General features: G+C 50.3%; 2 protein-coding genes across 5 annotated transcripts; both read right to left on the reverse strand.

Moving 5' to 3' along the window:
* Positions 1-3,556: 3,556 nt before the first annotated feature.
* IFT27 (intraflagellar transport 27) lies at positions 3,557-21,993 on the reverse strand. Of its 2 annotated transcripts, none has more exons than XM_010960369.3 (7): positions 21,578-21,992; positions 14,703-14,782; positions 14,271-14,330; positions 13,123-13,182; positions 10,937-11,054; positions 9,911-10,020; positions 3,557-3,783 (listed from the first exon to the last, which is right to left on the reverse strand). In XM_010960369.3, exons 1-7 carry the CDS (start codon positions 21,609-21,611, stop codon positions 3,685-3,687), a joined length of 561 nt encoding a protein of 186 aa, XP_010958671.1. In that variant the 5' UTR covers positions 21,612-21,992; the 3' UTR covers positions 3,557-3,684. The 2 variants fall into 2 exon arrangements, with proteins under 2 accessions (XP_010958671.1, XP_010958672.1); XM_010960370.3 differs by lacking the exon at positions 3,557-3,783 and adding an exon at positions 3,790-3,929 and having other exon boundaries at positions 21,578-21,993.
* A 17,626-nt stretch (positions 21,994-39,619) lies between these two features.
* PVALB (parvalbumin) lies at positions 39,620-55,878 on the reverse strand. Of its 3 annotated transcripts, none has more exons than XM_074375483.1 (5): positions 55,531-55,878; positions 54,935-55,002; positions 53,102-53,234; positions 51,699-51,808; positions 39,620-39,837 (listed from the first exon to the last, which is right to left on the reverse strand). In XM_074375483.1, exons 2-5 carry the CDS (start codon positions 54,993-54,995, stop codon positions 39,809-39,811), a joined length of 333 nt encoding a protein of 110 aa, XP_074231584.1. In that variant the 5' UTR covers positions 54,996-55,002; positions 55,531-55,878; the 3' UTR covers positions 39,620-39,808. The 3 variants fall into 3 exon arrangements, with proteins under 3 accessions (XP_074231584.1, XP_010958670.1, XP_010958668.1); XM_010960368.3 differs by lacking the exon at positions 55,531-55,878 and adding an exon at positions 55,425-55,505; XM_010960366.3 differs by lacking the exon at positions 55,531-55,878 and having other exon boundaries at positions 54,935-55,399.
* Positions 55,879-70,161: the final 14,283 nt, after the last annotated feature.

The following is a 70,161-nucleotide window of genomic DNA, read 5'->3' on the forward strand; positions in this document are numbered from 1 at the left end:
TCCCACTCTTCCACTCGCCTGGGCTTCTCTGCCCGCTTGCTGGGTGAATCCAAGCCAGGCTGGCAGACAGTAAAAGATACCACAGAAGAGTCAGCTTCACAGAGCCAGCGAGTGAACAGAAAGAGGCCAGACTCCTGCCCCAGACCAGTCCTCGCAGAAGGAAGGAAACTGTGGAGGGCAGGGAACACAGCCTTCCTCCGTGAGCCCAAAGACAGTGAGAGAAGTGCTTGGCTCCCGTGCCCATGGCAGTGGGGACCTGGCGCGGGAGCTTTTTGTGTTCCACTTGGATTTGGAAGTCAAGTGCTGGCTCATCTTTCTCTTCTATGGCTTGTAGGTGGTTCTAGGGCAGGACTCAGTCCCATCCAACTCCAGATACCCCAGGAGTTCCAGGACGGGTGCCAGGGCAAGGAAGTGGAAGGGGGGCTCTCCACTTCTGAGGGGGCCGATGAACCAACCACGTCAAGAGGGTGCCAGGTGCTCTGCCCTCTCTCAGACCTAGCTTAAATGTCCCCTGCTCAGGGGGTCTTCTCTGACCACCCTATTTCATATGACCACCCCTCCCTGGCACCCACTCTGCGACCCCTGCTCTGTTACCATCTATCAGACTGCAGGACTTCCCTTTCTCACCTCACTAAAATGTAAGCTCCCTGAGGGAGGGGACCTTTGTTTTCCTAGAACAGGGACCGGCATGTAGTAGGTTTTCAGCCAAGGTTGCTGACTGAATAAATCTGCAGACACGGGCATGCATTTTGTAAGTGTTTGTTCATTGAGAATGCAGTCTTAAGGCAAGAGAAGTAATTAGTATCCACTTACTACGTTCCCCAAATAGTGAGGATGTATTAGGATATAAAAGCTATATTGTCTGCCTACTACTGGCTTCCTATTGCTTTTGTGATAAAATCCAAATTCCTTCCAGTATGGCACCTACCCACTTCACCTCCTTCTGCTTTCCCCAGCACACACCAGACAACATCCCCACTGGCCCCAAGTTCCTTGATGCTCCAAGCCCGTTCAAATCTCAGGGCCTTTGCACTTGCTCCCTGGTTGCCTGAATGGCTCCTCACCCAGGTGGTCACGTGGCTGGCTGTCAGACCTCAGCTCAAATGTCACTTTTCCTCAGAGTCCCTCCTGCCAACCCAATCCACAAATCACTAGCTCTCATAGCCCCATCCTTTGTGCACAGCACTCAGCACTGCCTGAAATTCCCTCATTTATTTACCTGTAGAACCAGTTTATTGGGGAATCTCCACTCAGTGGGCTCCAAACCTAACCCACCTTACTTTTTCTGCTTGCTTCCTCCCGTCCGCTCTGCCCAGTCCCCATTCCCACTGGGTCTTCATGTCGGGCGGATCCCAGCACACTTCGGGCACGCTTAGTTATTAAAACTCAGACCAGGTCAGATCAAAACTCCAAGTCTTGGTTCAAAGCTCCTCTCCAGAAGTGGGCGAGGGGAGCAAGAGCATTCTCTCCCTCTTTCTCTGGGGCACTTTGAACAAAGTACCTTTTTGGGGTGGAGCCGCCTCCATGACTGGCATCTCCTCAGGAGGGGACAGGCATATCCCCCTTCAGCCCTGCCAGTGAACAGGTCCCTGACCTCTCCCGGCGGGGGGAGGCGCAGTGTGCCTTATCCTGCAGGGTCCCTTTGTCCAATGACTCCCCTCTATGCAGGTCCCTACATGAGCCCTCCGGGGGTCATGTACAGCTGCCTGTTCCCACTGCTGACGGTGCAGTCTTCTCCCTCCTCCCCAAACCCCCTAGAGGGGGCCGGGCACAACTCCTGGGGATGTATGCCAAGCTCCCCCAAGGACGCCCTCACCACCCTGTCCCTGCAGTTGGCACCAGGCTCCTACAGCTCAGCGAGCATGCAGCCAGGGAGCGAGGTGCCAGCCTCCTCTTCTTGGCAGCATCTCCTGTCTCATCTTAGGAGGATTCTCTAGGGGTCTCCTTTGCCCGGTTCTGGGGATGGGGCTGGAGAAGGAGTGGTACACATTCACCAACATTGTCCACCCTTACTCCCTCCTCTTGACCACTCAGTTTTCTTACATAAACGAGAAAGAGCAAGGAGCAGAGGGGCTGGGGGTGGCCCCTGGCAGCAGGGCCAATTCTGCCAACCCCAAAACATTCCAAAGGAGGTGTCTGGCCCCAGCCTTTTGTGATCTCTTTAGAAGGTAGGTTTCTTAGCATCTCTGACCACAGCTGTGGGTCCCAGTAACCAATTCTGGGGCAACTGGAAATGTCCCCTCCATGTCTCCTTGGTTGCTTATTGTAGATCTTCCCTTCTGGAACAGGGGACAAGAGACCAGCAGCTTGACATGACTAGTGCCTAGAAAAATGCCCAGCATATCATAGACCCTCTGTAACCATCTTCTCAAAGGGTGACGCAGTAAGAAGACCCTTGTGGCTACGGTAAGTTTGTGCTGAGAAGTTACAGGAGGGGTGTGGGAAGGGCCTGAGGTGGCTGGCACTGTGTCCGATGCCCTTCACTGGTATTTCACTTCTCACGATGACCTTGAGGGGCAGCCTAGACCTCACCTCCTCCTGCTCCCGGCCAAGCTCGGGAGGACGCAGAATTGGGCAACAGCTGTGGGCTGGGCTCTGGCATCCATGACTCTGACTCTGGTTCCTCATCTGTCAAAGTGAGACGATTAGACTCCACGTTGTAAGGGTTAAATTAGCTCATCTGTGTAATGTGCTTAGCGCATGTAGCGACATGGCAGGTCATAAACAAGAACCGGGGTCACTTCCATTCCATCACTATCACCAGACAAACCCAGGTCTGTCAGCCCCCAAAGCCGCGCTCCGCACAGTGTGGGTGGCGTGGGGACTGAAAGAGGGTGACGACCCCCTGAGGCCCTGGGGCTGAAAGAAGCCGAGACCCCCAGGTTAGGGTGACAGTCAGAGGCGGCCTTCGATGCCAGAGCGCGGCCCGCAGCCCTGATGTAAGAGGCAGTGAGGAACCTCTGTGGGTCTTTAATCAGGCGAGTGAAACGATAAAAGCGGTGTTTTAGGAAGATTAATCTGGCAGCAGAGACACGATGCAAAACAGTCAAGCTCAGTGCCAAGAATTATGGTTGCTGCCCGGCTCGCCGAGAGGCGGGTCATTAAAGGAAAGTGGCCTCATTCTTGGCTCCCTGGGTGCACAGGGTTCCCGGCAGCTGGGAGGGGCCGGGTCTTCAGCAAGAAGAGGCACCAAGGGCGGCCGGCAGAGGGCACTGTCTTGCCAGGGACAGTAGCCACTGCCAGGGAGCTCTGGCATCTGGGCCTTGGAACGGGCAGCAAAGCTGAGTCTGTTAGAACAAGAAGGGGGCCATCAGCTCCCCTGGCCACGCGGCAGGTTCCAAGCCGAGCGGCTCAACTGGCGCAAATTGTCGGCAGATCCCAATACCACTGTGGGATGTGCGCTCGGGGGAAGGCCCTTCAGGGTTAGGGTCAGGGATGCCCACCGTCATAAGCGCAGACTCCCAACACGGGAGGCTTTGGGGCTGCTCTGAAAGCTGGAGCCAAAGTGTAAAATGGCACAAGGGCTGCCCCGGCCAAGAACGGACTGAGAAGCTGCTTCTGCATTTTCTCCTGATTTTATTTAAAGCTGTCCCAATAGATTGGAAGTGCCCAGGCAACTCCATCTTCCAAGGAGACGGAGCCCATGCCGGGTTCCCAGCAGCACTGGGCAGTCTAGCCAGCCCCTCAGACCAGTGCGTGGAAAACCTCCAGCTTCTCCCGGTACAGGTGGTGGAACTGCTTGGCCAGGCAGTGGAAGGGCGCTTCGTAGTTTTCCATCTCCTTCTGGAGAGACAAGTTGAAGAAGTTGGTTGGTTGGTTTTAGGATCATCACAGAGAGCTGGCATTGCTCGCTCTTCCCTCCTGCCAGGGGCTCCGATCTTTGCCCCGCTTCTCCTTCACACCCCTCGGGGCAGCTGCCACCTTTATGCCTGTTTTACAAGAAGGAAATGAGCCGCGGAGACAGTAAGGTCACTTGCCCAAAGCCACACACTTGTCCATGGTGGAGCTGGGCCTGAACCTAGATCTGTTCCCACAGAGCCTGTCCTTTGAGCGACTCTCACTATATGTGTGACAGTTCGTTAAAACGAGACCCTTTCCCACTCAGTTTCAACTGAGGCCCCAAAGGTCAAAGCCAAACAGGAGACAGCAAGGACCTCCGTGCTCTGGAGGGAAGGCCAGGCAGGATGGACCCACCTCGCCTGTCGGGGGGCGCTGCTGCGGCCTTTCCTCCAGAGGAGGGGTGCTTCTCCTTCACCTGGAGCTCAGTGGGAGGGTCCCAAGAGAAGACTGCAGCCTGGGGATTTAGGCCAGTGCTGGACCGAGGAAGAATGGAGGTGAGATTGGGGCTGGCTCTTCAGATGGCCGAGCCAGGAGAGGGCAAACTGGAGACGGCCCACACTGCCTCCTCTGTCAAACTAGGGCTTCGATCTGGACCAACAGCGGGCCAAGTGGGAGCCCAGCCTGGAGGTGTCTTAAAGGGGCAGCCTCCGGGAGGGTGGTGGGTTCCCACAGGAATGGACGGCTGGGAACCAAGGCTGCAGGAAGGAGGAGGGGGTATCCCGGCCCAAGGAGGTGTCATCTGTGAGGTGGACACTGCAGGTGAGAGAGTGCCCATGGGGACAGGGAGGGCATCTCTGAAGTGCTCACGGAGCATCAGCCCGAGGCACCCGGCAAGTCCCGAGGGGCCACAGCAGGTCCCAACAATGTGAGCTGGGAGAAGCGCAGGCCCAGAAACACAGACGCAGCAGCCTGGCCCTGCTTCCCAGGGCAGGCTCAGCAGGCCGCGCTGACTGTAAATTAAGAATTTTGACAGTCGCTCAGGACTGGGCATTTCAATAACTGAAATAATGAATAATTTTGTGACTAAAGGTGCCCAAAGGATTTTTTATTATCTGAGAGAGATCAGAAAAGTTCTGGAACTTGCCCTAGATTTTCTCCACTGTAGGGTGAGAAGAACCAAGCCTACAGGGTGAGCATGACAATCTCACAGGAAAGAAAATGGTACCCTCTCAACCTAACAGCTGTCATTTCTCACTCTCCGGGTGCATGCCCTTGCATATTTAAAAATTATTTTTAAAGAAATAAGTTGGCAGAAGAAAAGTACCTACTACTTTCAAGACAGTAGCTCAAACTATGAACACACAGGAACCTGTCTTCAAACAGTTCTGGGCAGCTGGCAAAGTGCAGCCTTCATAAGAGACAGTGAAATATCCCCAACAAAATGGGACAATTTTCCAAACAAAGAATGGAACGAAGTCATCAAGCTCAGCGCCTTCGTTTTCCAGACAGTGGCAGGGCGGGGGTGGGGGGAGCAGGGGCCCAGCTGGTGTGCGCAGGGCCCAGTCTAGAACTCAGATCCCCCAGTTTGCGAAAAGCAGCCTTTCCATCCTGACAGCCCAGATGAGGGAAACACGCAAAGGAAACCAGTTCCTGCGGAGAAATTTACCTGGACTTTCCAGCCAGGGAAGTCCCAACGTGCACGGGACAAGTCGCCAAGAGCAGAACCAGAGGCGGCAGGGCTGAGAGAGTGCTGAGGGCTAAGAGGACCGTTTGTGGCCCCGCTGAGTGTCTGTACTAGGCTCATGACTGCCAAGGACAGGAAGACCGTCGCTCTCCAGTGGGACAAAAGAGCAATAATAACTCAGTTAGATGTGTAAGGCACCTTTGGTTGGGCAGAGCATTACGTCCTAGGCAACGCCAATGTCAAATAGTAAAACGTTGGATTGGTTGAAAGTATAGTTAACTATTGAATGGGAAGAGCACGACGTCCGCAAAGCACACACATGAGGATCTTGAGATGAATTTGAAAGCTCTTGAAAGCTTGGTCTTGGGAGAACGCAACATGAAAAGCAAGGAACTCAATGGAAGCAAGGCTCTTTATGCACAGGGAGTGCTCCTGAAATAGCAGATGTAAACGGAACTATTTTCCAAATGCATTAGGAGGGCTTGCCAATGACAGGATCCTTTTGTTAAGTGACGAAGCATAATCCCGCTGACATAGTCTGGACACCTGGAGAGTCGGTCTGCTTTGCGTGCAGAATTCTTGGAGCAGGCTCAGACCAGTGCTCAATCTGGCCCAGAATTCCACCCCTAAAACCCCCAAAGTAGGCTCTGTGGCAGCTCGAAGCCCCTTCTACAAGGTTACCAGACTGGACAGGCCTGTGTTCTAGTTCTGGTTCTCTGGCTCATTAGGTGGGCAACCAGGGAAAGCCACACAATCTTTCTGAGCCTGTTTGTCATCAGTAAGACAGGGATGGCGGCGGCTGACTCGTAGGTCTGTTAGAAGCCTAGATAGGTGATGTGTGCAAAACACCAGGCACACAGTGGGTGCTTCACAGACACCCGGTCCCTTCCCCTCACCCTCCTGCAAGGGGATCCAACCACTTGGATATTTCTTGAACTCGCTTTTATTTAATATTGTCCAATTTCTTACAGTAATAGACAACGCATTAAAAAAATTTTAACTTCTGTTTAAAGAAAGGCTTTTTAATTTTTTGATGTGAAAATGCCAAATATTGAGGAGCGTTAGAAAGTTATAGAGGAACCACGAAAGACCCCAAAGAGCCAAAGCAACCCTGAGAAAGGAGGACAAAGTTGGAGGCATCACATGTCTTGATTTCAAACCAAATTATAAAGAGATAGTAATCAAAAGAGTATGATCTTGGCATAAAAACAGACACAAAGACCAATGAAACAAAACTGAGAACCAAATAACCTCCACGTAGATATTCATCTACTATTTGACAGAGGAGCTAAGCATACTCATTGGGAAAAGATAGTTTCTTCAATAAATGGTGCCGGGAAAACTAGATACGCACGCGTGAAAGGATGAAACTGGACTCCTATTTTATACCACTGACAAAAAGTAACTCAAAATGGATGAAAGACTTGAACTTAAGACCCGAAACCATAAAATTCCTAGAAGAAAACATTGGAAAAAGACCCTTGACATTGGTTTTGGCAATGATTTTATGACTATGACACCAGATTTTATGACTATGACACTATAAGCGATGAAAGCACAAATCAGTTAAGTGGGACCACATCAAATTCAAAAGCTTCTGCACAGCAAAGGAAACCATCAACAGAATGAAAAGGCAACCCATGAAATGGGAGAAAATATTTGCAAACCACACATCTGATAAGGAGTTTACATGCAAACTACATAAGGAATACATACAACTCAACAGTAAAAACACAGATAATCTGAGTTTTTTAAATGAGCAAAGGATCAATAATAGACATTTTCCCAAAGAAGGTATTCAAATGGCCAACATGTACATGAAAAAAAAAAAAAGCCTGATCATTATTAACCAACAGGGAAATGTCAATCAAAACCACAGTGAGATATCACTTCCCACCTGTTAGCACGGCTATTATCCAAAAGATAAGTGATAATGGGAGTTGGAGAGGATGTGGAGAAAAAGCGAACCCTCATGCACCACTGGTGGGTATGGAAACTGGTGCAGCCACTATGGAAAATAGCATGGAGGTTGCTCAAAAATTAAAACTAGAACTACCGTATGACCCAACAATCTCACTTCTTAGTATAAAACCAGAGGAAATGAAGCCAGCACCTGGGAGAGACAGCTGCATCCCCATGTTCTCTGCCGAGACAACAGGTAAGACGTGAAAACAACCTAAGTTTACACTGATGAATGAGTGGATTAAAAAAATGTCGTGCACGCACACAGAGAAATACTATTCAGCCTAAATATTACAAAATACTGGAAAAGAAGGAAATCCTGTCATCCGTGACAACATGAATGAACCTTGAGGGCATTATGCTAAGTGAAATAAGCTAGATGAGAAAATACTGTATGTTCTCAGTTATGTGTGGAATCTAACAAAAAAAACAAACTCATAGAAACAGAGAGCAGACTGGTGGTTGCCCGGGCAGTGGTGGCGGGCGTGGGGGGTTCATGGGAGAAATGGGTAAAGGTGGTCAAAGGGTACAAACCTCCAGTTTTAAAGTGAGTATGTTCTGGGGATGGAATTATAAATTAAAAAGTCAAACGACCACGTAGGTTTCTCCTTTAGGTCTGCAGGACAACTGCTGCTGCATTTATTAAGAAGAGAGGAAGAGAAGGGCTTGGTGTCAAGACTTGGCTGCGTCTCAAATAGTATTTGGTTATATTTCCTTTTTAATTACAGCTTTCTTAACCGAGCTGCCAGTGGTGCTTCTGTTAGCATCAACTCAGGGGGGACTAGTTAACTTGCACAGTTAATACCAAGTGCTTAACTGCAGCCTCCTCAAACATAATTTATACCTGCTGGTTTCTAAACACCTGCTCGGACTTGAGACATGCAGATCAGTGGCCTTTGCTGATGGAAGTGTTGGGAGCGGGTGTTAATTTCTGAGTTCCGTCAAGTGGTCCAGGGAACTTGGGAAATTTGGGGCGGGGATGCAATTTCACGAGCACGAATGGAGGCAGGAACAGGGGAAATGAAGATATTGTTGGCTGCAGGCGGTACCACTGACTGCTTTGCCCAAAGGCGTGCTGTGTAAAAGACGGGAAGCCCTCTACACAGTAAAAGCTCACTAATTGGAACTTCATTAATTTAGCATTTGTGATCACTGGACCGGAGGTAAGACGGACATTTATCTTTGTACCATCTAGGAATACAAGGATTTAGTAATAAGAGTGTAAACAAGATTACTAGGGGGGGAATATTTGTACTTAAAAAAGCTAACATTTACTGAGTGTTTACTATGCCCCAGACTTTGTGCTAAATGTTTTTATATCCACCATCAGGCTTAATTCTCATATTTATTACTCAAAGAGGGATATATTTTGTTATCTCCATTTTATAGGTGAGGAGCTGAGGCACCAACAGGTTAACTAACGTGCCGAGGGGGCCACAGCTAGTTCTGCTTTTCACCATCAGAAATCAGAGCACCCGCCTTTCCTTGCTATAATTTCCTTAAGGAAGCTTTGGGGGGATTTAAGAAATTCACATCCATACAGCAACTGAACAGCAACATTTGTCAAGTTTCATAGACACAACAATAGTGCCTGTAGTGTAAGCAGAGTTTGAGTGGAAAATGACCTCCAGGCTATTTATTAACTAGCCCATGGACTGCCTGGGAGGGCCAGAGAATCAGGGCCAGAGACCGCAAGGCCAGGAGCGAGGTCCAAGTCACCACCAAGGGCCAGGCATGCCCCGGCGAGGGGGACAGCAGCCAGCCACCTTGGTCCCTACTGGCTCTGAAATGGATGTTTCTGGGTGGTTCCTGCAGGGAGGCCAGGACCTCAAAATTCCCCGCGTAGGAAGGGAGCTTCACCTGACATCGTGAACGAGACAAAATCATGATATCGTGGACTCACGGTGCCGGGAACCAGTCACTCTGACTGTCCCCCTTAACGAGGGCTCCTGCTGACTACACCAGAGGACACTTGTGGCCTGGGGTCACCCTGGGGCTGCAGCAAGGTGAGACAGGGAGCACTGAGGGGGACCAGACATCATGGATCCGGGTCCTGGCTCCACCCTTTATTAGCTGAGTGACCTTGGGCCGGTCACTTCACCTCAGCACGGAGTGGGAACCACGGGGCCAGCTCCTGGATCATGATTTTGAGGGTCTATGAAATAATGTTCCAACAATGCCAGAACCCATCAAGCCTCATGCAAACGCGAAGCATCACTGTAATTGAACACAATACCCTTGTATTTCTCACTAATTGAGATACAGCTTTTCCCAGGGCTGGCTGGCAGGCTGGTTGATCATGTAACACATGAGTGACTCCTACTATACTCAGGAAAGACCTTGGGCTAAGGATGCAAACATCAGTTCCAAATTAGACTCTGCATATGGCGGAATAACAACTCAACGCATGTGAGGTCACATGAAAAACCGCTTCCAGCAGAGGCCAGCTCCAGACTTCGCTAAGGCGCAGGCAGAGACACTTACCACGGACGTTTCAAAATATTCCAGGCCTTGGCCCAGTGCCCACGCCCGGGCCTGCGCTGACTCCACCACTCGCCTGCCGGCCAGGTCTGTCTTGTTCCCCACCAGCACACCTACTCAAAAGAGATAAGCAGAGCATCACATTGAACTGTGCCAGGCTGGGAGGACAGCTGGAGAGAGAAAAGAGCAAGCAGCCTGCCTCTGCAGGGTGTAAAACGTCCTCTGAGAGGGCTTGCCTGACCCAAGGTGACCGGAAACTCCGCCTTTGCCCCCGAGGGCCCCAGCAGAGCAGGTGGCCTGTGCTTTTCACACACAGCTTTTGCTCAGCCCCCTTTTCTAGACCTCACAGGTACCTGTCTGCTTTGTCTCCCTAAGGCTGCGAAGGCTGCAAAGGCGAGGACCAAACTGATGTGAGCCTTTGTGATAATTCCTAGTACATGGGGCAAACTTTAAAAATGGTCATTAATACTAATGTGAGGACTGGGCTCAGAGTCAGAGACTCGGAGGTAATTTCGTTCTGTTCCCAGCTGCAGCCGCTGTAGCTAATTTTCAAGCCTGTCTCTGGAGATCACTTTCCCTGCTCTGTAATGAGGAGAATTTGTTGATCTCACATAGGGATGACAAATAAACTGATTGAAAGCATTCAGAAGTGACAACGGGGCTTGCATGTTTACTGATGCTCCACATACAGGAGAAAATGAGGCAGGCTTCCCTGGGGTTGGCTTTCCGGAAATAACAACTCACATTCATATTGTAACACCTGACCCCTTATTATCTTGAGTCACCCCACAACCCTGCCAGGTGGGTGTCATCGGGCCCATTTTACAGACCCACACGGAGGTGTGGCAACTCATGGAGGTTTCCATGGTTGATAAGAGGCAGAATCAGTGTACAGTCCAGACCGTCACACTTTGAATCTGCCCAGGACACCCTTTTCTTGCACCCACGGCTATCTCTGCCATGACATTGTGCTCTTGAACTTGAAGGACAGGGATGCTGCTGGAGACCCCGGGTGCCTGCAGCTCGTACCTGGAAGGACGGTGCCTGGGATCTGGGACCGAGCCTTCTCCAGCCATTTGCTGCAGTTGGTGAAGGACTGCTCACTGGTCACATCATAGACGAGACACAAGACGTTAGGACTTTCCCACTGTGGAAGAGGGACAGGATGCGCACACATCACTGACAGCGCAAGTAACTTCTAGGCTGGGAGGAAATGCGGCCTTCCAAGGGAAGGGGCCGTTGGGTGGAGGGAAATGAAAAATTCTAAAGGGGATGTGAGTCAGGAAACAGGGCCTCATCTACAGAAGAGAGCACCTGACCCACAGGAATGAATGGGAGGGCTAGGGGTGGCAGCGGTGGCAGGGAAGGCCCAGGGGAAGGTGATGACAATGGCGAAGGCGGGAGTTTGCATGGAGGCAGGCTCTCTGCTGGGCATTTTCTGTGCATCATTGGGAAACTCCCACCTTGGCAGGGCTGGTCAGAGGATCCCTACTGTGGAGCCCAGGAAACTGAGTTTGGAGAGGGAACTGACTGGCCCAGGTCAGACAGGCTTGAAACATCAGGGTGGGGCTGAGGCTTTTCTCTACCCAGAAGTGCTTTGCCCTCCCGGGTTTCATTAACTCATTCTTACTGAGGGCCCACTATCATGCAAATCGATATGCTTTTCTGCTTTGCAGGCCTGAGAGGGCATCCTTTTTTCATTAGCGAGTCACTGGAAGCTGGTTTGCTTACATCTTCTTAATAAGGGCCTCCTATTCAAAATGCAAAGGGCACTTGCTGCTTCTGCTGCAGTGCATCAGCTCTAATTCAGACCAGACCAACCACTGGACAGCATTCACTGTCCCAATTAAGAGCCAGGGCTATGCTCTCAAGGGCTGTCACCTTCAGGGGCTGCTCAGAGTCCTGGGCCATCCTGCTGCCAGGCACAGGGTTGCAGAACAGCCCTGCTCAGGCTGCGATGCTCATCCTGGTCCATGTGACTCTCGGCCATGCCCTGGTTTCTGGGGGCCCCCATCCTGCAGAATTAGAGTCTGGTTTATTTCTGGGGTGTCATGACCTCCCAGGGTGTGAAGGAGAATTCTTTTCCCTCTGGTTGTCCTTGAAAGGTCAGCCCAGAATGGGCTCAGGAGGCCTCATCTTCCTGCTGCCAAGGCTATGCTGGCTCTCAGAGGTGTCCGGGATGAGAGAAGCTTATACTAAATTGCTAAGCCCCTCATATCTTCACTCCATAGACTAACTCAAGAACCCTAGCTAGAACCACACTGACCTCCTCTGCGCAGACGCAGGAGAGCCCTCCTTCCTCCAAGCCTCAGTGAGGGGACCCAGGACAGGCCTAGGATGGAGCCAGAGCCGGACTGGAAGAGCCCGGGGTCCGAGCTGGGGGGGAGAGTGTGAGTTGGTCAGGAGTGTGCGGCCCTGACTTGCCCAGACAGGGAGGCACCCAGGGCCAGGCCATGTGCACAGCAGGCATGTGGTAACATCAGAATTGCTGCGTGAGGCCAGCCCTGTGTGCAATGACCATCATTAGATCTATTTCTCTTAGGCAGCAACAACAACAGAAAAAGGGGAACAGAAAACAGTTCCTATTAAAATGTAGCTGTTCTTGGAAAGGCAGGGGAGGGCCCTGGAGATCTCAAACCTTCTAATTAGCTCACTGGCCCAAATTAGCTGAACTGTTACTTCGGAAGGTACAGCAAGATGGATCCTGGGAGGATGGCTGGACTAGCCTAGGGGGGCAGCAGGGGCCTGTCCCAGAGCCCACCCTAGTGGGACCAGGGGCTAGGCAGGGAAGGTGAGCCTCACTATGGGACCTCTAGGGCACCCCCTAGAGGGGAAGAAAATCTTGGCTCCAGTCGGAGGAGGTGGAGGAGGAGGGCTGAAAGAAAACCAGCGAGGGGTGGGGGGTCCTCCAAAGAAGGGGCTCCCAGAGTAGGGGGCGGCTAGGACTGAGCCACACAGCTCTGGCACACTGGGAACCTGGTCAGTCCGTTGCCTGGCCGGGGGGTGGGGAGGGCAACCACAAATCACGTGCATGAGCCGCTCCTACCCTCCAAGGGGCCAAAAGTCCCAAGGCTGGGAGGAATGCCCTTAGATTTGCCTCGGTAGCTTCTCCTGGTGGCCCTGGTGCAGTGAAACTTTTGTGAGAGCATCACAGGGGGCAAACCTTTGGAGGGAGGTGGTGGTGGTAGTGGTTGGAAAGACCGAATGCTACTTGCCAATTTATCCAGCATTTCAGAAAACAGCTCCTTGCCGGCAGAGTCAAGAATAAAGAGTTCCTGGAATCAGAAAGGCAGGTACTGAGAAAGTCTACACGTGGGGAAACTGCTGGCAGTAAACCCCCAATATCCCTCCCAGCTCAGCTTCATGGTGATCTGCGCACACGCACACACCTTTCTCTTTCGCCCCAGGCGCGAGGAAGATGGCGGGAAAAGGAATGACCTCAAGTACAATGGTCTCCCCGACCAACTAGCTTTCTGGGCAGCGTCTCACCTCCCCTCCCCTAACCCCAGAGCAAAAATACCAGGAACAAGCTGACTTCCCACCTGGCAGAACAGAATGCGAAACAGGCTGACAAGTGCTCCGGTTTCCAAAAGGTCATCCTGCACTTTGTTAACCAAATTGATTTTCAAATCTTAAAACAATTCTTTTTAAAGGAGGTCACCGAGTAGGCCTGGGGAAGGCATTTAAAGTAGGACAGCCTGTCATAGGTCTGGATGGTGGAGGTGTGATTCTGAAAGAGGCACAGGATGACCCTTCCTGCCCATGTCCCCGCCTCCGCCGGCCTGGGTGAGAGCCCCTTCCCCATGCTGCCATTCCAGGAAGTCTCCCCTAATTTCCCCCTTAAGCTCTCTCCAGGCATTGGCTCTCCCGCTGGGCTGGTGCTGATCCCGGGCATGCGCTGTCTGAACATTGGTACCATCATCTGCTTTGTGTATCAGATATCTGTTCATTCATCTAATTCCTTCTCACTGCATCTGGGGTACTTAACATTGTTTTTTGCTCATGGACCTCTTTAAGAACCTGGTGATTTTAAACCTTCTTTCTAGAAAAGCACATACAAACATAACATCTTGCAATTCAATTTCAAGAGTCGAGCCTTCCCATAGAGGGACTTGGGTTGAGAACCTTGATACTAAGTGAGTTCTGTGAGCGCGAGGTCCAGAGCCCAGGCTTCCTCACTTCCTCTTCCTCAGCCCTTCCCTGGAAGGCTTCCTGTGTTCCTTCACTCAGTTCCCAGATGCTCAGACAAGTCTAGGCGAAGTCCTTGCACTGCCTCTCTCCCAGGGAGGAAGACGGTGACCAATGAGCCCTCGGGCCAGCTGGAGCAGCACCGAGCTCCCTTTGGGGCAAGGGCACCACTCACCACACTGTCCACAGTGTCAGGGACTGGCACCGTCTTCACCACCAAATCCACCCCGGTTGTCTGCAGAGATAAACGGAGACCACGCATGTCAGTGGGCCCGGGGGTGCTGGTACAGGACAGGACGAGCACCTGGCCCTGGGAGGCATATCCCCAGCTCGTGTCTGTGTTCTGGACTCACTTCTGGGGCAGAAATCAGAGAGGACCTAGTCTTGTAAGCTCCCGGCCACAAGCGAGCTGCACATGGTGACCAGCCCGCCACCAGCTCGTCTGCTCCACAGACAGCCCCACACCCTGTGGCTTGTGGTCATTCAGCAGCCCCTCGGCAGGCCCCTTAGGGCTTCCTAAGGCATTTTGGAAAGTCACCTCCCCAGGGTCATCTGATCACCGCTCCTAAAGCGATCTTTCGCCAGGCCTGCAGCCCCCACCTCTCACCAGGGTGTAGTTCTTCTGGAAATGGGCTCCATCGCTGCGGAAAATCTGCGCCAGGGCGGTCTTGCCCACGGTTGGGTCTCCTGTGAGGTCAGAGTAGAAGAAAAACTCTGCTTTCATCCTAATCTGATTTGAGACTCTCAAACTCCAGAACACTAGTCTAGAAACCAAAATCTTCAATGAGTTTTCGGGGAAAATGTGCTTGATTCTCGTGGGAACTTGCTCTGAGGTTGCCGGCAGGGCAATGGATCCAGGAGACCGAGCCTCAGAACCCGTGAGGGCCGGTCTCGTTTCTTCCAGGCTCATCCTTTCATCCACAAAAACCGACCCAGAAGGTAACAGAGCTGAAGGAGGGCTTTGGAGCACCGGAAATAGAACTGACACTCTTCCAGTGAAACACCTCTATGGGGAAAACCCATCACTTTCAAACTTGAATTTACTTTGAAGTCTTGAAGGTGAGGAGGTGAGACCAAGCAGACTTACAAGTGCACCTGACTGAACCACTCTGAGTTTATAGCTTTCATCCTTAGAATCCTGCATACTTCTTGGTGGGAGGAGGGGAAGCACTGAGAGTTAGGTGGGTTTCTACATTTATGAAAAACAAAAAGTCAGGGGCTACCCTTGCCATCCTGAAACCCACTTCCAAGTGATACATTCCACCTCCACCTTATGGTGCCCATTTGTGACCAATGCGGACCCATCTTCCCAGAGGCCTCTCCCCAAAGTCTATCTGCAACAGCCACTGGTTCCTCCAAGTGCATCTTATACCTACCGAGTCTGTCTTCTTGGCTTTCCTTTGTTGGTAGATAGCCCCATAAATTGGTAACTCAAAACTAAAGGTTTATGTCCCGGTTTCAAGTCTGAGACCTTTCACAAGACTGTCAAGGGCAATTTATTCTGGTTTCTCCCGGGCCACCCAGGGCGCTGCAGGCTCACCGTGCCCGTCCTTAATTCCCCTGTGCCTTCCCCACGTCCCCACTGACGGCTCCGCCTGGCCTCCTTAGATGCCATGCTGTTTCATTGAGCAAATCTTTTCCACCTTGAGAGTCTCTCATTGACTCTCCCTCCATCCCCCAGTGCCCTGGCGGAACACCTGTCCTCTGCTTTCTCACCCCCGTGATCCTCAGCAATGTCACCACTGCACTCATGCCCTTCTGACTTGCATCCTTTGGTGCAGTTGCCTCACCTTTGCCCCCTATTTCACAAGTGGCTTTAAAGCGCCTCTTTACCTGACTTCTCGATTGCCTGTCGCTCTGTTCACTTTTCAGTTTTGACTTTTCTCACCTATCATTTTCTCCTGTGAGACAATTATTTGATTACTCGTGGCATTTCATCTCACGTTAACTCCTCGGGGTCTGAGTGAGCTAGTCAGGTCTTGCTTTTCTATTTGCCACCACCCCTTACAAGGGAACCAACATGGGTTGAGCCTCCATCGTGGACTCATTCATACAATTTCATTCCTTCCCAGCTCCCAATCCCCCTCCCCACCCCCAATGGGGACTATCATTAATATCATTTGACAGATGAAGAAACTGAGGCTCAGAGAAGCTGGGTAACCCGCCTCAGATTGCAATATCACACTCTCCGCCAGAACCCACTCCTCTCCTAGAGCTTAGGGGCGCTTCTGACCCATAGCTAACACTGCCCTTATGGGACCTCATTCACCACAGCCTTCTGTGATGGGGGGGCAACCGCAGGCTGGACTGTCGTCGGTACCCATCCATCTCAGAGGAAACAGAGCACATCATTTTGCTTCTCGTGTGGTGACTGCATTCATCCATCTGACTTCAATTTTGCTTCTGAATCCAGTTGGAAATTGGCTCATCCCGCTTGTGAAATTCCCCACAGATTTGTTCTGGTTAATTTCATAAATCTTTCTTCCGACTGTCAGTCAGTCACCCACATTTATGGAAAACCTCCTGTGTCAGCTGAGGAGGGATCCAAGTGAGTGCAGGCAGGGGAGACACCTGATAAACACATTTGCAGAGCAACCCGATGACAAGTGCAAATTCAAATAGCACAAGCTCAGAACCAGAGCATCTGAGGGCATGTGGAGGAGAGAGGTGGACGAGGGGTTTCGTCAGCCTGGTGGACCTCCTGGGAGGAGGCTTAGCCCGGGGTGACGGCGGCAGGGAGGGGCACTGCTCTCGACAGAGAGGGTGCCGTCTGCAAAGGCACCATGCAAGGTCACCCGTGACCTCATCATCGCCAAGTCCAATGGTTTTTCCTCAGTTCTCCTGCTCCTTGATGGCTCTGAAGGATGAGTCAGCTTGAATCAGCGCCCTCCCCCACAACCCTCTCCCTAGCCCTCTGGCCCCGTGGACCCGGTGACCCTGCACCTGCCTGGTTCTCCTGCTGCTCTGCCTACTCCTGCCTCCAAAATGTGGACACTCCTGTGGGTCTGTCTGTGGTCCTCTGCTCCCATGTACTCTGTCCCATTTACTCTCTTTACCTTTGTCAATTCTCGCGCCAGTATCCGTCTCCCAAGCTTTGTGTTTCCAACACCCTGTGGATGTTTCCACCAGAATGACAGGGTTCACATACTCTCAGTGTGGCTGGATCCTGAGCAGTCACGCCCGCCTGTCTCACTTGTTCTGTTTGTGATGTCCCCTTTCACTCTCTTCTGTCCTGACTTCACCCGCAGTCACCTCTGATGGCTCCCTCCCCTTCCCTCCACTTTCAGTTGGCCTCCTCCTCATTCCTCACATCATTCCTTGCTGTGTCTCTAGCCCACATTTCCTTTGTCGCCACAGCTGCCAACACTGCCCCAGTTACCTTGAACTTCAACCCAGGCTTCTGTCTTAGCCCCAAATCCACCAGTCCATGCTCTGCCTTGTGATGCCGGGGTGGGGACTCTGCACACACATTTCTCCTTTGACAGGGGCCTCCCAGGCTCTGCCCATGTGAGTTCTAGAGCAAGACCGGAAGGCTGGAGTGGGGGAAAGGACCTGCTCCTTCCCCTTTGCTTGCTATTCCTCTTAGCCTTATCCTAGTGATGGCCTTTACCCCAGCAGCAGATGTTATCTGCCGCCTCCAGCTGTGTTTTTGTTCCATGTCTTTGCACTCCGGGATCCGCCTTATTACCCCACCTCGGGGATACCAGCAGCAGTGGGCAGTGCCCTCTTCTCAGAGATCTGCAGCCCAGCTCCCAGGACCCTTCTGAACTTCCAGGTTCTGATAACCTGCCTTCTTCCCTCTGTTCCCCCCGCCCTGGGATGAGGCTCCTTCCTGCAGTTACTCTCCATGCTGCCCTTTGCCTTTCCAGTCCTTCAGAACCTGTTTAATGAGCATCCCACACTAAAATCTTCACTGTTGAGTTACCTCGTGTAGTTTCTGCTTTTGGCCGGGAATTTGCCCCATATAGCAAATTTGGTACCAGGAGTGCTCCCAAGACACAGACCCTCAGGATGGTCTGGAATTGGTTTGGTGGTGTCTTGCCCTAACACGGGGCTGAGCTCCTGGCCAGTGGGCAATGGGTCCATGGCATGCAGTGGCACCACCTGCTGGGTACCACCGCAGCCGGGCAGTGCCATCCCCCTCCCCCTCCCCCAGAGGTCTGGATCCCAGCTCGGGGTGGGGATGGGCTTCTTTTTCGAGCTTCTGACAAGCCTGACCTCTAGCTACCACTTCTGTGTCATCACAACATTGTCTTTGGGCTTTTCAAGTTCTCTGACACCTGCTAAATCAGTTCCATATATTAAAGTCTCTCTGTTGAAAAGCCTAATGTGTTTTCTGTTTTCTTGACTGGGTCTTGACTGAAAACACTTCCCAGCTGGCCCTCTCTCCTGTTCATTTTTCTCCCTGCTCTAACCCACCCTGAGCTCAGCATCCACAGACATTCACAACACAGTGCATTCCTCCTGCCACGCTCTCACACAGAGCCTGTCAAGGACACCTTCCACGGTACATCTCTCTCCACCTGCCAACTCTCTGACTAGCCTTACACAAAATCTGGGCTTTCCACTCCTATTCTCTTGATCCCTGAAAATTCCTCAAGGATAACCTCCTTCCAGGTCTCCTTAATCGAAATCCAAATCCTGCCCATTCTCTGCCAGGCAAAGCTCAAAGAAGGTCCTTCCTGCACAACCTCCGAAGGTCATCTCTCGATCCTCTGTCTCTACCTGTGTGACTCCTGTGGCTCCCCGCTGGCAGCCTAGGGCTTGATGTCAGGGCAGCCCTCCAGGGAGGCACGATTATTGTCCCCAAGTAGGTTGAGAGGCAGTACAGCATAGTCCTTAGGGCACAGACTCCAGCTCCATCACTTTCTAGCTGTGTGACCTTGGGTCTATAATCTCTCTGAGCCTCAGTGGCCACATTGACAAAAATGCAGATAATTAGCACCTATCTCATGGAATCATTATGAGGATTTAATGAGTTACTATGTACAATGCCTGCCAAATATTAAGTAATAGTTAAGTGATTTTGAGGCACATAAAATACAGAGAAATGTTAAATGTCATTTTCTCTCTTCATCTGAACCAGAACAATCAGCAGTTGTGCCTTGAGGTATTTCTCTGGTCCCCGGCACACAAAAGGCATTTGATTCTTGGTTGCTATGTTATAAGTGGCTGTGCACAACTCAGTACTTCCTTGAGCGCAGAGGAGGCCTGGTTGGTCCTCATGCTCCCAGTGCCCCTTGAGTGGCGACTCACACATAGTAGGTGCTCAGTAAATATGCGGACTGAATAAGCACTGAATTGAGTATCAGATCCTTCAGTGACTAGCTATGCGAGAGAAAAAAGGCCGACTGGCTCCATGCAAACAGTAGACCTGTGAGGGGAAAGGAAAAGTAACACGGGGGGGGGGGGGGCGGGTGTAGAACGAGAATTTGTTGGGTGGTGGAGGTGGGGCTGTACACAGTGAATCCACTGTGCTGAGGTCTGCTGGTCCCTGGAAACTTCCAAGAGGAGACATCCTTGAGGCCTCGAGAGTAGGCTGCCAATGGAGGGCTGGGTTGGAGTTCAGGCGAGACTTCCCAGGCAGTGGATGAAATCAGATAAAACAAGTACCTGAGGGAGTGGGTACAGAGAAGGGCTAAGAGTCTAGAATCGAGACCTAAGGAGGATAGAGTTTGGGGCTAAGAACAAAGCTCTGGAAATCAGATCACCCGGGTCTATGTCCCAGCTCAGCTGCATCCAGCTGAGTGACCCAGGGCAGGCGTCCTAACCTCTCTGGGCCTCAGCTGCCCCATGTGGATGAAGACGACACTAATACTGACACCACAGGGTCATTGGGATGACCTGTAGTGAGAGTCTAGCACAGCGCTGGCACATATCGGGTGCTCAGCAAGTTAGCCTCGAGATGGAAGTTGAATTAAAAAAGAAATAAGAGAAAGAATAGTCAGAGACAGAATCCCATTTAAGGACCTACTGTATAGCACAGGGAACTATATTCAATTTTTTGTAACAAGATACAGTGGAAAAGAATCTGAAAATATATGTTTAGATATATGTATGTATGTATATGTATAACTGAATTGCTTTGCTATACATCTGAAATTAACATTATAAATCAACTACATTTCAATAAAAAATAAAATTAAAAAAAATCTAACTTCAGAAAAAAACATTCCGACCTAATTCATGAGGAAACTGAGGCTCAGAGAAGTACTCTGTCCAAGAGGACACAGCCAATCAGAGGAACAGCAGAATTATTTTTGTTACACAATACTGCCTCCCCTGGCGCTCTGGAAACTAGAGACCTCTCTTGAGAACCATTCATTTCTTTTGCTTCAGTCTGATTTGAGTGACTATTGTCAGTCATCTTTCTGTGTGACCCTTTTATTTCCAAATTGAAAAAGTCATTAAACGTATCATCCATTTCAGTCTGGAAGAGAGGAATCCAAAAAAGGAATCTCTTTTTCCTCTATATAATTTCTTGCTGCTTCTTTTCAGAGCCAGTCAGAAAAACCCGGAAAGGTCACAGATTTCAACAGTATCACAAGTTAAGAATTTTGGATTTGGGCAGATCTGGGGTTGAAATCCTGCCTATGACCTTCCTTTGCTAGGGGGTGACCTTGAGAAAAAGATTTCACCCCAGTGCCTCAGTAAGGTCAGAACAATACAGCACTCACCCTAGTGTGCCACGTACTATGCACATACACAGGATTAAATGACATAACGTGCCTGACATGCAGTGTGGATTCAGGAAAGTACATATGTGCTCTGTGGTCCCAGCTATCCATAATTCAGGGAAAAGTTTTTCTAAATGAGCAGACTGATACAAAGAGAACACCACAAATGTGCATGCCACGTGTTCATTTATTCTACAAATATTTATTGAGTACCTACTATGTTCCCGATATTGTTCAGGGTGCTTGGGATGTTATCAGTTAAAAAAGCCAAAGATTCCTGCTTCGGGGGATTCAACATTTATGTTCTCCTGAGTACAGGGCAGAACAGTACCTTTGAGTCTTAAAGACAACACACATGGCCTTTTGCAAACTCGGTCAACTGCACATTACTGTAGCCTCTCCCTGTTTTCAGAGGAATGGGGTCAGGAAAAAAAATCTCATAAGTAAACACCACCAAAGTCACTGATGCCTAACTCTGGGGTACAACAAATGGTTTAGTTGAAGCACTTATGGTATGCTTAGCTCGATTTTTAACGAGTCTGTCCTCCGAAGTGCAGCTCAAACTGGTGACGGTTGTCTCAGAGTACGACAGGGAGCGCGGGAAACCAGCTGGAGCTACAAATGTGCTCTGGAAGATAATTCTTCCATGCCTAATGTAATTTACTCACTCAGTAATTGCATTAACTCGTCTTTGGGAGACAGAAAGGGAAAGAGGGTAGACAATTTACGTGAACAAAAGCTCTTGATAGCTTATGAAGTCTCTGGACTCCGGAGACTGTATTCATTCGCAAGTTTTCAGACTCACCTGCCAGGATGCATTTCGCTGCCAGCTTCACCATGGCAACCAACCACCTCCACGGACTAGATAGAAGAGCGGCAGCTGGAAGCGTTGGTGGCCCTGCCTGGGAAGGGAAGTGGGGAGGGCTGGCCCTTAAGGGGCCTGTGTCCGCGGTGGGGAAAGGGACAATGGGGCCTGGACCCGCCGGCAGTTGGCTGGAGGGATATTCGGCGCTAGGGTCGCGGAGGGACGCAGAGAGGCGCCAGATGGAGCCGCGCTCAAGGCCTCAGAAGGCAGTCTAGAAGGTGCCAGCGAGGCGACACGGCTCCCGTACCCCGCCCAGCACCTGGCAGTGAAGATCGGGAACAGTAACCCGGGAACCCTCCGGCTGCAAGCACCGCGACAGAGGTGCTTGCCCACAACCACGCCCGCCTGCTCCGCCTCCTCCTCTTCGCTGACCTTCGATTGGCTGTCGCCAAAAGCTCCCACCCCGGAGGCTCTCGGAGGCCAGTGGGAGGAGGGGGCGTGGCCAACAGCCCTTCCTCGCCAGACAATTCGTAGTGGTATCTGCTCTTCAAGCTAGTCCCGCTTGACTAATAGTTGCAGGAGCTGCCAATCGCCTCCACCTCCCGCGGGAAAGTTCAGGGAAAAGAAGCGCCAACGTCTGGTATGCAGAAGTGGTGATAGAAGAAGCCTTCTGATTGGCCAGAGGCTGGCTTAGACCATCTTCTGAAGGAATGGGGATTCGCCGTATCCTTCTGGAAGTGGGTTCGCCCACGAGTGGGAGGGTCGGGAGCGCGGGAGACTGGAGCGGCGCTTGCGCAGTAGACGAGGCTGCTGTTGCGGGAGCGGAGCTCCGAACCGGTTTGATATCGCGGAAGTTCTTGCGGTTCTCCCACTTTCCAGATTTCGGGGAGCGCTGCGTAAGGTCCATCAAGAAACCCAGTCCTTGGCCCGCATCTCGCAGGGAAATGATTTTTAAAGCCCAGGGTTGTTATGCACTTTAAAATGTAAAATATGAAAGTTATGTCTGTGAACAAAGGGAGACAAGTGAGCTTTGATGTGGGGGAGCGGTTGGACTCAGGAATTTGAGGCTATACTTTCCTCTGGGTCCAGCCCCTCTTGTAAAATGGAGAACGTTATTACATCCCACACACTGAATGAAAGCGAGCATCCAGGACACTGCCTGTCCCACAGGGACGCCCGTATCAGTTCCGGGGAGGCTCCTCTTGCTCTGCCGTCAGGAATCCCAGAATGAAATCACTGCCATCTTCCTGACCTGGGCACGTCGCCTCAGCCCTGAGCCTGTTTCCTCACCTTTAAAAATGCACTAGTGAAACCCACCTCAGGGGGTTGTCCTGAGGCTAAAAAAGAAAGTCTGTAAGTGCCTGGTACATAGTAGGTGCTCAACAGTGAGGAATGGATGAATGAGAAGAGATTTAGTCGGACAGATTTGGTTTATCACCACTATCATAGGTTTGCCAGATGCATGCACTCTTGTTCTCACTCCTGTGGCCCCCTTGGGATGGCTTCCTGCTGAAAAGGACTCTCAGCCAAGATGTTTGCCCCTGGGATTTGCCATCACATGCCTTTGAGTTACCTGGAACTTCTCTCAGCTGCTCGGTATCTTACTGCGGCTGCCAGGCTTGTGCAGAGCAATGAACATGCACACACCTCTATGAATTGCTATGAATGCTTCAGCCTTGAATCGGGAATGAAATGATGCAAGTTGTCTGGAATTTTCTTTCCTCGGCAATCAGTCCTAGTGTGATGGTTAAGACCTGTCTCCTGCATTTCCCTTACCTACTCTTGCTCTCTGGAGGCATCATGCAAGTCTGCCTCAGACACCCCAGGCCTCGGTGAGTCAGAAAGCCTCTGCCTGGTCTTCCTGCCTTCCCCTCCAGACTATCCTGTTCACTGGGACCCCATTAGTCCCTTAAAGGACTTCTTGAGTGAGTCACCCTCCTGAGGCAGCTCCACGGAGCTGAGACACTAGGATACCTCTGGAGGTAGCTGCTGGGGCCTCAGTTTCCTCATCTGCCGGGGAATAATTGAGGGGTTGGGGGGAGGTTAATAATAGTGCCTACCTCTGTACCACGCCTGCTGTCTCCCTTTCCTTGCTGTTACTGTGTGTGATTTTGGGTAGCACCATTGTAAGAGCATTTTGGATCTTCCCAGAGAGGTGGTAAACACCATACAGTGAAATCTACCTGCCTCACTGCATCCCCAGGGCCTTCCACACAGTCTTGATGATGAAACGACAGCTGCGTGACTGAGAGTCGCTGGGTTTTAGGTGATCAGAGAGTTTGGGAGCCATGAGGGCCCTTGACAAACTCTAATTTAACTCCTCCCTGAGCAGCTGTTAACAGAGCTGCCATTTGCTCAGCACGTACTGAAGGCTGGCCTCATTCGAAGTGCTTTAGAGATTAATTAATTTCATATTCATGTTCATGTTTGATATTCACAATAATCCCTGTGAGGCTTGTCTCATCCTTGTTTGATGAACGGGGAAGCGGAGGCCCAAATGAGGTGAATCCAAATGCCCAAGGTTACAAAGGCTAGTGAATGACAGAGCTGGGAATTGAACACAGGCAGACTATCAACCCCCTGGCCCCTACAGGGACCTCTCCTGCCTCTGACTCCTCTCACACTTCCTCCCAGCTTAGAGGGTAAATATTTATTGAGTTCCTTGCAGTAATAGCTCTCGCTGATTGAGCATTATATATGCCAGGCATGTGCTAAACACGTCCTCTTTCTTGTTGGAGGCAACGACTCTGGGAAGGGGAAACTATCCTTACTTCAGTGTCACAGGTGAGGAAACTGAGGCCCACGGGGTGACCGAGCTCATGCCACAAGCCAGCTAGAATCAGAACCAACCTCAGGTCTCCTGCTCTTGGGACTGGCGTTTTTTTCCATTGCTTGATGCAGTCTTTCCAGTTTCATTAATAAGCTTTTCTCGAGTGCCTACCCTAGGCCAGGCAGTGTGCTGGTTGCTGGGGCCATGAAGGGTTAGAGACCCCGGCAGCCCTGGCCGATCATGGCCTTATGGGAATACTGGCCCAGTGCTGCAGGACCCTGCGTTTTGTAGAGGAGCTAGGAATCTGGATTTTTTTTTTCCTGTGAATTCCCCTGACTCTCAAATGTTGGCAATGAACTTAAATTTAAAACACTGCAGTTTGCAGTTGAAAACCTCTGTTGACCCTGGAGCTTGGTTCACCCTGGGGCTTGCCTGCTTGTGACATTTAGTCAAGAAAGAGACAAATGTGTGCACAAATCCTATGACATGAGTGGATACAGGACCCCGAGGAGCACCCCTAGCCCTGGAGAGGTGGAGGGGAGTTAGGAAGGATATTCTGAAAAGAGAGCCTGGAAGAATGGGTAGGAATTGATGAGGTGGACACAGGGGAAAGGAATTCCTGAGCAGATGGAACATCACGTACGCAGGCATGGAGCTGAGCATTTGGAGAATGGCAGGTGACACTCTACTTAGGTGTGAATGGAAGATGCTAAGAGATAGGTCTGACCCAGGCATTTGCTTGAAGCCAAACATACAGCAGAATGGCAAAAGAAAGTGAGGTAAGGCCCAGCATAGAACCTTCTTTGAGGAATTTATTCAGCAAATATTTTATGAGCACTGCTTCCTAAGCACCAGGCACAGAGCCATCCTGGTGGCTGTTCTCAGGGTGCATCTGGCCCAGTGGGGAGGCAGATAATCAAGCAGTGATTACCTGTGACTGCTCGTGGTACTTGTCAAATAGGAAAGGACTAGTTGCATTAAGAAAAAATATTCTACACTGTGGTCCCTGCATCAGCAGGATCAGCATCACACAGTGACTTGTTAGAAATGCACACTCCCAGGCCCTGCCCCCAGACCATCTGGACCCTGGGGGTGGGACCCAGGCTCTGGGGTTTCATGAGCCTTTCTGGTGATATTTGATGCATGCTTGTGTTTGGAAACCACTACTCTTAGGTTACCCCAGGACCCACTGTTACCCACTTTCTCTGGTTGCTTTACTGTTTCTCAAACTCCCCAAGACCCTTCCTGCCCCAGGGCCTTTGCACTGACTCTTCTCACCTTGGCTGCATGACTCTCTCTCTTTCACGACCTTCAACTCTTTGTTCAAATGTCATCTTCTTGGAGAGGCCCTCCCAAGCACCCAGTTGAAGGAATCGCCCCCAATCTGTCAGACTCAATCTCCTTGTCTTACCTTACTTTTTTCAGAGCACTTACCGCTACCTGATATTATTTTTCCATTTTTACTTGTTTGTTTGTATAGTATCTGCTCCCTCCACTAGAAAGTAAGCTTCATGAGAACAGGGACTTGGTCTCTTTTGTCCTCCTAGCATCTGGGACAGTGCCCAGCGTGGTTAGATACTCAGGAAATATTTTTGAATGAACTGATGAATCTCATAGATGGTTTACCCTTCTGGTCATTCATTCATTCATTCAATAAGCATGGATTCCGGAGCACCAATTCCTGTGCAGGTAATGGGCTTATTGTTGGAAGGGATACTATGGCCATTTGGACAGGGGCAGCCTGATGCCTGGGTCCCCCCAACCCCACCTCCACCTGCCCCGCATCACACGGCCAGATCCAGACCTGTGGACCCTCCAGAACCTCCAGACCTGTGGGCTCCATGGAGAAGGAGGGGTTAACAGTGCTGCTTCTCAAAGCCACGTTCTGGGCTGTTTGGGCTGATTTGGAAGCGAGGGCTTTGGGTGAGAAGGAGGCCGAGAGGCAGCTACTGACAAGCTGTTCCCAGGGAATGTTCAATCATCCTGGGGTTGAATGCTTCCCGACAGCCCTGACAAGCTGCGTGTGTCTGAGCCACGGCTCAGTACCAGGAACAGCTGCTATATTCCACGCACGGTGCCTGGGCCGATCAATCGTGCCCGCTGCAGGGTGCGAGTCCCTCCGCCGTGGTTCCAGGGGGTTCTGCTCCGCCTGGGCTGCTCCTCAGAGCCCCACACTTGTAGAGTGTATTAGCAGGATTGTTGGATGCAAAACAATCCCTTTGGGTACATAAGAGGCTTTAGGAGAAATTAGTGGGGAAAGGCCTCTGGAGAGTTATCTGGCATGAATCCTCATGAATACCTTTCATACGTTAAAGCAGATTTGCTGTAATGCCCTCATGTCAGAGGGCAATGCAAAAGAGGGCTGATAGATTTGTAGGAATTTCATGTATTTAGATCGGGGTTTCTCCACCTTGGCACTATTGACGTTTTGGATTGGCTGATTTTCTGTTGTAGGGGGCTGTCCTGTGCATTATAGGATGTTTGGCAGCATCTCTGACCTCTGCCCAGTAGAGGCCAGAATCATCTCCCTCTTTGTGACAACCCAGAATGCCTCCAGATATTGCCAAGTGTCCCCAGGGGGCAAAATTATCCTTGAATGAGGACCACTGATGTATGAACTCAACGTGTAGGGAATATTGATTTTAAAATTGAAATCTGCAAGGACCAGAACTCAGACCATCTAGGGGTGAATCCTGCTTTGCCTCTTAAGTTGTGTTTCCTCACTCCTGTACCTGTGGGTGCCACGAGGATCAGTGGAGTCAACACACCACGAGGAAGGAGTCTAGACCTGTGCCTGACAGGCTGTCAGACTCAGGAAACAACTCCTATTAACAGCCATTGGGATGCTGATAAATCCCCCTAGGGTGATCTATAATGCAGTGGTGGTGGCTGTTTTACAGTTTCCTATAATGCACTCTGTCTCATCTGCCTTCTGGTACACTGCCTTCTCATGGTAATGACCTTTGCTGTTCAGCTTTCCACTGTTCACGTGGGCCTGGTTGTTTACGCCTCTGCTGATGAGTGTTTGGCAGTGGCCATCTCGATAAAGGGCAGAGGAAATGTGACTGACTCACCTTCTGTGCGCCCGGAATGCAAAGTGGAACCCTGAGCAGTGGCCTGGGAATTGCACAGGGGCTGCGATATCCTGATTCTGTCAGCAGGGGGCAGCAGCAGCTGGGAAAATGCCTGCTGCGGCAGGAGGGAGCCAAGGGCTGCCTTCGCTGTTTTGATTTACTTCGCTGCTGTGTATGTTTAAAGCTGAGCAAATCATCCCCGTAGAACCACCGAGGTTTCCTTTAGCAGCCCATGGTAGCTCATCTGCGGGAGCCCGGAGTTGCTTTTCTAGAACATTCTACGTTTAGTTTGTCTGTCCATTTCCGGATAGCTCAGTCTGAACCTAGGCCAAGTTGTGCTAGTGGCACTGTTAAATTGGTTCTTGTTGCTCTAAGTGTCTTTCCCCTTTTGCTCACCACCCCCCATCCTGCCCCTTATCCGAGTAACACAATGCCCTTCTCAGCACCCCAAGCAACTGCACCCTATGCTCAGGCCCCATCTTACCTCATTCCCCTCCCCTCCTCAGAGAAACTCAGCAGTCCAGTGTCTCATTCTCACACAATTTCGCTGAATCAACTCTTGACCCGCTCCACTGCATTTTCCACCCGGCAGCCAAGGTCATCTTTAAAATGTTAAATTTTGAATAGACAGTCTCTTTCTAAGTTTAAAATGTAAAAGACAGAAAAGAGTACACAGAAAACATTTCCTCCCACCCTTGACCACAGGTCTGCAGTCCCCATCCCCATGGACTACCATTCTTTTTTTTTTTTTTTGAAGTATAGTTGATTTACAGTGTTGTGTTTGTTTCTGGTGTACAGCATAGTGATTCAGTTATATATATATATATTCTTTTCCATTATAGGTTATTACAAGCTATTGAATATAGTTTCCTGTGCTGTACAGTAGGACCTTTTTGTTTATCTAGTTTATTTATAGTAGTTTGTATCTGCTAATCCCAAACTCCCAATTTATCCCTTCCCCGCCTTTCCCCTTTGGTAACCATAAGTTTGTTTTCTATGTCTGTGAGTCTCTTTCTGTTTTGCAAATAAGTTAAATAGTGTCATTTTTTAGATTCCACATATAGGTGATCATATGATATTTGTCTTTCTCTATCTGACTGACTTCATTTAGTATGATCATCTCTAGGTCCATCCATGTTGCTGCAAATGGCATTATTTCATTCTTTTTTATGGCTGAGTAGTATTCCGTTGTGTATATGCCACATCTTCTTTATCCAGTCATCTGTCGATGGATGTTTAGGTTGTTTCCATGTCTTGGCTTTTGTAAATAGTGTTGCTATGAACAGTGGGGTGCATGTATCTTTTCGAATTAGAGTTTTCTTTGGATATATGCCCAAGAGTGGGATTGCTGGATCACAGGAGTTTTTTAAGGAATCTCCATACTGTTCGGGAGCTACCATTCTTAACAGTTCCTCGTATACACTTTCAGAGGTATTTTATATGCAATGCAGCAAATACGCATGAACACTTTCTTACCCTTTCTCCCCCCCTTTCCCCCACAAATAGAAGCTGTAACACACACTCTTCTGCACTTCTCTTTCTTCCGTCTAACAATATACTTTGGAGAGATTCCATGTCAGTTCCCACAGTGCCCCTTGTTCTCTCTCTCTCTCTCTTTTTTTTAACGGCTGTGTCCTCTTCAGTTGCAGAGAGTGGTCTTCTAAATCTTGTCATATTACCACTGTAACCTCCTCAAAGTCTTCCAACTGCCCTGGGAGATCAAGTCTGCTTGCCCCAAAGAGCTGTCAAGCCTGGTGAGCAGGTCACTGCCTGTCTCCAGTTTCATCTCACTTTCTGTGCCCTGGGCAGCCTGGCTTTCTCCATCCTCAAACTTGACCTGCTTCTCCTGCCCCAGGGCCTTTGCCCCTGCTGCCCCCTCCTAATCTTGTTTACTCCTAAGTGCTTTTCTCAGCTCAAACATCACTTGCTCTGAGTGCCCTGTACATTCCATAATAGCAGTGACCGTCAGTCACTGTAGCACAATGATTAAGTCCTAGGCTCTAAGGCCACACTCCTGTGGTTCAGATCCCCAGCTCAGCCACTCTGTAGCTGGGTGTCCTTGGGCAGTTGTCACACCTGTCTGCCAAGTGGAATGGGAACAATAGATCCTTTGTCCTGGGCTTCTGTGGTGAGGATTCAACGACTGGATGAACAGGCACAGAGCTTGGCCTGCATGACCATGGGGATTGGGGCACATCTCTTTCACCAGCTTCGTGCAAACCCCGAGGACAGGGGCTGTATCCTTTTTTAGCAGGCGTCAGAACCCAATGCCTGGTGTAGAGTAGGAATTTTAGAAATATGGGTCAAAGACACTAGGCATATTTACACATTATTAGGAATCTCTGGAGGAGTCATTGTCTTAACCTACTCATTTTTAAACCGTGGCTCTTGTGATGCTGGTTAATAATAACGGTCAACAGTAGCTGACTCTGGTGTCAGGCTCATCCTTAGATTATTTCCTCTCATCCTCACAACAATCTTGACAGGTAGGTAGCATCGTTCTCCCTATTTTCCAGGTGAGGAAACTGAGGCACAGAGAGGTTAAGCAACTTGCTAGAGGTGACACATGAGCAGAGATAGGAGTCAAACCCAGGAAGCCTTCTAGGAAATAATAAATGTTTGAAAAACATTGTCTTAACTCAGAGACGGTTGTCTCTGTGTCTGAGAGTGGGCTGTGCACAGGAGCACCTTTTCATCCATCTCTGCCTGTTTCAATTCTAGGCAGGTTTTGAGACTCGTCTCTGATACCCCCTCCTTCCTCCAACCCAGCAGCCCATGTCCTGTCTACTTCTGGACCCTTGGCAAGGAGAGGTGGCCAGTCTCTCCGCCTGGGTTCGGTCCCCCTGCTGTCCCCTCCGGGCCCTGCCCCAGTAGTTATTCCCTGGGCCTTCCATTTCCTCCGCCCTCTTGCCCCCACCCACTACACTGCCCAAATTGTTCTCAGTGCTGAGTTGGCAGGGCCGGCCCCTCCTCTCTCCTGACCCTCTCTCTGTCGTGCTCAGTGACGCCCCTTCTCCTGGTTCTCCATCTGCCCCCCCGACCATCTTTCTCCAGTGCATTGGAGATGCTCCCTGCAGCGAAGTAACGACCCTCAGGGCTGTCGGCCTGCCCTCCAGGCACTCCACGCTGAGTGCACTCAGGCTTCCGCTTAACTTCCTCCACAGGCCACTTGACAAGGCTGGATCTGAAATAATCCAATTCCTTGCCCCTTCACTCTCGACATCACCTGTTGCCTCAGACATGCTTTGCAAACTGTAAAGTGCTGGACAAAGTTAAGGGCTGTCACTCTTAACTGTGATTGGCTCCCTTCTTAGGTCGGTTCCCAGCCTCCTGCTCCAAGTATTCTTGAGGCATGTCGTCAGCACCCGAACATGGCATCTGTGTGTTGGCATCTGGCAGCCTTCAAACAGGCTGGGAATACCCAACAGCCGTTCAGAACGCAGAGTCGAGGGCCCTTTTCCAGATGGAACCACGGAGATGAGCACAGGCTGGCGAGCGTGTTGCCTCCAGGCCCACCCGCCAAGCTGGTTGCTGTAAACAGGTGGGAACGCCTGGAGACGCAGGCATGTCTCGCTTCAGAAAAGGGAGATGGTGGGACCCAAGCCACCCTCTGGACTTATCACAATGTGGCAGGGCTATGTGCCCGATGGTGCCAGAGGCCCAGAGAGATGGACTTTTAAGTCACCAGATCTGGGTTCTGAGTCTGACTCTCAACAAAACGATGGCTCTGGTCCACCCTCTCAGTGAGACGACCCTCAGTTTCCCCACAGAGAGTTCTAACATCTTGCTTGTTGGGGAACATCTTAAAGATCTCATGAGGAAAAAGCGAAACAGTTTTGGGATGTGTGCGGTGAAGACTAGATACCAAGTCATGTGACGTCATCCCTCAAAGGGCTGGCACATCACCACTGTCATAGCTCTATCCTGTTCTCTCAAAGTTTAACAGCTGGCACGTCCATTTTCCAGAGGTGGAAACAGAGGCTCAGTCAGATGATTTGAAAGATGCTCCCGACACCGCATGGCTAGTGAGAAGGGAGAGTGGAATTAGAATTCATAACTGCTCTCTCCAAATCCAGCTCCACTGCTTACTCGCTGGGGGAACTTGGGAGGCCTCATGAGCTCGGATAAGCCTCTGTGTCATCATCCGTAGAATGGGACCAAGGACCTACCTCAGAGAGCTGTGAGGATTAAACAGGATAATGCATGTAAAACACTTGATGTAGCCAGAGTAAACACCCAGCAAATACTGGCGGTTATCACCACTCTAGGACATGCTGTGACTAATGAATCAATGAATGAGTGAATGAATGACTTAAATATACTTCTGCCATCTGCTGGGGCATAGAAAGCTTTCCTTGTAAGAAACCCAAGAAATGAAAGCAATTTCCTTTAAATGGAAATAAACACCGTAGATTGAAGCAGTTTATGGTGGCAGAAGAATTGGCCCTCACTTCCTCTGTGTCATTCACATTCTCAAAGGATCTCTCCCAAAGCAGAGAAAGGGCCGGCCCCCGAGTGCAGACCATCTGCGACCATCTCCCTGGCAATGCTGACAAGGTGGCATTTTGTGATGAGGATGCAAGAAATCTTCCAATAACTGACCCTCGGCTCCAGCAAAAAGCTTTGAATTTTGCAAAACTGCTGGGGCGTAGCAATTTCTCATCTGGCGCTGGCTCACCCGGCAAGTTTCCCAGCCATCCCAGACTGGTCTCTGAAGCACTCAGCCGAACTGATTGCCCTCTGCTCATTTCTTGAGAGTTAACAGATGTGAGCATTGGAGGAGAGGGTGACAAGTGGCCTGGGACCTGGAGGAGCTGGAGTAGTAGAGGAGGGGGCCGGCTTCTGGCTGGAGCACATCCAAGTCTGCACCACGGGCCCCGCAGTCAATATACAAAACATTACGATGTTCAAGGGCCACCACCGTCAGAGGGATTTCCACTCCGCTGCTTCCCTGCTGCATCCTGCTCTCAGCTGCAGACACCTAGCTACTTTTTCATTTGTGTCCCTAAGTATGTGATGCACATCAGTGCTGATGTGGGCAGAGGAGGGTAGTAAGTCCAAGCTTGGGCTCTGGGGTCAGATAAACCAGAGATCAGCCCAACTCCAACAATGTCTTGTTTTGCGGTTCGCCCGGTAGCAGACCGTGACCAAGGACTTGAGCACAATGTTTTCCTGTGAGCTGATTCCTGGAGGTACCACTCAGAGGGGTGGGGGGAATATGAGAGGGAGGGGAGAGGAACCCGGAGGGCACCCCACTAAGCTAACTGCCACTGTGGGCAGCTCAGCCCCGCTGGGAACTCCGGGAGACTGCGTGGAGCCTGGCTGGAGTCACTCCAGCTCAGCTAAGGAAGCTGGCGAGTTCCTACCCGACCCACCATCCGGCACCGGTCAAGGGCTGCGCAGCTGTCACCCTCGGCACATCCGCCCTGCCCTGTGCGGGGGCTGGTGTCCACAGCCGGGAACAAAAACCTGGGACAGCGCGTCTTGGGTCTTCAGGGTGAGGGCTGGGGGCACCGCTGTAACTGTGTGACCACGCCCCCCACGGTCATTTACCCCATCTCTGCCTCAGTCTCCTGATCTGTTAAAAAGGGATAATACTGACCACCCGGGCTTGGCGCCAGCCTTCGGGGCAGGAGGTGCAACCCATGCAGCAGGGCGAGTGCTCAGCAGAGTTGCCACCATTACTATAGTTTGTCCCCCGTGTTTCTGGAAGGCCCTTCTCCTTTTTCTTAACCAAAGAACTCCTATCTGTCCTTCGAATGCCCAGCTTAGATGTCACATCTTCTACGACACCTACTTTTCTATACCTGTTAGTGTCCCAGGGCTGCCATAACAAACGACCACAAACTCGGCAACTTCAAATGACAGGAATTTATTCTCTCACAGTCCCGGAGGCCAGCAGCCTGACGTCAAGGTGTGAGCAGGGCTGTGACCCCTCCAAAGGCTCTGGGGAGAATCCTTCCTTCCTTTTTCAGCTTCTGGTGGATGCTGGCATCCTTGGCTGCATGCCTGCCTCTGCTGCCTTCATCTACACGTGAGCCTCTTCCCTGTGTATCCTCTCCTTGCCTGTCTCTTATAATGACACCTGTCATTGGGTTTAGAGCCCACACTAATCCAAGAAGATCTCATCTCGAGATCCTTAACTTAATGACATCTGCAAAGACCTTTAATCCAAATAAGGTCACATTCAGAGGTTGCAAGTGGACATTCAACCCACTATGCTACATTTTGTCAATTTTCTTTAATTATGGTTGCATTGGTTCGAATTACATCTGTAGCATGTACTCACCACAGCAACTTAACCAAATAGGGGTTTATTTTCCTCCGGTCATGAATACTCTCAAGGCTGGCAGCTTCCAGGCTGGTACGATGGCTTCAAGGAGCCAGCAGGGACAAGACTCCTAGCTTTCTGATGGTACCGTCTCCAGCTGGGTCTTGAATCCTCATGGTTCTAAGAAGGCAGCTCCATCCTTGGACCCAAGGCTGCAAGACAGGGTGAAGGAGGAATGCAAAGGCCAAAAGATTAAGGGCATCTGCTTCTCCAGAAGCTTCCCTGTAAGCCCCACCCAGGGGTGTGTGTTCACATCTCCTAGACCAAGACTGTGTCCCCGGATCAGCTGAGTACCTTTCTCAGGGTACATTGCTGTCCTGCACCAGCCATGGGATTGTGACAGAAAGAAAGAGGTGAGAATTAGTGATATGTAGGCAATTAGAATGAGTAGGCAAATTATAATACATAATATAATTTTTATACATTATGTATAAATAGAATGTCACCTGTAAAGAATTGAAATTCACATCACAGCTCTTCCCCCGTGTTGTTATGTAGAGTATCCACAACGTCTAGTTTGAAGGACACACCAGAGTGTATTTGTGGATGACCCATAACTTTTCTCAACCTCGTCCCTCCTGGTGTGGCAGCAGCCCCCTTTCTGGACACCAGGGCCTGGCCCCGAGGGAGAGGGGGGCCAGGATGCGGGCATTCAGGTGAGCCCAGCGGAGCGGCGCCAGGCGTAGCAGGAGCAGCAGCTGGCGGCGGTGCTGTTAGTAGGAGTCAGCGGTGGGGCCAGGAGGTGGTGAGCGCAGCAAAGGGACAATGGAAACCCGCAGGAGGGGCAGTAAATGAACCTGGTGACATCAGCACGTCAGAGCCTTCCTGAGGTGGCATTCTGAACACTGAGTCTGGTCGGGAGTGAGACTATAAAAAGAACAACCTGGAAACTTCTCTGTCTCTCTAGGATGTGGCACCCTCTTTGGATCCGTCCATGTGACATCTGTGCTCAAGAAGTATCTGGTGGATGATTGATTCGGTAGGGTAGCAAGCAGCCAGCAGGCAGTTAAGCAGATTTTTAATGGCCTGTAAGTAGGCTCAGATCACAGCATCTCAGAGTTAGAAGGAACACACTGTCTAGGGAAGCTTCCTGCTGATGCATGAGTTCTTTCAGCAAGTTCCCTCGTCTCCACTTGCATGTGTCTCATGACAGGATGCTCACTGCCTCACAGGACAGCCTGCCTTACTGCCTAGCAGCTTAAAGTGTAGACAGGGCTTCCTGAGGTGCAGTCAAGAGCTGTTGCCTTGGAAATCCCCCCAGCTGGTCCTGATTTGGTGCCTGCAGAGTCACACAAAATAAGCCCGATTCTTTTCCAGGCTACAGCCCCTGCCTTTAATTATGGAAAGGCTTAACATCCTCCATATGTTGATGCTTTGCTTTCTTTTTCATTTATGAATGTTTTTCCTTGTTTTATGTTTATTTCCTCCACAAAGATGTATAAAGCACCTCCTTTGTGCCAGGGATTCTGTGAGGTTCTGGGGTCACAAGGGTGAATGAGAGAACCATGATTCCAGTTCTTAGGAAACGGAAAAACCAAATGGGTCAGATAGGTTATGATGATGATGGTGATGATGACGATGATGATTTTGGTGAAATCCACATGGCATGCGATGATACATAGTGCATTCACAGTCTTGTGCAGTCACCACCTCTCTCTAGTTTCAGAACTTTTTCATCACCCCGAAAGAACACCCCATACCCATTAAGTGATTAATCCCCATTTCCCTTTTCCATCCATCTCCTGGCAACCTCAAATCTGCTTTCTATCTCCATGGATTTCCCTATTCTGGTTCTTTCATATAAAAGGACATTTTGTGTCTGGATTCTTTCACTTAGTATAATGTTTTCAAGGTTCATCCAAGTTGTAGCATGTGTCTGTACTCTATTCTTTTTTATGGCTGAATAGTATTCCACCATATGGATATACACACTTTGATTATCTGTTCATCCAGTGATGGACATTTGGGTTGTTTTCACCTTTTGACTATTGAAGAATGCTGTTATAAACATTTATTTACAAGTTTCTGTGTGGACCCGTTGTCAATTCTCTTGGATATGTATCTAAGCTGGATTTCAGGAGCACGTAGAAATTCTATATTTAAGTTTTTGAAGACCTACCAAACTGTTTTCCACAGTGACTGCACCATTTTATGCTCTCAGCAGCAAGCCATGATGGTACCAATTTCTCCACATCCCTCCAAATAATTCTTATCTTCATTTTTAAAAATTACAGCCATCCTAGTGCATGTGAAGTGGGATCTCACTGTGGTTTTGGTTTTCTTCTCTAACGACCACTGATGTGGAACACCTTTTCCTGTACTTGTTGGCCATTTGTATCTATTATCTGGAGAGAAGTCTGTTCAAGTCATTTGCCTATTTTTAAATTGGTTCGTGTGATGCTTGATTTTATGTGTCATCTCAACTGGGCCATAGGATGCCCAGATGTTTGGTCAAACATTATTCTGGATGTGCCTTTGAGGGCATTTTCGGATGAGCATGACATTTAAATTGGTTGACTGAGTAAAGCAGATTGTCTTCCCTAATGTGGGTGGGCCACATCCAATCAGTTGAAGGCCTGGATAGAACAAACAGGCTGGCCTTCTCATGCAAGAGAATTCTTCAGCCTGACTGCCTTTGAACTGGAACACTGGCTTTTTTCTTGCCTTCAGATTGACTGGAACTACACCATTGGGTCTTTTGGGTCTCCAGCTTGTCTATTAACCCTGCAGATCTTGGAACTTATTAGCCTGCATAATTGCATGACCCAATTTTTTCTAGTAAGTTATATATATAAATTATATTTTATATAATATGGAGATATATGCATATATAGAGAGGTATCTCCAGTTGATTCTGTTTCTCTGGACTACATCAGGTTGTTTGTGTTTTTTTGTTGTTGAGTTGTAAGACTTCTTTATATATTCATGACACGAAACCCTCACCAGATATAGGAGTTGCAAATATCTCCTTCCCGTCAGGAAGATGGATTATGAAATGGATTAGGTGTGGATGGAAGCACAAAGCTGGAGTCCCTCTGAATGGAAATTCCATGAGCACAGGCCTCATCTGGTTTATTTATTGTAGGATCCCCCTCCTCCCCACTGTGCCTGCACATAGTAGATGCTCAGTAAAGGGTGAAAATGAGTGAAAATAAGTGAAAATGAGCAAGTAAACTTAAGCGTTCAGGAGGAGCAGAGAAGGCTTTCCAGAGGCAGCCTCATGTGGCTGAGGATTGAAGCTTTCATAGGACTTAGCCAGGCAGGGAAGAAACAGTGGTCCAGGCTGAAGGCGTGGCCTGTGGGAAGGCCCAGAGGAGAGAAAGGACTTGGCAATTTCGAGGAATGGAGCATCCTGTCTAGCTGGAGCACAGAATGTGGGGATAACTGCAGGGTTGGAAGATTGAGTTGCGGCGGGTGGGGATAGAAGAGTGCTGGCAAGGCAGTGAGAGAGAATGGTGAGTTTGGAAGGGGTCAGACACAAAGGGCTTTGTAGGCTGTTAAGGAGTTTGAGGACCTCTGAGAAAGAGAGAGGAAGCTCAAAGCAGTGAAGTGTTAATGAATGGCTGGAAGCCATAGGAAGTCATCTCCTGCAGAAGATGCAGGGGAAGCAGGAGGAGAACATGGGCTCTGGCTCTGGATCCCGGCTCCTCGTGGTTTGAATCTTGGTTCTGTCCCCCATCAGGTGAAGACTAGGGTCAAGCAAATGGGGCTTGACATCTCAGCCAAGATACTTACCCTCCATTTCCTCATCTACAAAATAGGGATAATGAGGATACCCTGGTTTGAGTGCCACCACGCATAGGGCAGCCTGCCCTTGGCCCTTGGGAGCCTCAAATCTGATCCCCATCAAGCCCCAGATGCAGACAGACCCTCTACCCCTTCCCTGAGAAGGTGCAGGAAAAGTGGAAACAGGTAATTCAGCTGAGGGCCCATTGGGATGCGGTTTGGGGTCCAGGATGGCCGCTCAGGCCCTTCTCTGGCTGGACCGATGGAGGAAGAGGCAAGGTAGGCAGAGAGTATCCCACTCCGAACCGCCGCCCACAAACGGCCTCCTGATTCCTATATAAGGCTGAATGTCAGATTCACCCAGTTCGAATCTTCCCCGGCTAATGTCCCTGCAGGGGCCCTGGGGGCATTTTTACTGTGAGAGGCTGAGCCAGAAGGAGACTGAATGCTCTGGGAAGAATTCTCGAAATTACTATGATGACTCAGGGGAATGCTTCTAAAGTGCTTGGCTTTGTCGGGCACAGTAATCATTCAAAAAATTATTTGTTGAGTAATTGAATAAATGTTTTCAACATCCATTTTTCTATCTTCATTTTTATTAGCTGTGGTTTGGGCAAATTACGTAACCTCTCTGAACCTCAGTGTTTTTCACTTGTTGTCTTCTTTGGAGGGTCATGGTCTGGATTAAGAGGTGGTGTACACAAAGCATCTGGCACAAAGTCAGTGCTAGAAGGAGGAGGAGGTAGATGTGGACGGCGGCTCTTTCCAGCCCCAGAGCTGGAGCCTGGCACAGTCATTCTCCAAGCCCGTGGCTGAAAGAGGAGTGACTTTCCCCATCCATCCTTCCCACCTCTGGTCCTTCCTCACTGCCTCCCACCCCCACCTGCATCCTTTCCCTGTTCTTGGACATTCAATCCATCATTCAGCTCTCTGTCCACATGCAGGCTGCTTCTGCTCTTATCAAAAAGCATTCAGGAATCAATTCTCTGGCTCCTCCTTGCAGCCACACACTTTCTCCTTACCTGCTCCCAGCCTCTCCCAGACAGAAGGGAGACAGCGATAATGAGTGAGGCTCCCCTGAGCATATCAATGAAGAAAAGGAGTCATGGTCAGCTGATGAGCAAAGTGAGAAGGGTGCGCAGAGGGTGGTGATGAGCTGCTGGGGGCTGGATAATGTTTTCTGTGTGACTGGCTCTGCCTGTGTCCACAGATGGACACCATCCAGAATCAGGGTGCCCCCATCCTTGGGGTCACAGGGACTGGTTCAGGGAGGGATGTAGGCCCAGGAGGGGGCTACCAGGGTGGGGTTCTGGCCCCATCACTTACTAGCACTGTGATATTGGGTAAATATATCACTTCTCTGTGCCTCAGTTTCCTCATCTATACAATGGAGAGAGTAACAGTCCCCACTTCACAGGGTTGTTGTACAGATGCAATCACGTAAAAGGGTGCAGCACAGAGAAAGTGCTCAGTAAACATTAGCTTGTGGTATTAATGGAACTAAATCTGGGGCCGTGGAGTGACTGTGAAAGAGAAGCTTTTTTTAAAAAAAAAAAACTGAAGGAAGGAATCTTGCCATCAGAGGGGAGAAACTGCCTGGTAATGAATTCAGCACAAAGGAAAGGAGTGCCCAGAGATGGGGAAAAAAGGACTTGGTCCTGATGAAATCACTGGAGTTCCTTGATCTAGCTATTCCTGAAGGTCTACCCCTGGACTATTCAGAAACATAACTAAGTCTGTTTTTTCTTCCTGTTTGGCTTGAGTTACTTTGAGTTGGGTTTCTATCATGGGTAACAAAAATAGTCTTGATGAGTATCCATCTGTCCATCCATCCAGTCAACCAGCCAGCCAAAGTCCTAGCTGTGTGGGCTTAGATACGTCACTTTCCTCTCCAAGACTTAGTTTCTGCATCTGTAAAGTGGGAATTTCATCACCTACCTTTTGGGTGATTTCAAAGATTAAAGGGCAATCCAAGTAGGGTACCATGCTTAGTACCAAAGGCAGAGGAGGGGCTCAGTAAATTTCCCTTCCATCCCGTCTTTTCTAACTGTCTGAATCCTGCCCCACCCCTGAGCAGGTGTGCCTGGAAAGCCAGGGTGGGCGCCACACCCCAGCAGGCCTGGGTCTCTCAAACAACAGAATCTGATGGGTACAGCCTTTATTGTTTCTCCATCATTTTCCAGAAGAATGGTGTCATTCGAGGGCCACAAGGGATGGGGGGGAGTAAAAAATAACATAAACAAACTGAACAGAAAGGCAGGTGGGCAGCAAGAGGGGCTGAGATCGGGTGTTCGGGGCAGAGGTGGGAGACCTGGGACAGTCAGAGCCTCTTAGCTTTCAGCCACCAGAGTAGAGAATTCTGCAAAAGAAAATGGCAGAGGTGAGTCAGAGGTGGACCCTGCAGAAGGAACTGGCTAGAACCTGTTTTCTCTCAGTTCTCGAATCTGCTACAGGAAGAGCTGGAGTGATGGAGCGAGTGGGTGTGGGACGAATGAATAAATGAATGAATGAATCAATCAATCAAGTACGATGGGAAATGATGAACCTACCGTGCCTTTTGCTTTACAGTGTATGTCACCCACAGATTGTTAGTAATAATAACTATAATAATAAGAGCAATGGTAGTTTTCTGATTGTTTATCACTTGCCAGTTGCTATTCTAAGCAGTTTATATACAATATCTTGTTTGACTCTGACAGCAATCCTCTGATGTGCATTTTTCATTATTCCCATTCTACAGATGAGGAAACTGAGGCTCAGAGTCCAGCAATGTCTACAAGGTCACACAGCTAGTAAGAAGCAGAGCCAGAGTTCAGACCCAGGTGTGTCTGATTTGGGACCCTGAGCCCTTTCTTAGCCACTTGTCTTAGCCTATGAGGCTCATGAGCAGGATCTAAGAAGACACAGAGTCCCAGGCCCCTGCCCTGGAATTTCTGATTTTTCTAAATCTGGGTCTAGGATAAGGGATGAGTTATCTTATTTGGTAAAAGTTGTTTCTGGTGAGCAGCCAGCTTCAAGAACCACTGTGGGCTCCTCCCCTGGGGAACCAAGCCAGACCCTGGAGGAGACCTGAGCATGTGACCTCTGCACGCAGCTCAGCATGGTGAGTGCACCCAGGGCTCAGAATGAGCTGGGTTCTGTCTCACACAGCTCCTCATTTCATCCTCACAAAACACCCAGGCAACTGGGAGTTATTATCCCCATTTTAAAGAGAGGAAAACTGAGGCCCAGAGGGAAGAAGTGACTTTGCAGAGCCTCTAGATTGTAAGTGGCTGAGGATTCAAGCTCTGGGGTGCAGGCCCCTCCACGTCAGTCTGTGTGAGTCCACAGTGGGCCCCTCCCTCCCCAGAACTGTCCATCTGCCCTTCTTCACCTTAATGTTACTGAATGCTGCCAGACCAGTGTTGACACCAGAGGGTGAGCAAATGTCCTTCTATTGAATCCAACTTGAACAAAGGGATGGTCCCAACCAGGCGAAGGGAGACACAGGGGAGTAGGTGGTCCCTGCCCCACAGGAGCTTCTGGTCAAGTCAAGGAAGAAGGCAGTATCTGGCAAGAAGTGCTCTGTACTTCTGGCCTCTTCTCTGAATCTCAATCATGCTGGGGGCCTTCACACCTCAGGACCTTTGCACCTGCTGTTCTCTCTGCCTGATATCCTCTCCAGGCTGCCTCACAGCTAGCTGCTTGTTCGCCTGGCCTCAGCTCAACTGTCCCCCTTCAAGGGGTCTTCTCTGACTGCCCTGGCCAAAGCAGTGCCCCACCCCTGCTGCGATCCTCTTTGTTGTCACCATTTTTTGTTATATTCACATCACTCACCACGCTTGAAATACCTCTGAGTATATTCTTGCATATTCACTGGCTGTCTGCCTCCTCCACTGGAGCATAAGGCCACAGCCCCCACTCTCCTGGTTCCCTCCAGCCCACCTCCTGTTTCCGCAGCTGCCACCGAGGGGGACGCAGGTGTTTGTGGAAAGGCAAGAGGGGCCCAGAGACTTTGCGTTCACAGGGAGAAGTGGTGCCTTCTATTTAAGGCATCAACAAAACCTTCAGAGGAAAGGTGGCTTCTGATACAGGCCTGTAAGAAGTTGCAGGATTCCCATAGGAAAAAGGCAGACGGAGAGGTCAAGGCTCAGAGGGCAGGAAACACTGGGGCGTTTTTGGGAAAGACCCAGTAGCCATGCTGGGCTGGCATCTTGTGTGAAAAGACTAGCTCAGCTGAAGAAGCCTGGGCCCCCACATCTGGCTCCTCCACTTATGGGCTGTGTGACTTCAGACACGGCGCCTAACCTCTCTGAGCCTCATTGTCATCATCTGTAAAATGAAGGAAAGTCAGTTTAGCTCCTTGAATAGGAGACAGTCAGCAGAGGTGCTATTACCCTCAGCCCCTGCCGGGAGCTCCTCTGCCCCCGTCTTTCATGTCGTCTTTAAAGTGGGGTCCTCGTGTGCTGGTCAGAGGCGGGGACTGCTTGGCAGCCAGGTCTTCCGAGATCTTTATTTGGAATATTTATTTTATGAGAGTCTCCTCCATTGTTTTTCTCTCCAGGAGATGAGAGAGGACGGATGGAGTTTGTCACCATCTCCAATATGTGTCTGAGATGTCATATCCCCTCAGCCTGCCAGACATTGTGGGGCCTCAGGTAAGAAGGCATCGCCTCTGGATGCAGTGTCGTGATGTGGGGACAGCACAGGTGGGGATCCAGAGCTGGGGTTCCAGGCCTAGCCCTGTGCCATTTGCTGGGAAATACACCCCTCTGGACATCAGTTCCCTCATCTGCCCGTGGGGTGACAGGAGGGGCCGGTAACAATTCCTAGTGAAAGGTATACAAAAAAATGGATGTGAAGTGGCTTCAGAAAGGCCACAAGAGGTATCTGGGGGTCCCTTGAGGTACGTCCCGCCCTCCACGGACTTGGTATGAAGCACATAGTGTAAAAACCTAGTGTAATTTCTTCATCACACATAGTTATGTTGAATGTTAGTATTAGGGGATGTTGGGTGAGGGTATATGGAACTCTCTGTACTATTGTTAGAGGCCTTATCTAAAGCTAAAATTATTTAAAAATAAAAAGTGAAAAAACAAAACATGCTATCATCATGGAAATGACCTGCCATGACCCCCGCCGGGTGGACGGACATGTACCTGGGCTCCCCACCTTTCTGGGAAGTGGATACCACCCACTCCTGTCCCCAGGTTGTCCCTGAGGATAGGAAAGGCAGGTGACCTGGACATAGGGGCCTGGGTATTGACTCAGGGTGGGAGAGAGGGACGGTCCTCCTGCTGGTCCTGAAAACTCCCAGAATCACGGCTTGAGCGATAACAGTCGGGGCAGGGCTGGAACCAAACACCAGACTCTAAAAATCCCTCCCATGGGCCAGGTTTTCTCAGCCACGAGCTCCTCTGATCCTACACTTACTAAGGCAGGTGCTTATTTGAGATGTCTTACATCATTAGTACTTTGATTAATATTGTCCATTTTTATGGAATTCAAAAACTCTTATTTACCAAATACCTACCTGGGAAGCATTTGCATTTATCAGCTCATTAAGGTCTCATGGCCCCTCCACAGGAGAGACGCGTTTGTCTGCATTTTACAGATGGGGAAACTGAGGCCCAAGAGTTAAGTTGCTTGACTAAGATCACAGGGTAGACGTGATTCCAACTTCCTGCTTTACCCTGGAAGTTTCTGACCTCCTTTGACCTAGGTCTCAAGTGACACATGAGCCAGCTCAAACACCGCCACCCACATGACCGTCATATTAGCCGTTTTTTATTTACTTCATGGCACTTAGCACTCTCGGAAATGATCTTATTTCTGCACTTACTGATTCTTGTCAGTCTCCCCGTAAATTCCAGAAGGGCAGGGAGCATCATCTTTTGTATTCACCACTCTCCTAGAGACAGAGCAGACCTGGTACCCGGCAGGTGCTTGTAAACAAATGCCAGATGGGTGGGCGGATGGACGGATGAGTGGATGGGATGGCTCATGAGTCCTCCTCACGGTTCAGCGAGTACCAACTTACTGCATGCAATTCTCACAACAGCCCCTGGAGGTGAGTTGGATGATTCCCATTCTACAGATGGGGAAGTGGAAGCCTGGCGAGGTCAAGTGTCAGGGTCAGGCAGAAAAGAAGGGGCAGGGGCAGGGTCTCAGGAACACCCGCTCTGTGGAGGTGGCGAGACCATTCCCAACAGGGTTATCATCACAGATTGGGGGGAAGCATGAACCCTCTCCAGCTTCAACCCGCTGTTTGATCTGGCAAACTGGCCAGAGCCAGCATAGCCTGTTTTGGGGCATGGAGTTGCTCTGTCCTGGGATGAAGGAGACGTGAGTCCATCCATCAACACCAGCTGATGGAGTGACTATCAGCTGTGACTGGAGGAGAAGTTGGCCCTTACCGTTTCCTGACCTCTACACCTACCCCTCAACCCTCACCCTCAAAATTATGGGTTCTCGGCTGCTCATCAGCAAAGACCCCATTCATCACCTTCACACTGGATGGCATTTGGGGCAGTCAGCATGACGGAGACCAAGGGACACCAATCAAGGGACTCTCTCGCGGTGAAAGTCCAGCATTTTGGAGCCTGACCATGGGAGATATTTTGAACTGGTGGGGTTTTCAAAAGCCTCTAAAAACAGACCCCTGGGTCCACCCTGAAGCAGCCAGAGTGTCACAATGGACACATGCCCTGGCTTTTTGCAGAGATCACAGGAGTCTAATTTTGTCCTCTCAGAACCTGGAGCATAGTACTTTGTAGATCACTTCCTGGCTGGGTGGCCTTAGGTTACTGCATTGTCTCTCTGAGCCTCAATTTTCTCACGGGTAAAGTGGGTATGGTAATGTCTACTTGCACCAACCGCTATTGAGAAAACCAGATGAGAAAATACAGAAAGATGCCTGGCACATTGTAGGTGGCTGATAAATGTTAGTTTCACCCCACTTGGATTCCCTCAGCACAGCTAGCACAGGTTGGAGCTTTAAAATAACCACAGCAATAACCACGAACATCCTGAAACTAAGACAGGAAGATGTAAACAGAAAGAGGACATGGGAAGCCCAAAGAGGAACTAGCTGACCTGGTGCAAGTTTCTGACACTGTCTATCCCATCTGACTTGGAGTCCCGCCTCCAGCACAGCCATCAACGGACACTAAGTCTCTGCCCCTCAGTTTCCGCATCTGTAAAATGGGGACACTGAGAGAACTCCTCATAGGGCCATGGAGGGGACTACGTGAGCTACAGCGGTGCCTGGCACACAGAGGGAGCGCAATTAAATCATATCTATTTTTGAGATGCCAGTGTTCCTTGGGAGAGGGATCCAGAGATGCAGAGCCCTTTCTCCTATAGGAGTGCGAGTACAGCCCTACCTTTGCCGACAAAGCCTCACCTGAGGCCCCTGGGGACAGCTTGCTGGTGTCTTCATCATCCAATCAGGAAGAGACTAGAGATGGAGGTGGGGGTGGGGCAGGCAGCAGGCGAAGGGTCAGAGGATGGGAGGGCTCAGGTTTTTCCTTTCCCTTAAGAAACTGAAATTAGCCTAATTAGGTCTGTCCCAGTCCCCAGTGCTGTGGGGATGGGACAAAATTAGAAGCTATTGACAGGTGAGAGCAGTACTCCCTGATAGCCCGAGGTGAAACTGAGATGAACTTTGAGTCAGCGCCTGGAAGGCTCTCCCTCCTCCGCTCTGTCGTGATGACCAGGAGGAAGGCACCAGCCTCCCGGTTTATCACCTCGCCTCGCCTCTAAATAGCTCCAGGGCTGAGTTTCTTATAAATTGGTATTGCAAGCAAGGATCACTTTCCCACCCCAGAGAATCAGGAGGCGGGGTCATTCGGGGTCAAGACAGACAGCCACAAGGAGCCGGTAAACAGTCCTGGGGATGCACCCTGTCAGGCGATGCCCTGCGAGCCATCCTGTTTCATCCTCACCAGCTCTCTTATCTCCATTTTATTTACAAGGAAACTGAGGCTGAGAGTCATTCAGCCAGGAAGATTCACCTCTAGCCAGGATATGTCTTTTTCTCTGAGGTTGGAGTTGAACGGCCCTGGGTTCTGACTCAAGCTGTAACCCCCAGAGGTAGAGGAGGGGTAAATGGAGAGGGAACATCTTCTTTCTGCCCTCACTGCTGCTCCTTTTTGCAGGAGGGCAGTTATATAAGGGGTGGTGCTTGCCTTCCCTTGGCTAAATCTTATCTAGTGCAGCATAAGGTCGGAGTTACGGAGAGTCCACACGGGAAAAAAGCGAGCATCTTGCTAAGCACAGAAACCATTTATAACTCGTGTCCCAGCTCAGCCTGGTGGAGAGAGTAGTGGAATCTGGAAACCTGGGTTCTACTCGGCCAAGGTTTTGCTGTGTGACTTTGGCAGGTCTAACCCCAACCCCAACCCTCTTTCGATTGCCTCCAGACTAAGATTTAACGGATCATTTTGCAGCCCTCTGTATAAAATACGTCTTGAGATGGATGCTTATGAAAGAAACCCCCAGCTCCAAGAAGCCTGTGCTTTCTGATCCAACTCGTGTTTTTCATCTCTTCTTCCAATCTCAAGCTCAGATTCAAAGCTGATTCTTTCTGAAGGTCGCAAGCTTGCAATTTCCCTTGAGCCTCAGTTTCCACATCTCCCAGTGGGGATCAGACTCTGTCCCCCAGATCGTATTGAGCCGGGATGAGGATGCAATAAAACAGGACAAAACACTGCGCACCTTGGGCCTCTGCCATCGGAGCTGCGGGCTGGCCCTGATGTGCTTGGAAATCAAACCCCATATGGGCTGGAGGGCTGAAACTACAGGGAGGCGGGTTAGACTCCCCTTTTATCCTTCTCACCTTCCTCCCCTCTTAGACTCAATTCCACTTCCTCTGAGGACAGATATTGCACTACTTCCAAAGGGTTTTGAGGTAGCTTACCAGAGAAAGCAGACACCGAAAAAGAGAGGAAAGGAACCATTTCTCGGACACCCACTTAATTCTTGCAACAACCTTTTAAAGCGGTTATTTTTACCCCTGCTTGGGGATGAGGAAATGGATGCCCAGCGAGAGGAGAAGGCTTGGCCATTCACACTGCTGGTAGCACACGCTCTGCAGGTTGTACCTTCTACCTGACTTTAGGAGTTTCAGCCCAAGGGCTTGCTCCCTCCCTGCTGCCTTCTATGTTTAATAGGCTAATTAAGGATAAAAGAGAACAGATTTTGCCAGAAGGAAGCAGAAAAGGCAAATACCTTCAGGCACGTGCCATCAACTGCAAGGGGCAGGCAATTATCATGACTGAATTTTTCAGCAACGGAAGCAAAAGCCAAGCATGAGCTCTTGAGTTGGAACAGGCTTGAAGCATAGGAAACTGGATCTGCCACTGGGATCAGGTTTCAGGGAAACTGTAACTAGGATTGCATGCGTGCGCATGTGTATATGGGGCGTGCAGCTCTCGTCTACAGCCTGGCAGGGAAAAGAGAGGTATTTGGAGGTGGACTGTCGAGGTTTGAAGCAAGGCCCCAGTGCTGAATAGCTGTGAGACCCTGAGCAAGTCATCCCACTGCCCTGGGCCTCAGTTTCCTTGTCTGTGCAGTGAAGGTGTATCTTGTGATGCTGTTGTGAGGACTCAAGGAAGTGCCACATGGATGGTACCCCCTGTTCCCATCGCCATGCACGGTCCACGTGGGCAGGTATTAGGTGCGGAGAACCCGGGCTGGAGACACATCAGGGTGGCAAACGGTCCTACCTAGACCTCCGAGCCTCAGTTGTGGCTCTGCTACTGAGTGACTCTGGGCATGTTACTTAACCACTCAGTTTCCTCATCTGTAAACGGGAAGAGTGATGGGACCTCCTTTCTAGGATGAATGTAGGGCAGTGGTTCTCAAAGTGTGGTCCCTGGACCATCAGCTCCACATGGGAACTTAGTAGAAATGCAAACGCTTGGGCCCCACCTAGACCTAAGGAATCAGAAACTCTTGGGATGGGGCCTGAGCATCTGTGTTGTGAAAAGCCCCCTGTGATTCTGATGCCGGGTCCTGTCTGAGACCCACCTTGGGGACAGACAAGTATTTGAGAAGGAACCTGCCACTCACTAGTCTTGCCTGTTACTTGTGCCTGGGTTTTGCCACTGCGGCTGGGTTTGGGGGCACCTTCCGCCTCTGTCCATCTTCTTTCTCCTTGTCTGCCTCTACCTCCCCCTACCCCCCTTTACCAGCTCTGCACCAGTCTTTCAAGGGTGTCCTTTGAGAATTAATTGACCATGTCTATAAGAGTCTTTGAGCTTCCTGGAGGTAGTTGCCCAGAGACAGGTAAGCAAAGGGTTATTATTAGAACTTTGTCTTTCTACCCACTCCCTTCAATCTGTGATCCTAAAGGACCTGGTAAATATCACTCACCTTCAGAAGGGCAAACAGCTAGAGATGGAGGCAGTACCCCTGGTTCTAGAATCCCTCCCAGTGCCTGCTACAGGCAAGCCCCCACCCAGCTCAAAGAGGTCTCCATCCTTTGCCTATGGATCTCTGCCTATACACCACACTTCCTCATCACTGCATCCCCAGAGCTGGACACATATTCATTCAGTCGTTCCGCAAACTTTTTTTGCCCCTCTACTATGTGCCAGGACCTGTTCTGGGTGCTGGAGTCAGAACTGAACAAAACAAAGTTCCTGCTTTTGTGGAGCTGACATCCACCCCAGTGGGAGAGAGAGAAGCAAGCAGTAAGTCACTAAATAAAATTATCTATGATGGATACTCACTAGACTTTGAATGAATGGATGAATGAATGAATGAAGCAGGCAGCACAGGGCATGTGCATTGGATCCAGACAGACCTGAACCCAGATCTTGACCTTGTCTTTCCCTAGGGATGGGAGTTTAGGCAAACCCTTGGCCTCTCGGAGCCTCAGTGTCCTCCATCTATAAAATGCGGATAGTAATACAGCCTCAAAGATAGTGACATGCTCAGCACAGCGCCTGGCGCACGGTGAGGGCTCCATGAAGTCAGATGTCATTGCCATCATTACTCCAAGTCACACAGCTGAGCCTAAGTGCCAGCCTGGTCCTCCGTCTAGAGGTGTATGCACTAGGGCACCTGGGGAGTCCCGGAGCTGGAAGGGACCCCAGTGACTGGCCAGTGATCTGAGCCCTGATTTTAAAGAGCTGGTGCCTGAAGGTCAGAGGGCTTCTCTGACTTGCCCCAGATCCCACCCGGAGCTGAAGGCATCCTCCAGCCAGTGGGCAGGGCTCAGACCCTTTGGACTTCAGAGCGAGCAGGCAGCAAAGCAGAGTGCCTAAGATAGAAAATTCTGGGCCCTCAAAGGGCTCTCCCCCCATCTCACTGCCTATCGGGCACCATCACACCCATCTTTCTTGTCCTCCTTTAAAAAAAAGTACTGTGTTTGAGGGTGGAAGTGGGTAGGGGGGCATCTGCATCTTCCCACCTCAAAAGCGCGAGCTTGTGGGCAGTCTGTTCTCACTGCCCGCTCCATCTCTGGCCCCCACTCGTCCGTGCTGCCCTGACTCCCGGACCTTCACCAGGTCGGCCTGAGCCTGGCTACGCTGGCAGACAGACCTGGCTTTGAACTCCGTGTCACCTTGGGCACTGGAGCCACTCTTTCTGCATCTGGACCTATGTCCTCTGTCATCCCGAGGTAAAGTGAGGTGATGTTTGAGCAGAGTCCAGCGTTGGGCCGGGCACACGTTACTCACCCTGATGATCATTCTCTCTCCCCTCCCACCCTCAGCAAACCAGTATTCTTGCCCCTTTCCCAGCCTCAGTGCCTTTGCTGATTGATACCAAGGCCTTGCCTGGACCTCCCTCCACTTGCCCTCCTGGCCTGCAGCAGCACTGCCCACGGTCCCCAGATCCCCGTAAGTGCCTGCTGTCTCCGTCTCCGCAGAGCTCGCCTGCACCTCCCGGCCTCTGCCTGGTACTGCCATGTGTCTGTGTGTGTATCATAGAGCTAGAGGCATCATGCAGATAGAATAGAAATTCTATCTGCAGCCCCTCTTTACTGAGCACTTACGGTGTGCGGGGCAATGCACTCAACCCTACTGTACATTGTGTCTTGGAATCCTCACAAAACGCCAGTGTTGCCATGCCCAGTTTATAGATGAGGAAACTGGGGCTCCGAGGCACCCAGCCAGGAAGTGGCGCCTCCGGGAACTGGGCCTGATACCTCTTTGCCTCCCCCACTGCTATTCGGCAAGTGTCTGTTGGGTCTGTTGGAAGAGTCGAGTTAGCTCTTTAAGATCTGAGTTGGGCAGGGAGGGAGGGAGGCAGGGAAGCAGGCCAGGATCTGGCCTGGTTTTTCTTCATCATGAAGGTTCCTTGCAGGCAGCCAGCCATGAAGACCCTGCCTAGGGCTTCTGAGCTGCAGCATATTGAAAATAAAAATGGGAGGGAGGGCCAAAGGCCTGGATTGGGGTCACGGCAGGAACTGGGCCCAGGGGAGGAACTGTCTGATAAGTGACCCAGTGAAGGTGGGGAGGGGAGGTAGGGGTACCACTCACTGGAATCACCTAGACCGGCCACCCATTTCTCTCCAGCACCCTCTGCTCTGGCTCCTTTAAAACCACCTCCCTCCTTCCCAGCCACAAGACGGGCAGCAGGCATCAGGAGGCCAGGCGACTCATTGCACCTGACCTTGCTAGACTGTCTCCATCCTCGTTTCTGGCATAAAACTTTAATAGCCTGTGCCCACATTCAGAATCCTTGTACCTTTCCCAAGGCAATTTTCTGTCTATAGTCACTTAATTTTCACAACGAGCCCAAGCAGGTCTTAGGAGAAAACTGTGCACCCCATGTGTCAGACACAGGAACGTAGGTGTGGAGAGGTGATGGGGTGAAGGTCACAGCCGGTGAAGGGCAGACAGCCAGCAGAGCACCAGGGCCTACACTTTACAACCAGGCAACAGATGTTTATTCCATGCCTGCTTTGGGTCATGTATGGGCTACATACTGGGGATAAAAGGATGAATACAACCTTGTCCTTGTTTTAAAAAATTAGTTAACAGACTTGTAGATAGCACTTCCTCTGTGCCAGACACTTCTAAACACATCATATACGAATGCATCTAATCCTCTGACAATCCTAGGAGATAAAAACTATTATCCTCAGTTCAGAGATGACAAAACTAAGGCCCAGAGTAGTTACTTGAATTGCCCCAAATCACACAGCTAGAAAGAAGCTGGGTTGGGATTTGAACCCAGACAACATGAGCCCAGAGGCCAAGCACTTACGCACAGTTTCCTCTGAAACTGGCAGGAAGGACTATCACAAGGGCACAGATGTTGGAATAATGGAAAGTTGGAAAGAGATATTCAGACCTGTTTCTACATCCCTGCTCCCCCACTTATGTCCTAGCTCTCTGAACAGGCCAAGCACCTTCAACCTCAGTTTGCCCATCTGCAAAATGGAGATAATCCCCGAGGATGTTGTGATGCTAAGAAAGATAATGATGCTGGGGTGTGTTCCTTGAACGCTGGTTAAATCTGAAGGGAAAAGGATGTGGGATGGTGGACCACTAGCCCCTCACCTTTCCTAAAAGCAAAGCTTGAAAAGCAAGATCAGGTCAGATGTTCCTTTTTGTAATTCCCAGCTGATCCCTGCCTGGCTGTTTCTCCCGGCTCTCCTACAGTGCTGGAATGGTATATATTTGGGTGAAACCAAAACAGGTTTTGAGACTTGAAGTTACAAGACACCAGGACAAGATGCGGAGGAGGACAGGAGATAAGGAATTTCCATCCCTGGAATCTGAGAACATGAGAGCCAGTAGGGTCCCTGAGGGGATCAGTTTGCCTCATCTCCTCGGGTTGCAGATGGGAGACTGAGGCCCCACACAGAAGATAGGCTGCCCAAGGTCACACAGCTGGTTTAGGCAGAGCAGGGGCCAGAACCCAGGCAAAGTTCAGGGAAAATCCAAATTCTCCTGGATCCCTTACACAGCAGGAGAAAGAAAATAAAGAAAAGAATCGATTCCTTTTGAGTTGTTCAGATCCAGAAAAACTGGAGCGGTGCCAAGATAGCAGAATACGGGGACACATAGCTCACCCCCTCCCACAAATCTAGAAAAAATATATCAGTTTTTCTTTGCCTGGCTTATATGATAGAGCTCTCAGACCTAATGGATTGCCTTTTTTCCTTCTAATCTTGGGGAGTGTGGGACTCCCCCTCTCCCCTTCACGTGATGGGCATAGCTATAAGCTTTAAGCATCCAAAGATCCTGAGATCCACAATGTGCCCAGGTCACAGTTACTCACCATCGGCCCCAATCTTGCCGTCCCCATCCTTGTCTCCAGCGGCCAGCAGCGTCTTGGTTTCTTTAACAGACAGGTCTCTGGCATCTGGGGAGAAGCCTTTCAGAATGAATCTGGAGGAGAAAAGGGAGAAAGCCGGGGAGGGAGTCAGGTCAAGGTCACCTTGCAGGAACACCGGGTGGATGGTGGGCTGCAGTCTGCACAGGGGAAGCAGGCAGCTGGGACAGGCAGCGAGCAGGGAGCATGCATGCAGTTGTGCTTGGCCAGGCAGCCAGGACATGGCTGTGCTTCGTGGGTGGGTGTGCAGGGAAGGACAGGCTGTCCTCAGTGAAGGGTTGCCTTCACATCAGTTAGGGCACCTGCATTTGTTTATTTATTCAGCCAACACAACAAACACAAAAGTGTCTTCTCTGTGCCAGGGCCATGCTGAAAACCAGGGGTACAGAGATGATCTTAGGAAGCTACAAGAAAACACAGGGAAGGCGTCAAGTTCTGCTGGAGAGAACACACAGTGTGATGGATGCAATGATGCGGAAGTAGAGAGTGGTGCTCAAGGATGTATCCATCCCACTGAGGGGAGGGGAACAGTCAGGGGAGGCTTCCTGGAGAAGGTGATACCTGGAGGATAGGTAGAAGTCAGCCTCTGCATGTGTGTGTGCGCACATGCACACAAGTGCGCGTGCACATTGGGTTCCAGGTGGGTAGAAGGAGAAAGTTCTAGACAAAGGGTACCCTCGTGGGATGGTTTTTGGGCAGAGACAGGTGGATGGAGAAGTCCATACTTGAAAGGCTCCTCTCCCCACCCTACCCCTTCTCTTTATGACAAAATTCAAAGCAGTCTTGGCCCGAGAGTGACACAGCTGGGTCGGCAGACATGGGCCAGGTGGCCGAGAGGGTTCTGGCGGGAGGTTCTTCGCTGATGTAATTTTGCATTTTCCTGGCCATAACCTTCTCCACTTTACTCCAGGACTCCTGAACCCCTAAAGCTGGCTCTGCCTCCCTGGCTTGCACAGAGCCTGCTAGAGCCGCCCTGGTACAGAAGGGCGTGGGTCTGCTGGATGGCGGAAAGCGCACTTTAGACAAATGAAAATCAGTGAAATTCTCCAGGGAGCGCTCTCTGTCTCGCCTGTGGTGTCAGGCAATGAGAAAAACTGCCTCTTGGTTTGTATTAAATTATTAAGTAGCATCATTCCATTAGCAATATTAAGTGGCTATAATTTAACCTAGTTAGTTGCACTTTGCGCTGAGAATTTTATTCTTCCGGAAGCAACGGTGGGCAGGCAGGGTTATTTTCTGTGATGGGTGCAGAGAGAAGGGCAGATTGATGGGAACTGGGAAGCCAGAGTCCCAACACCACTCCCTCTCCCAGAGCCGCAGGCTGGGCAGCCCCCCAGCTCTCAGTTTACCCCAGCTCCTCCTCCTCGATGAAGCCACTCTTGTCTTTATCCAGGATGTGGAACACCTTTCTCACATCATCTGGGCTCTTTTTCTTCAGGCCGACCATTTGGAAGAACTTTTTGTGGTCGAAGGAGTCGACAGCTATCAGGGGTGGAGAGGAACGGGTTAAAATGAGGACAGAGAAAGGCCCTAGGGAAGGGTGGGAGGTGGGAGAATGGGGGAGGCGGAGAGGTGGCACAGCATTTTGATCGACTCCCCTGGGCCTGGGGGTGGAGAGGCATATCTCCATGGGAGAGCTGAGGGATCCCAGGCCAGGAGAGGGGGCTCAGCCCCAGGTCACACAGCCAGAGGTGGCAGAGGCCACCCAGATCTCCCTGGCTCTCAAGTCAGCCCAACCCTCCACTGTACCCTTCACTAATGGTGGGGGTAGACTTTGAAGGCAAAAGGGCTTCCTGTTTCCATGAAGCCTTTTGGTGGGTGGCTCAGTGCAGGTGGGCAGGGGAATCTGAGGTGGTGTGAACATGGTGCGTGAATGTTGAGGGGAGAGGGAGGGTCGACCTTTCTCTTGGCCGTAGATTGTGTTGCCAGAAAGTCAACACAGAGAGGACAAGTTTCTCTCAAGGTCACACAGTGGGAGGAGGAGGGGGAGGCCCCAGAAGTCCTGGCTTTACTGCAGAAATCCATTCCGGTGGAAATGGGGGCGGGTGTTGAAAGGCTCCCCAAGAATTCCCAGTTAGGTTTCTTCTCAGAGGAAGCAAGTTGGGTCAAGGAGAAGTGGATGGGTTATCACAGTGCCCTGGGAGGTGGCTTCCCAAAGCTTCTTCATGCCCATTGGAGGGGGCTCCAAGCAGAAAGGAAATGGGAACCCCCCTCCAGTTTTCTATGTCTTAAGTGCCTTTTTAAGAACACCTGGGAAAGGAAATGTTAGACCGAGTAACTTATGTGTGTGTGTATGGGGAGGGGGGGACCCCTGTTGAGAGTCACTGTTCTCCTCCCCTCAGCCTGGGCTGGAGTGGGGGAAAGTTGCTCTTGTCCACCTTGGACACTAGGTTAGGGGAACAAAACTGGGCTGACCCCAGTGCTAATCCCCCTTCTGCCCTGCGAGATGACCTTGGGTAAGTTTCTGGCCCTTTTCCTGCCTCAGTTTCCCCATATGGGTAATGAGAAGGAGGAGGAAGGTAGGCAGCTAAGGGCTCAAGTCCAGGGCAGCTCAGAGAGGTGAGACTGCTGGCTCCCCTCCCTCTGGAAGTTGCAAGCGCTTCCCTGAGGATGCTCCACGCAGAACAGAGCTCCAGCTGCGGGAAGGTCACCTCGCTCGCTTGCAAGTCCATTGCTGGGGTGGGCTCTGAGCTCCAGAAAGGGGGCTTGGACTTAAGGGGAGCCAGCAACGAGCAGCTGGGCGAGAAGAGTCCCGCGCAGAACGGGGATCTCGGAGAGGGGTCGCTTGGAGAGAAGCGTGCGCACCCACGGTCCCCTCCAAGTATCTTAAAAAGGAAGTTCCGAGCGCCCACAAGGACCCAGAAGTCCCGCCTTCGACCTGGGTCTTCGCCCTTGGTCCGGGACCTGAGTCCACGCAGCGCGGCCACCCTGCCTTTGGCGCCCGCAAGTTTCGGTTGTCCAGCAGGGCGCCCGGCCTCCCCGCCCGCTCCCTGCGCCAAGTCTCGCGCCGGCAGAGTTTGGAAATGCGGTGGACCACCCCCCCGCCACGCTCCGCCAGCGCCCCGCGGGATGCGTGGGCAGAGGAGCGCTAGGGAAGACTTGCCCGCCGTGGGACCCGTGGGATGCAGGGGCCAGGGTGGTGGATGAGGGGAGAGGGATGCGGAGGGGAGCGCGCTGCTCACCGGTAAAGGCCCCCACTGCCTTCTTGATGTCCTCAGCGGTGAGCAATTCTGTCATCGACATCCTGCAACTGTTTGAGCGGGCAGAGCAAGTGCGAAAAGATTAAAAAGTGCTTTTCTCATCATTTCTGCTCATATGACCAGCGCTGCAGTGCTGCGCGCCGGGCGCACGCCAGCCGGCCTGGCGCGGAGCCAGGGGGCGCGGGGCTCGGCGCGCAGCCAGAGCCGCTCAGTCCAGCCGCGCCGCCGAGCCGCGCGGGCAGGGCCGAGCAGGCGGATAGGCGCGCAGTCCCGCTGCAGCTCCCGCCCCCCACCCCGCCTCGCCCTGCCGGGGGTCCCTGGGATTGCGGTCCGGGCCCCGGGGGGAGGGGCGGCCTCTGGAATTTACGGGGCGCCCGCGCCACCAGCCAGGTCTGGAGGGTTCTCCTGCCGTCAAGGGCACACAGGAGGCGCCAGCCTGGTGCAGCCAGCGCAGGGCCTTGCATCCGCGCACCTCCGAGAATGTCCTGCCGCTTTGGGGAGGATACTGGACTGGCAGGGACCAGGGCTACACCCTCGTGGGCCTCTTGGCCCACCTCCCATTCTCTCTCCACTCCTACCTCAGCCTCCGCTCTGTCTGTCGTGCATGCAAATTTATGCTGAAAATCCGAGCGCTGAGGTCTGGAAACCTGACCCATGGGACGCTGGGAGGGGTAACACTGATAAGTTGGCGTTGCCACGGCCCTCTGCGGGTGCCCCATTCTACATCCGTCCAGGGACGCACATACTGAAACTAAATTTTTTTCTTAGTCTGACTTTTCTAAGAACCCTCTGGGATCCCCATTTACTGCTTGCTTTCCTGGGCTCCTGAGCCAAGGAGTACAGTGCAGTCCAGACTCCCCACCCCTATATAAACCATTTTGGGGAGGGGAGGGTGGGAGAGGCTACTCGGAATCTCTATGCCCCCTCTGCCAACTTGAAGACCAGAAGGCCCATGTTGGGGCAGAGGGTGCCATCTTCAGCCCACACTGTCAAGACAACGGAAGCAAGTTTTATGACCTGGACATCATCTGTGGGAAATGTGACACTTCCTAATCTTTATGCAGGCGGAGACCAGGTGCATTCTTTCCCACCATGTCCTAAGGATTCAGGCTACACCCGGCTGCCTCCAGAGTGTGCACAGCCCTAGACAGGGAATCAGGAGGCCTGGGTTCTAGATCTGGGGCTATAGTAAGTCTCTCAGTGACCTTGGGTTGTGACCTTCCCCGTCTCTGGGCTTCAGTCTCCCTCCACTGTGTTGATGGTATGGATGGATGGTCCCTGGGGGAGGATCTTGAGACTCCAACTTAAGGTGTGGGCAGGTGGGCAGGGGCTGAGATAGTGGCCCTTGATGGGAGTGCTGGGAAGAGCTGCCCAGCTGCCCATTAGCTCAAGTTCCCTCGCACTCACTGTCAACACTGTCTCCCTCAACTCAGTCCTGGACGGCTGCCCTTCCTGGAAACCTTAGGATGATGCTGGCTTTGGCTGGCCCCTTCCCTGTGAGTCAGCTCCTTCAGGTGACAACCTGCCAGCTGGCTTCCAAGGCGCAGAGGCTGCGGCTCCCAACCTGATCTCTCTCGCTTGGGACCCCTCAGCTGCCCCTGCCGCCCCTGCCTCCTGCTGGGCTGTAAACTTGGAGATGCTGGGTTTCTAAGCTATCATTTCAACGCAGGAGCTCAGGGCACTCCAGGGGCCTAGGAAGAGAGTCTGCCTCCTCCCCAGCTGAAGGACCCTTGTGCTATCCTGGTAGGGAAACTGAGGCCGGAGGGAGTCAGTGAATGGTCTAAAAACACACAGCGAGGCAGTGGCCGAGAGGGGCCTACTCCCAGGTCTGCTAATTTCAAGTTCAGCGACCCGCTTTGTGGAGCTCCTCCAGTTCTCAGGACACAGCCCTATCAAGTCCCTATCTGAGCCACCAGCTGGCTCCTGGAGAGTCCCCAAACACTGACCCCTGTGGCAGAGGCTGGAATCTCAACAGAGACCCATCCTTCTCCCTTCTTCCTCCATCCCTCCCTGCTGCAGAAGCCTCCCATCAACTTGACACCCTCTCTGGGCTGAAGTCCACCCAGCCAGAACACCCGATGATGTCATCAGATCAGCCCATCAGCCCTCAACCCCTTCCTCCTGCCTCCTCTGCCCAGGCGTGGGCTTCCTCACCTGAGTCCACAGATGCCTGGCTCTACCCTTGTCGTTCTACAGGTGAGATTAGCCTCAGGACCTCCTAATCGGGAATTAAGATGGAGACCCCCGGAATCTTACTCTTATCCCTGGACTCCATCGCTGTCTACCTCTCAGCATCCACCACCCCAACATGTGTCACTGAGGGGAGGGGACACGTGGTTGTCCCTTCCAGCTGGCCTCCTTCCCCTCTGTGGGCTGCCATCCTCCTCCAACCTCGGTAGCTGCCACTCACCTTAGGTGGGGGTGGAGGGCTGGAACCTGCACTATAGGCTGGGCGGGTGGGAGGTCCTGTCAGGAAATGAGCCTGGTGGTGGGATGGCCACCTATATAGGCTTCTGCTCTGGCTATTTTGGGAGGTGGCGCTTCCCCCTGCCCCCGGCCCCCTCCTCTTCCGGTGTCAGGTCCTCCCCACCCCTGGTGCTGAGTGTCTGTATCACATTCACCCTCCCTGGGCCCATTGAGCCAGGCCTATTAATAACCCTTGGCCCCTACCTCCCTTCAGCACCCAAAAATTGAGGCTCAGGCAGGGCTCGCCTCTTCCATGAAGCCTTCTGTGACCGCTTTAGATGGCAGTAACATTTCCATCCTCCAAAATCCTACAAGGAAAAGAAGAGGAAAATGAGCAGAGGAGTGGATCAGGAATTGCCTTCCATGCACCTGGCTGGGCTAGGTCCCTCCTATCCATCCACCATCTTCTCACTACAACCTTGCAGTGCAGGCCTGGTCCCTCTTGCATGGGTGAGGAAACAGCACAGGGATGGTAGGGTTCCCCCATTTACTACTTAAAGCTATGGACCTGGAGCCGGGAGAGGACTAGCACTCTCATAAGATGATCGAGTGCCTGCCAGAAAGATGTGCTCTCTGTGTTCTCTGACAAATTCCTTCTTCTCTTTGCATCTCAGTCTTCCCATCAGTGAAATGAGCTCACTCTGGGGCAAACTTGGCTCTATAGATGGGATGGGGTGCTGTGAACCCTCTGAAATTATATGCAAAAAGATGCAAAGGCCCGCAGCTTTCAGGAGATTTGTAAAGGAATCTCTGGTGTGGTCTGTCTTGGGCTGGAGATGACCATCCAAGGGGTGTGTTTTGAAAAACATGAGTGGATGCAGGAATTTAACACATATTTACTGAGTATCTAGTATGAACACCATGAAAGGTTCCTCTTCTCGTCCCCAACCTTAAAAAGAATCTCCGGGGCGCTGACACAGTCAACAGTGCATTTCAGTTCTTGATGGTGATGTTAGGAGGCTCAGCCTCCATGCAGAGGCTGATGGAGAGGGAAGCTGCACTGGTCCATTGACCATCGGCTCCGCAGATGGGAAGAGCAGAGGGTGGACTGGAAGGGGAAGCTGGTGCTGGAGCCCGATGTGGAGTGCCAGGGGTCTGGACTAGGATGATGGTAGCGGCATCAGGGAGGAGAATATGGATAGGGTAGCATCTCTGAGGAGACTCTCCCAGGCTTGGGGACTGTGATGGGCTAGCTGGACAAAGCCAGGTTGACTCTAAGGTTTCAAGCTGGGGTTCACTGGAGAATGGCGGTAGTGCTTCTGAAGGTGGCGACTGTGGGGAGAAAGTGGTGCCAAGCTGGAGACATGATACACTGCAGTTGAGAGTCCTAGGATGCTAGGGCTGGGAGAACCTCCATAGTGATTTACCACAACCTGCTCACGCTATAGATGAGGAAACCAAGGCCAAGGTGACAGACCCAGATGACATCAAGAGTAGTGGATGAGCCAGGACCTTGCACTGGGGTTTGGGATGCCTGGAGGATGTTCTGGTGGAGATGCCCAGGAGCTCTGAGCTCTGGAGAGATGTTGGGCTGGGCACAGAGTTTTGGTGGTCATCAGGGAGGTCAAGGAGTTGAAGTCACAGGCATGGCTGAGCTCAGAGGGGTGGGAATGCGGCAGTCTTGAGAACCAGCCCTTGAGGAGGATCCCTGGCTAGGGTCTGGGAAAATAATCGCACATGTTTGTTGAGTACTGTGCCGAGTACCGTGTACACTGCATCATGCTTTCATCTTCGTATCCCCCTTACAAGGTAGGAATTGCCTTCAGGATTTCACTAATGAGGGAACAAGGCTCAGAGAGGTTAGGTAACTTGCCTAAGGTCACTGAGCAGAGGTAGGACTTAAACCCAGGTCTCTCTGACCCCAAAGCCTTTGCTCTTTTCTATCTACTATTTGCTTTTGGATAAGATGAGCAGAAGATACATGTTGGGGTGGTATCCACCATGAGTGAATTCTTCCTCTCTGTTCGCATGTCTTCTTCAGGTACCTGTAATTAAGCAAATCTAGATAGGCTGCACCGTGTTGTAAGGGTGCATTAATTGAAGACCTACTGTGTACTTTATGCTTTATACTTCATTTTGCTCTCATTGTAACCATCAGAGATTTGAAGAAATAGAAGCTCAGAGAGGCTTAGTGACTAGCCCAAGGTCACATGGCTAGTAAGTGAGATGGCTAGGATTTAAACTCAAGTCTTTCCAATCCTGAAGCATTCCCCCCCCCCCCCCCACAACACTTGACGTAGGGTAGGGATGTCCTAAAGCCTGAATAGAATATCTTGAAACATCCAGGGGTTTTTTTGGTTTTGTTTGTTTGTTTGTTTTGAGTTTTTGCTCAGAATTTGTGCTAATTCAAACAGTCATCACTTCATTAATTTGATTTTACAAGGGCCTTGATGCCAGAGAATGGGTTTATCAGGCAGGCCTTTTTTGACTGTAAGTTACAGAAAGCCAGGCTGGATTTATTCTGTAACTGTGCATGGTGATCGATGTGAAATAGATTTATTGTGGTGACCATTTCACAGTATGTACAAATATTGAATCACCCTATGTTGTACACCTGAAACTAATATAATGTATAGCAAGTATACTGCAGTTTAAGAAAGAAACATTCCATGCCAAAAAAAAAAAAAAAAGGAAAAAGGGTGATTTATTGACTCATGTTACTGGTAAGTCCAGGAAGTTTCAGGTACGGCTTGATCCAGAACTCAACAACTGTCATGGGAATGCTGTTTCTTTCTATTTCTTATGCTACATTGGCCACCTTCTCACACTGGCTGTCCCCTGAGGTTACAAGATGGCCCTCCCCTGCAGTGCTGTAAACTTTCAAGTCCAACTCCTATGGGGGCAAAGGAAGTTCCCTGCCCTAAGATCAAAATTCCCAGAATTGGCTATGATTAGCCTAGTTTGGCCGCACACAATCCCTGAACCGGTCACCATCAATTGCAAGGGTTGCCCAGGCCTGGGCTGCAAGGCACCTTCAAGTCTACACCATTGCAACTGCAGGGAGAGGAGGTAGGGAATTCTGGGTGGTCAAAGCCATGAGCTATTCATTGAGTCTGTGGGGGGCGCCCAAGGATGCCAGGCGCTAGGGAGGTTTGCACCCCAAGTCCTTGGTGAGTTTGATGACAGTATACATCAAACTTCTAGAGAATGATTCTCTCTGGGGCCCCAAGTGGCCTTTCTTAGCTTGAGATCTCCCATCCCATCCCGTCCCTGGTGAGGCCTAACTGGCAGCTACTCCCACCCTCTTGGGCCCCTGCTTAAAGGCAGCAGCAGCGCCCAGGGGAATTTGCCCCGACCTTCAGGGTTTCTCACTCCAAGTGGTGATGAGGCAGCTGGGTAGACAGATAGATGTTACATCCCCACATTGCCCCCTCCTCTTCCATCCCCTGGGTCCCCAAACTTTCTCTGGCTTTCAGCTGAGCATTTCTAAGTGTATGTTATTGAAGTAGATCCCACTGTCCTCTTTTTACAGAGGGAAACATGGAAGTTCAGAGAAGTCAAGTCACTTGCCCAAGGGCACACAGCACGCAGAGACCAGAGCCTGGTCTGTCTGCCTCCATCCCTGTCCAGTGCTCTCCGCAAAGCCCGCTCTGGCCTCCCAGCTGGTGGAGGGAAGGAGGCCAGTGTGTGTGGGTCAGCAGTCTCCTAGCTGCCGTTTGCCAGGAGACAGGCATTCAGCTGTTAGCTTCGCTGGTGATATTTCATTAGTTCACGCTATTTCCACCTGCTGTGGCCGGGAACAGGATACAGAGTTCCTCACGTCCAGAGCCCGAGCGGGCTGGGTGGAGGCTGCAGAGCCTAATGATATTTATGAGGTCAGCCCTGTGAGAGGAGGTGAATTAACTCGAAGGAATCTTGGCCCCATTCCTGAGAGCCAGCTCTTGAGCCTGTGGCCTTGTTTCCCCTCCTGCCCCTCACCTGCATTTAAGCAAAGTTTCACCATCAAGAGAGAGGCCAAGGGGTAGAGAGTCCTAAGGGTGCAAAGGGCATTCAGATGGACAGCCCTGGGTCCCTGCCCTGGCTCTGCCACTTAACCACTGTGTGACCTTGAGCTGGTTGCTTCACCTCTCTGGACCTCAGTTTCTTCCTCTGTGAAATGGAGCTGAAGAGGGAGCTGTGGTGAATGAGTGCACGTCTGGGTAAGGGGTCTGGAGATACCAAATCCTACACAAATGATAACCAGGGCAGTTATTTACCCTGAATCCCATTCTGCTGTTGAGAGGACCCCGGAGTTGCATTGTGGATATAAAAGTGCAGAATGAGGGAATGCCGGCCCCTGACCACACATGGCTTTCCCAGAAGGGTCTTCGAGACCAGGATGTGGGGTCTTTGCTGGGGAAGCCAGGAGCTCCCGATAAGGGAGAAAGCAGAACTGGAGGATGTGAAAGGTGGAAGGGGCTGAGAGCGGGGCTCAGAACCAGCGTGGTCCTGGGTGGGGCTGGGATTCTGGAAAGTGAGCCAGTGATTCTGGCTCTTGGCCACCTGAGTTTGGGTCCTGTCCTTGAAAACCCCATCCCATCTCACTGGTGTTCAGAGGAAACCAGGGAATAATTTCATCCTTATGAGACTGGAATTATAAAGGAGAGCAGGGCTCCCCCAAGGTCATGGCTGTGGAAATTGGAAGACCCAGCAGAAACCTGTTAACAGGCAGTATCCGTTGTGCTGGGTGATGGGCTCGGAGAAGCAGAGGGAGGTTGGTCTGCAGAGTGCTAAGAGCTCTCTTTTTCCCAGAAGCCTGCTGACATCAGGGGAGCAGACCACATCCCGTCTTAAGCCCAGCTCAGATCGATAAAGCCATCCTAGGTTCTAAAGGCAACAGCCTTTTTCACCTTATCTTCTCTTCCTCAGTCATCTTCTACCTCCATCCCTCCCTATTCCCATCACCATAACAGAGTTAGAATAATCATTGAAAGAGGTGTGTGTATTTGTGTGTGTATATGATGTGTGTGGTATATATCTGTGGTGTGTGTGTTCGTGCCCTCGCACTCACAAGGGATAGGTGATAAATTTCTGTGTTTTTTCCAAGACTCCCATCCAGTGTACTCTTAACTGGCTCTTGGGAGGGCTGGGCCTGGCATATCCCCGCCAGGTGGGCCCACGGGCTCTAACAATTCACATGCATCCTCCCCAGCATCTGGCGTTGTGCATCAGAATCAAGTAAACACTAATGTTCTGAATTCTCCCACAGCAATGGGGGAAAACAAAGGACTCATCTAGAATCATTTTTATGTACCCCAGTGTTATGGGCAGAATTGTGTCCCCTGAAAATTCATCTGTTGAAGTCCTAACCCCTCGGACCTCAGACTGTGACTGTATTTGGAGGCACATCTTTATAGAAGTAACTAACATAAAGTCACTAGGGTGGGTCCTGGTCCAATGTGACTGGTGTCCTTATTATAAGAAGAGGAAATTGGGACACAGAAGCAGAGGGGGGAGACCATGTGAAGACACAAGGAGAAGATGGCCACCTGCAAGCCAAGGAGCAAAGCCTCAGGAGAAACCAACCCTGCTGGCACCTTGATCATGGACTTCTCATCTCCAGGACTGTGAGGACATAAATGTCTGTTGTCTAAACCCCCCAGCCTGGGGTCCTTTGTTGTGGCAGCCCCAGCAAACTGTTAGGCCAGCAACAGAGAGAGGCTGTTGGAGGGAGTACGAGAGAGAAAGTGTCTCCATTTCCACCATCAAGACATGGACCACATCTCATGAAAACCCTCCAAGTCTTTTGAAATGGTTACCTTTCCTTTCTTAAAAACAATTTATTGTAAAAATGACATTTACATCTTAAAGAAATAACGGAAAATAGAGAAGCTAAGGGGGAGGGGGCTTGCCAATAATCCATTGCTACCCGATTACAACCACGGTTATCATTTCTGGAAGCTTTTGGCCCTTCCACTTCTGCCAGGCCATTCACCTGCCCATCACCCTTGGTGATGCAAGTTGGGTGCCGCCACTTACTGGAAGCCCTCCTTGGTTTCTCCGCACCGACCACACTCCCCCTCCTAGCACCTGCACTGACCTCCATCAATTCCTCAGTAATGGCCCCATTATTCCACCTGTTCTCTCTGTTTTTCCAGCTGCCTTTTCAGCTGGGAGTTTGAGGCACCAACAGCAGCGTCCAGCTTCTCTCCAGGAGGGCCTCCAAGGAGAATAAATCAAATTGCTGTTTTTATTTTTGGCCGTGTGTGGACAGTGGTTGTTCTCTAAAACATTTTTGGATCGCTCCTTCTGATGCTATCTAGATACATTTATTCACCTGTGCTTCAGGGGCGGCTGCTGGTGTGTAATTAGTCTTTCAGGAACTGTAACCTTCCCTTGGGGTTCAAGCCTCAAATTCACGGGGCTGTCACTTCTAGACCAAAAATTGCAGTTCATACTCTGATAAGAGAAGGTACTTTGGGGAACGGGGAATTGGATCTTTGAAACCATGCTAAGCAAATCTGGAATGTTTAGTACCTATACATCTTGGTGTCCCTTCCGCCAATGGGAGGGGACTTGACATTGGCCTCTAGTGGGAAAGCCCTCCGTGACATGACCAATGTGTGTGTGTGTCTGTGTGTTTAGTATGTAATACATATATTAACAGAGAATTAAATTAGAAAAATACTACCTTGTACTACTTATTTTCTTGGAGTTCTGCAAAGAAAATGAGATTTTTTTTCTCCTTATTAGTATGTTCCAAATTTTCTGCCATGTATATGTAACAAAACATTAAAAAATCGCAAATACGTTTTAAAGTGAATTTTTATTCAACTACATTAAAATTCACGTTGGAAAATGGTTCTTAAATTCCTATTAGTTGTTTTGGGCTCCACACATTTATGCCAGAAATAATCTAATTGGTTGTATGTTAAAATTAAAAGTAAAATAGGAAGCTTTAGAAACCATGTAAGTGACAATATTCTGCACTTTAAAAAAGTGTAGGGCTTCTTGTTTAGCTTAATCATAGCCTATGAGGCTAAGGGGGAGGATCTCTTGTTTATTTAAAATTCGCAAAACACAAGCTGTGTTAGAGACCTGACGTCTTCACTCCTTTCCTTAAGAACATACTGCTTAACAACATTTCATCTCTTTAGAATTATCCTGGCAAGCCATCATGAGATGCTTCCTTGTTTTTGTTTTTTAAAAGGTATTTTGTTTTTTGTATTAGACCTGCAACAGATAGACATACCTGTTTTTATTTTTATAATAAAATATCTTTAAAATATAGATATGATGTTTTATACAACTAACAATGATGAATTGAGTATAATCTCGCTATTAAGATATAGGGAAGAGAGTGTGTATAAAGTAATGTACTTCCAGTAATAAATAATTAAAATAATATACATTATTGAAATAGTTATTTCTAGATATTTAAGCCATCATTATAGAACAATTAGGTTTTTTTTTCAGGTTATAGAGGAAACCAGTTGCGGTCATACTTGCATAAAAGCACCAATTATATTTTATTTGAAGTGTTATTTTTCATTGTAATGCATATGAAATAACTTGACAACCAATGTGTTGTAAGGGCATGGTTGAACCATTGTCTTTTCTTATCAACTATATATTCCTTTCATTCTGATTCTGGGTCAAATTCTATTGAAAAAATATAGGAAATCACAGAAGCTGGATCTATTTGAAAACCCAGCGGTTCCCATCTTGCTCCAGTGCTGTAGACTAAGCCACAGATTGTGCTGGAGATTGGGACTAAGGTTTGGAGAATGACAGTGACTCAGAATCGGGAAATAAACACGTGGGCAAAGCAAGGCAGAGAAGGACGGGCCGGGACTGCAGGACAGCCCTCTCTGTCCCCTCCTCTCCCACTATCTGCCCCCATCTCTCTCCCCGCCCCCCATCTCCATCTCCCCACCTCCTTCCCACCCCTACTTCTCTTTCTTGACTGCACTGTTCCTTTCCTTTCTTGTCTCCTCGGCCAGCCTTTCTGTTCCCCGAGTCTCAGTCGTGAGCCCTTGATCTCACACGTCTATAGGAATGGGAGGCCTTTTGTGATCAGCTGATCAGCTCAACCACCTCATTTTTAAAGGTTTTTCTTTGTATTGCTTTTTTAAAAATTGTGATAAAAATACATACCAAAATCTACCAACTTAACTATTTTAAAGTGCATAGGTCAGTAGTGTTAAGTATATTACATTGTTGTGCCAAACGTCTCATTTAACAGATGGGAAGCCTGAGGCTTAGAGGGGATAGAACACGTTGAGGGACATGGCAGAGCGAGAACTCATCCAGGACTCTAGATCACCTTCTGGATCCTGAAGGAGGGTAGGAGCTGCCTAAGGGAAGGGGCAGAGCAGGTGTGGAGGGAGAGAGCCCAGGCGTGGGCTGGAGAGGCTGGATCGTATTTAGACCATGGTCCGAGCTCTGCGCTCTCTTCCTTAACTGGGAATGGTATAAATTATCAAGGGAAACCTTGAAAACATGCTCAGTGAAAGAAGCCAGGCACAAAAGGTCACATATTATATGATTCCATGTATGTGAAATGTCCAGGACAGGTAAATCCATGGGGACAGAAAGTGGGTTGGTGGTGGCCAGGGGCTGGGGAGATGCTAGAATAGGCAATAACTGCTTAACGGGTGCAGGATTTTATTATGGGGTGATGAAGAGGTTTGCAGCTAGATAGAGGTGGGGGTTCACAACACAGTGAACACATTAAATGCCACTGAATTGTTCACTTTAATTTGGGTGACTTCTTGTTATGTGAATATGATCTCAATTAAAAAAATGTTCCCAAAGATTCTCAGAGAATCTTGCAGGTGACAAAGTATCAAACGACAGTTGTTTTCACTGGCGTAGTCGCAGTGGGTCACACTCAAGGGAGACACCACCTTCCATTTGCCTGGAAGGATTTCCTAGTCAGCAGTAACCACGGATGACTAGGAAACCACCATGCTGTCACAGCATGCTCCCTCTTAGGATATTTCCTTGCCTTCTCCCTCCTGCAGGCCCGGACATCTGTGCTATTCCCTCATGACTTAATTGAGGCATCACCTCTTTCAGGAAGCCCTCCTTGATTTCTCCTCCCACCCCTCGATTACACACCATGCTCAGGCTCCCTGCATCTACCAGGGCTGTTACTGTGGAGCAACTATCCACTGACTTGTCTGCTCCCACCCTGTCTATAAGCCTGTTGATATCAGGGACCTTTTAGAGGCAGAGTGGAAAGGAAACTACGTTGATCTTTGTGCCGAATCGACCTGATTTCAAAGCCTGGTTGGGCCAACTTACTAGCTATGTGACTTCGGGGCAAATCACTCAAACTTTAGGGACATCAGTTTCATATCTGGAGAATGAAGATCTTATTTTCCTTATAGGGCTGTGCCCAGGCATCTTGGTTATATAATCTCATTCCCTGAGACACTTTTTCCTTCTTTTCCTTCTTCACCATTATTATATTGCTTTTGATTTTCCCTTACTTACAACCTTTTCTATTTTCCCTTAGTGATCTCCCTGACCATATGGACAGTCTGGTGTTCACAAGGGAGGGCTGTGGTGGCGCAGGAGGGGCGAGCTGGGGAAGCTGAGGCAGCTAGGAGGCGAGTCCTGGGGGTGAGTGTCTGGGGACAGCCATCACCCATGGGCAGGAAAGGATGGTATTCGCTTAAGCTGCTAGCTCTGATGTGTGATGCGGCCAGAGACTTGCCCCCTCTGAGTCTCCACTTCTGGTTGTGTGCATGGGGACTCGTGAGAGGACTCGCCTGGAGTGTTGTGAGGGTGAAATTCACACACCAATGGGAAGACCGAATGCAGAGAGTGGTCATAGGAATAGATCGTGCTCTCAGTGGCTGCAAATGTGCAGACGTACCACCACAAGCCTTGCTTGTGTAATGTCCGTGCTAGATTGGAGATTAATGTCATGCAGCAGAAATAGAAATATACCCAACTCTTTGCTGGATTCTAGACAGATCCTTCAGTCAGTGAGCTTTTAGGAACTCCAAATTCCTACCCGCATTCTTAAAATGATTTGCAGACAAGCAAGAAAGGAGAGTTCCGTCCTTGTTGGCACGGCTGGTGCCTGGTTCAACAGGTAAGGGGCCGGAGACAGAAAGTGATGCCCCCAGACCACAAGCTCCTCCAATTTTGTGGGGGTGAGATGGAGTGGTGAGGAGTATGACCAGGACTATTCTCCAGGGCAAGTGAGTCCAGTTCCATAGTTGAGTGACCTTGGAGCAAGGGGGGAGGCGATGCCCCACTCTCTGGGCTGAGGAGGCTAGAGCAAGCAGCTCCCTGAAGACTCCAAATTCCAGGGCGAGAATGCAGTGAACGTATTAGATCCCCAAGTGATTAGAAACATCAGTAGGATGAAAAAACGTGGGCTGGTATCTGAATTCCCTTTTCTCACTACCTTCCCTGCTCATTATCACGGAAGGAAATGGCAAATTCTAGGCTACCTGGGAACTCAAGGAAACACCCTAGCCACCTGAGCTCAGTTTCTCCATCTGTCAAATGGGCATAATCCACCCGCTTCAGCAGATTCCTGTCTGAGATGCTACGTGAAGGCTCTAACACAGCGCCTGGTTCACATGGGCTCAGCAGGGCTGTTCCTCTCATTTTTGTCTCACACTGTGTGGAACTGCTTACCTGGCAGACCTCCCTTTCCTTCTCTGGAAGTGGAGGAGGCGTGCTGCCCCCCTCCCCATGGAGGGAAGCCTGTGAGCTGTAAAGGCAGTGGTGGGACTCCCCAGTCTTCTGTGAGCCCTGGAAGTGCTGAGTGGGGGAGAGTGGGCAGTGGAGGGGCTGAGATGTCCCAGAAGCTGACCCTGCCCCGGAGCGTGGTCACTCCTCCCACAGACGCCCTCCTGGTTGCTCCCTTTTCTCCTTGACTCTTGAGCTCTGAGGAAACAAGAGATCCCAGCCTGGCCCCATCATCATCTGCCTCCTGTGAGGCTCCCTCAGAGGTCCTCAGACTGCCTGCCCATCCTGGGCTGAAGAAAGGGGCCTTCTAGGTCCTTCTCCAGCTCTATATTCTCTGCATTAGACAAGATAGACCCCGGAACTTTTCTCTCTATGATGGGAAGTCAGTCAGTCGGTCCCTAGCAGGTATTCACTGAGCAAGACACCTAGAAAAATATTTCAGCCCTCAAGTAGTATACAGACTAGTTACAACACAGATAGCATATATGGTATCTGAAGTAGGTGTAGATACAGGTAACTTTGTAGCTACACGGAAATATGCATATGCCTCCCAGCCTTTCTTCACCAGGTCTCTATGTCCTACATTTCAGGACACTGAAAAGATTTTCTTGGACCATAACAGTAAATATCCATCTAGATATATACACACATAAGAGGTGATGGTATTCCTACACGGTGTCCACCCTGGACATAATTCCAGTCACTTTGCATTTTTCAGTTCAATTCGTCTATCCTCTAAAGCCATCATCATTCCCACTTTACAGATGGGAAAACTAAGGCATCAGAGAAGCTAAATATCTTGTCCAAAGTCACACAGCAGGTAATAGCAGAGCTGGGATTTGAACCCTCCAGAGCCTGTGCTCCCTTCATCCTGTGCTCTCCTGACACTCACCAGCAGCAGCCTCTGACGTGCATCTCTGTCTGCAGAATCAGCTCATCCAACCTCCTCCACACACATGGAATCAGCCATTCCTTTGCTTAAAACCCTCCAGCGCAACCCCCACCCCTTGCCATTGGAATCGCAGTGAAACCCCTTGGACAGGTTCTGCTGCCCTTCTCTGCCTCATTTTTAGAAATGGCCCCTTTATGACATGCATTTGAAAATCAATGTCTCTGTCTTTTTAGTATAAAGCCTCTTTTTATAATATCAAAATAATTCCTGAACCAAGAGTGGTAATAATTCTACTTTTAGTATCTATTGATTGAGAAAACATCTACCAACAATAAGCTACCACGAGCTCAGCAACACTTTAAAATGTAATGGGTTAACTGTGGTATGTGATGTCTTATTTTTTCAGCTTATAAACCAGGTTGGATTCAGAGATAAATTTTCAGGCTTATCCTAAATCCTTGGACCCAGAGATCCTTATCCTTCAGCTTGGAAACTGCTTTTTTCTCCACTCTTCTAAAATCTAGCAGGTTCCCAAGGCACATTTGAGCATGCTGATCCCTTGTCCTGGACTGACCCTCCCTAAGGACCCAGCTTAAGCATCACCTCCTCTGGGGAGTCCTCCCTGACTCATCACCCCACCAATGCCAAGCAAATAGCTCTGCTCCATTATCTCTGCACCATGGCTGGTTCTCTGTCATTGTTCACGTCACACTGTCTGGTCATTGTTTATTTGCAAACACTACTGTATAATTTGGCCATTGAGTTCCGGAGCTTTGGCATCTGTGAGACCCAGTTTCCTGTCTTGGCTGTAGCATCTTCTGGCTTTGTGAACTTGGGCAGACTTGAACAAATCCCTTCAGTATTTTTGAGCATCAGATTCTTCACCTGTAAAATGAATAGGACAGTTAATACATTTACATGCTTCAAAAGTCAGAAGGTACCAAAAGTTAAACAGTACAAAGTCTCCCTTCTCTCCTGCCCCAGGCACCCAGTTCCCTCCCCAAAGGCAACCATTGTTATCAGCTTATTATATTTCCTTCTGTGTCTGTGCAACCACAATTCCAGACAGATGCTGGCTTCTCCCTTTTTTATTATTAGGAGGTAGCCCCCTGCACATACAGGTCTGCATCAAGAATTTCCTCTGCATCAGCTGAATCCTTTGCATCCATTATCTCTTTAATACTCATGGCAACCATTGGAGGAAGGCATAATAATA

Source organism: Camelus bactrianus, chromosome 12 (genome assembly GCF_048773025.1).
Source record: "Camelus bactrianus isolate YW-2024 breed Bactrian camel chromosome 12, ASM4877302v1, whole genome shotgun sequence".
Taxonomy (NCBI): domain Eukaryota; kingdom Metazoa; phylum Chordata; class Mammalia; order Artiodactyla; family Camelidae; genus Camelus; species Camelus bactrianus.

Coding starts and splice junctions, on each gene's coding strand:
- IFT27 (XM_010960369.3), bottom strand. CDS start 21,611: ATGGTGAAGCTGGCAGCGAAATGCATCCTGGCAG. Junction 14,783..21,577: donor AGCGAAATGCATCCTGGCAG/GTGAGTCTGAAA, acceptor CTGACCTCACAG/GAGACCCAACCGTGGGCAAG. Junction 14,331..14,702: donor TCCAGAAGAACTACACCCTG/GTGAGAGGTGGG, acceptor TTATCTCTGCAG/ACAACCGGGGTGGATTTGGT.
- PVALB (XM_074375483.1), bottom strand. CDS start 54,995: ATGTCGATGACAGAATTGCTCACCGCTGAGGACATCAAGAAGGCAGTG. Junction 51,809..53,101: donor ATCGAGGAGGAGGAGCTGGG/GTAAACTGAGAG, acceptor TTTCTCCTCCAG/ATTCATTCTGAAAGGCTTCT. Junction 39,838..51,698: donor CGGCAAGATTGGGGCCGATG/GTGAGTAACTGT, acceptor TTTCTTTTGCAG/AATTCTCTACTCTGGTGGCT.